Below are 72,089 nucleotides of genomic sequence, written 5' to 3' on the forward strand. Positions count from 1 at the left end.
CTCATGTGAGGTCTCTAGGTCATTTGCCATTAGTTGGGTTTCATTCCATGAATTTTATTTTTAGCAATTAGTGATTTTTTCTTTTTAATTTTTCATAATGATTCTTTGTTAATGTTTACATATGCATATAAGTACCACCCAGGTCAAGATACAGAATGTTTTTAATCTCGTTAAAGGTCTCTCAAATTCCTTTCCAGTTAATATACACCTTTTCCACCACAAGATAACTACCATTTTGACTTCATTGACAGTCTTAATGGTTTAAGCTGCCAAAAATTTTGGTACATATCTTTTGATTTACATATATACTCATTTCTCCTGAGTTTGTATACAAACTTGCTGGGCTAAAGACAAACATATATTTTAAATTTAGATAATGCCAATTCATACTATTATGAGAAATTTATATTGAATGGTTAACAATTATTTAAAGTTTCTGTTTTTTGTGAGGTGTTGCCTTAAAAACCAAATGTACAAGGAAAACAACAACAAAAAAATGACATTTTAGAGATGCCAAAATGCAGTTCTTAGTCAAATAAGTTTTTCTATGTTGGTAACGTTTTCTTTTTTCTTTCTCTTTAGGACCATCTTTCCTTGTGGGTGGGCAGGCAGTCATAGGACTGCAGAATGGGTCTCCGGATTCACTTTGTTGTTGACCCGCATGGTTGGTGCTGCATGGGTTTGATTGTATTTGTCTGGCTGTACAATATTGTTTTGATTCCCAAAATTGTCCTCTTTCCTCATTATGAAGAAGGACATATTCCAGGCATACTAATAATAAGTAAGTTTCTGTATCTTTATTTATTTTTTGTGTAATTAAATACTTTTCTCATTTTGAATGTTTTTTATGATAGTACCATTATAATAACCTTTCTTTTAATATATTATTTTAGTAGTGCTTTAAATATTTATTTATTAAATTGAGAAAGTTTTAAAAAGTAGCCTTTTATAAATTTGCAGAGTTGAAGTGGCTATCTCCATCTTTATCTAATTATTTGAAATATATAAAGATCATTTTATTAAAAAACTGACGTAGTGGTAATTTGTGTATCTGTATTTTTAGTTTTTTAATATTTAATTGAAAATATAGAAGTTTTAAGAATGGTATGTTACCAAGAGATGAGAAATTTTTTATACTAAAATCATGGATTATAAAGTTAAGATATAACATTGAACTTCAGGATAATTTTTTGCTGTTATGCATTGATGATGGCTTGCTTATGATGAAAAAATTCAGATAAAAATGGTGTATTTGATGTATGCTTGGCAGGCATTTACAGTGTTCATGTACTTTATTTTGCTCTAAAGAGAGCTTAGGAAATGATAAAACTGACCAATGCTGTGCAATAAATTCTGGAGTGAGCACTCACTCAAACTGTTTCTTTTTACATGTGCAGTATGTTGTTTTTTATTCCACTCTCCAAAATGCTTATGTCTTACTAATTTAAAATTAAATTATGTGACTGAATCTATTCTTTTATTATTTTTTGAAAATTCAGAGGTTTCTAATTCTTTATTTCAAATTCAGTATCTTAAAATCCATCAAATTGGGCAGGTAAACATCAGTAATTCAGAGTAATTTTGAAGAAATAGTTAATGAAAAAATTTAAAGTGTGGAATATTTTTTAAATAGTCCTTTTGGTCCTTTCAAATATAGTCTATATAATTAAAAGGGCTCCCGTTTGCTTATACCATTTTTTTTTTTTTTTTTGGTGGTACTGGGGATGGAACCCAGGGGCATTCTACCTCCAAGCTACACCCTCAGCCCTACTTTTTCTTCTTTATTTTGAAACAGGGTCTCACTAAGTCGCAGAAGACCTCACTAAGTAGCTGAGGCTGTATGCAAATCCTCTTGTCTCACCCTCCCAATGCTGGGATTACGAGCATGTGCCACCATGCCCGGCTGCTTATACCATTTTTGATGAGGGATCACTATGAATAAAGAATCTGATTTAGAATAAGTTTTGTCAGTTATATTACACAAAATAACATTCACAATTGACAGTATAATCTTGGCTGTATTTGGTGAGTGAAATCAGTCATTTAAGTTTTTCATCTCATCTTTTGAAAGTGATTTGTCCTGATGGTTTTAATTTAATTTAATATACTTTTTAAACTTTAAGTATGTTTATTGATGAAATGTTTTAAAGGGTAGATGACTAATATATTTAATTTATTTATTTTCAAGTATTTTATGGCATTGCCATATTTTGTCTGGTTGCCTTAGTGAGGGCCTCAATAACGGATCCAGGAAGACTCCCTGAGAACCCTAAAATCCCACATGGAGGTATGGTACTTGTTGGACTTACCAGCTTTGTCAATGCCAGAAATTTCACCTTTATTAATGTATTATCTTTAATATATACTGAATATTTGTGTCATTTTATACTACTTTGAAGTGTTTGCTCATGTTCCTTTCCTGACTTCCCTATTTACAATCGCAAACCATCCTCTGGTGTCCCCCTCGTTCCCTCATTCATTTTTACTTAATATATATTTGTCTCCCTCCACCTACTCTGTATCTGTATAAGCTTTTTAAGGTGTAGATTTTTTGTTTTGTTTTCTTTCGTTATTCAGTGCGATGTCTCTAGTGTCCAGAAGAATCTCTGTCACTTAGATGTGCAGTACATATTTGCCAAAGGAAATACATTAACCTGAGAAATTCTATTTTTATTTAAGAAAGGAATTTTCTTATTGGTGCCATTTACCTTGTAAATATTGCTTGGAGTAAATATTTACAGTATTATGGATATAGTTGCCTATATTTCTCCAAGTTTTTATATTGTCAATGAAAAATTTGAAAACTTCTTACTGTAGTGTGATTTGAAGGTAATTTTGATCATCCTGTTGCATGATAACCATCAAACAATACAAATGAATAAAAATGTATTGCTTGTTTTATTACATACACATATTTTACTCATTTTTTCTCTTTTTTGAGTCTCACTTATTGATGTCTTGATATATAAGCTTTGAGAATGATGCATTTTGTTCTAATAAGAAAGGTATATATGTCTTTGTAGAACATTACAGAACCAGAATACTTTTTGTCGTAATTTAGTGGCTTCCATTTACCTGGGTACCTTTAAAAAACCTCAGTGTATGTATTATACCTCATATTAATTAAATCAGAACATCTGGGTAGAGGTGCAGATATCAATATTTTTTAAAGACCCCAGATGATTCCAGTGTGCAGCACGGTTTGGGATCCCATACAATAACTTCTCATGAAATGAGATCAAGTGACAAGATTACTTATAGAGCCTTCCATAAGTTCTGATAGGTTGTTTTATGAGACCTGTCATTTAGGGGCTTATTGGCCTTGCAAATTTAATAATTAAATAATATTACACTAATGTTTATCTAGCTGTAGATATTTCTTTTCTTTCTTTTCTTTGCAGTGCTGGGGATTGGTCCCAGGGACCTGGGGGTGCTCTTCCACCTAGCTACATCCCCATCCCTTTTAATTTTTGATCTTGAACAGTCTTGCCAAGTTGCCCAGACCGGCCTTCAAGTCACAATCCTCCTGCTTCAGCCTCCCAAGTAGCTGGGATTAAGGCATGTGCCACTGTGTCTGGTTATAGCTACAGAAATTTCTGAATACTGTATTGAATATTTAGTTTTATTAACTTTTACAGAAATAGTGTCCCTTAGTAGTCCACATGTGTATTTCCTTTTTTTGTGTGGTACTGGGGATGGAACTAAGGGGCTTTCTACCTCTGAACTATACTCCCAAACCTATTTTATAATTTATTTGGAAACAAAGTCTTACTAAGTTGCTGAGAGCCTAAGTAGCTGAGGTTGGCTTCAAACTTGTGTGATCCCCCTGCCCCAGCCTTCCAGGTACTGGGATTACAAGCTTGTACTTCCACGCCTGGCTCCACATGTGTATGTTTTGTGGTGGGGGCAGAAAGGGTGGCAAACTCAGTGGTTTGTATAGAATCCTCTTCTCAACTGAAATATCCCAAAGCTGTCTAACTTATTCCATACATATGTCATCTACTTCAACACTAAAATTTAATAGCCCCAGGACAAAGAAAGGGGCTTTTTTTTTCTTTTTGCACCCATTTCTGATGAATTCCTGCTTGCAATGGTCGAACACTTAAATGCATATAGGCTGCAGACACTGCCAGTCAATGAAGGGGTTTATGTATTGAATCTAAAGGGAGCAGCCAAAACTCAGCTACCTGAAATTGTCATGCAGTTAGATTGGTAGGTGTTAAAATTTAAAAAGAGAAAGCCAGGCGTGGTGGCGCACGCTTGTAATCCCAGCATTCGGGAGACTGAGACGGGAGGATTGGGGTTTGTGGACAGCCTCAGCTACTTAGTAAGGCCCTCTGCAACTCAGTGAGACCCGGCTTCAAAATAAAGAATAAAAAAGAGGGCTAGGGGTGTTGCTTGGAGGTAGAATGCCCCTGGGTTTCATCCCCAGTACCGCACGAGAGAGAGAGAGAGAGAGAGAGAGAGAGAGAGAGAGAGAGAGAGAGAGAGGGGTAGGTAGGTAGGTAGGTGTATATTTTAGGTTTTTGTCACTATAATGACATACCTGTACCAGATTAACTTTATAGAGAAAAAGTTTATTTAGCTCACAATTTTGGATGCTGAAAGTCCAGATCACTTGTTTCAGACTCTGGTGAGGCTCTAGTCCATTTTCTAATAGAGTCCTCATTTCTATCTAATACTAATTCCTTGTTCTCCTGAGTTATCACTACAATTTCCTATAAGGTTCTTCTTACAGCATTCTAGTCTTTTTCTAGCCTGATCCTCTAGACCCTTCCAACCTGTAACAGAAACCCAGTCCCAAAGCTGGCTCCACATTTTCAGGTATAGTTACAGTAACAACTCTCCCCTTGAAATCCAGTTTTCTGTATTAGCTTTGTTACCACAGTGAAATACCTGGAACAGGATACTATGAAGAAAAGGGGCTCATTTAGCTTATAGTTCTGGAGATTCAAGGGAGCAGTGCCTGTACCAACCCGACCCTGAGGGCCCTTTTGGCTACACCGGGTCATGGCAGATGGTAGTGGTAGAAGTGAGTGATCACATTGCCAAACAGGAAGCCAGAGGAGACCAAGTGGGCCCAGCTCAGGCTTTCCTAAGAACTGGCTCACATGTGCACTCATTCTAGGAGATTAGTACCCCCTCCCAAGGGCAGCTCCCCCCTGACCTAAGGACCTCCAAGGCCTCACCTCTTAAAGGGTCCATCATCTGCCACACCACTTACTAAGGGCTGAGCTCCCAACACATTGACCCTTGAAGGACAAACCATATCCAGGCTTTGGCAACAGGGAATTGTTGCCAATTGTTATGAGAAACTTTATGAAGAAAATCAGGGTTTAACCCCTAGAACTGCAAACCAACCCCCAACAATAATAACAAAAGAAAAAAATGAAAAACGAATTCAGAACTATGAAAACATTGTGAATATCAAACTGAGCCCACATGAAACCATTGTCATCTTGCGATGTTAAACTCTAGTAATGGAGGACACCATAGCTTCTTGCTGACTTTGGATATCTGCATGTTCTCTAGTCTCAGTTGATAGTTGGCACGTTTTTCTTCCATGAGTCCTAGGAACTTCCCTAATATCCAATTTAAAAAATTCATCTATTATATTTAATTGTTTCCGAAGTCTTTAGATGTCTTGTATATCATATGGTCCTCATTATAACTGAGGTAGGCAGGCTGTGGTTGTCATGAATGTGGATTTTCTTCATTATACAGCTGGTATAGAGCTGGTCTATAACCCAGAGCCTTGTCTCTATAGTCCTTTTACCATGGATCTATATACAGATTAGTAATTTTAGATTTTTATTCACCTTTGTTTTTCTGGGGAAAATTGAAGTCATTGTGTACTTATTGGAACTAGTTACCTGATTCTTTTGTAAATATGGTTTTCACTTAGAGAAAAAATTACAATTTATTATTATTATTATTATTATTATTATTATTATTAATATTTGGTGGTACTGGGGTTCCTGGAAACCCTTCTACCTCCGGGCTACACTCCCAGACCTATTTTATACTTTTTAAAAAAAATTTGGAAACAGAGTCACTTAAGCCAGCGTGGCTGGCTTTGAATCTGTGCAATCCTCTTGTTTCTACCTCCCAAGTGCAGGGATTACAAGCGTGTGCCACCACGCCTGGCAAAATTACAAAATTTTAACAGTGGAAAATAATATAGTATGACCAAAGAATTGAAGCTACAGAATAGTGACATTTACTCAGGAATGTTTGAAGGTTGAATTTCTATATAATTGAGTTCTTCACAAAAGGAAACTTAAAGCCCTAATACTTTTATGATTTAAAACATTTTTATTGAATTACTTTGAAATATTTGATATACTTTTTTTATGGTACTGGGGTACATCACAGGGGCATCCTCCAACGTACACAGCCAGCCCTATTTTTTTGTGTGTGGTACCAGATATGAAACCCAGGGGCATTGTTTCTCTGAGTTACACTCCCAAACTAAAGTCTTTAGTCTTTTATTTTTTGAAACAGAGTCTCATTGAGTTGCAAAGGGCCTCACTAAGTAGCTGAAACTGTCCAGGAACCCCAATCCTCCTGTCCCCTCCTCCTGAATGCTGAGATTACAAGTGTGCACCACAATGCCTGGCTCCTATTTTTATTTTTTATTATTACAGGGTCTCACTAAGTTGTAAAGGTTCTCACTAAATGGCTGAGGCTGTCCTTGAACCACGATCCTCCTATCTCAGATTCCCAAATGCTGGAATTACAAGTGTGCACCACCACTCTTGGCTGACATACTTTTTTTTTTTTTTAAGAATAACTTTAGTATACATGTGACCTACTAAATATGAGGCAAGTTGAATATAAGGGAATGTTTCATGTTCCCATGAGAAAATTCCCAGAATTTGATTTAAAAAACTTTTAGACATGTGGATTGAAAAAGTCAAATGAAATTGTTACATGTTCATTTTATATTTTTGAAACTATTCACATTCATGTGAAATAAAAATATTAAAGTAACTGCATTTGCTATTAATGATCAGGGTCATATATTCACTCATAAGTTTACTGTTTTTCTGTCTCTTATATTGTCTTTTAAAGATGATCTATAAGAGACTTATTGACATTTATTTCCTACATTTACAACCATTACTTTGGGAAATGTATATTAGGATTCAAACCTTGTATTGCTTTTGGTAGTTTCAAGTATTATATTTTTTTTCTCAGACATTACTTTGTATTTAAATATAGTAATGGAGAGCTGGGCCTGTTGGTGCACACTTGTAATCCCAGTACTTGGGAGTATGAGACAGGAAGATTGCAGGTTCGCAGCTAGCCTCAGCTACTTAGTGAGGTCCTATTTCAAAATAAATAATTAAAAAATATATATCTATGTATGTACATATGTATGTATATGTGTGTGTGTGTGTGTGTGTGTGTGTGTGTGTATGTGCATGTGTACCCTTGGACTCAGTCCCTAGTTTTGAAAAAAAAATTTTTTTTCCTTTCCTAAGAACTTCTTCACTAATATGTAGGTAAGGTCAAGATAGATTTTTTTTTTTTTTGCTTGCAACCAGGTCAAAAACATAGATGATACTTTAATTATAATTTTATATTTTTATAATAGTGATTTCTTCTTTGTTCTTTGAACACATATGATATGTGTACATGCCTGCATGTGTGTGAAACTTTGAGCCTTTATAGATATTTCTCATTTTAGATATTCTCTAGTATATTTTATTTAGCTAGAGGAATTGTGCACACTCTTTCTTTAAACATACCATGGTCCAGTCCACAGATTGGCAGCCTCTTTTTTTTTTTTGGTGGTACTGGGGTTCCTGGAAGCCCTTCTACCTCTGGGATACACTCCCCGACCTACTTTTTATATTTTTATTTGGAAACAGGATCTCTTAAGCCAGCACAGCTGGCTTCAAACCTGCGCGATCCTCCTGTCTCCGCCTCCCAAGCGCAGGGATTATAAGCGTGCGCCACCACGCCCGGCTGGGCAGCCTTTAAAAAAAACAAAAACAAAAAACTTTTGTTGGTGTATTGTAGTCATTAATCTTAATGGGGTACACGATGGTAGAAGCATATACATATATGCACACATCACTCATTTATCCCTTCTCTATTTCCCATCTCATTTCTTCCCCTCTCCCACCTCATGTTTGGCTTAGTGAATGACTTCTATATGTTCGTAAATGTATGCCATGTACATTAGGAAATTTCCTTCTTCCTCCCTCCTATACCCCTCAGTTAGGTCACCTTATTTGCTCATCTATGGTTTCTCCTTCCTCGTCTATAGTTTCTCCTTTGACCCTTGTTCTCTCTAGCTTCCGAATATTAGAGAGCATCTGATTTTTTTTAACTTTTTGTGATTGACTAATCTCACATAGCATAATGTTCTCCAGTTCCATCCATTTCCCCACAAATGATGTAATTTTGTGTTTTTTTAAGGCCAAGTAAAGTTCCATTGTGTACATATCCCATAGTTTTATAATTTATTAATCTGTGATGGACATCTTGGCTGTTTCTCCAGTTTGGCAATTGTGAATTGTACAGCAGTGAACATAGATATGCATGCATTAGTTTGGTAGTTTGCTTTCCATTCTTTGGGGTAGATACCCAAAAGTGGTATTACTAGATCAAATGGTAATATGGTAGGTTCATTCCCATTCTTCTGAGGACCCTCCATTTGTTTTTTGTATGTAGCTGAAGCTGGCTTCGAACCTGTGCAATCTTCCTGTCTCAGCCTCCCAAGCACTGGGATTACAAGTGTGTGCCATCATGCCCAATTTGAGGAATGATCTTGATAATTTAATGTGTATTGTGTTGAATCTGTAGATCACTTTGGAAAGAATCGCAATTTTGCTATTTATTCTGTGTATCCAAGAACATGGAAGATCTTTCCATCTCCTAAGGTCTTTTTGATTTCTTTATTCAATGTTTTGTAATTTTATTTTGTAGAGGTCTTTTACCTCCTTTGTTAGGTTTATTCCCAAATATTTTATTTTTTTGTGGGATATCCGCAGTAAAAGTGTTTTCTTGATTTCCTTTTCAATGGATTTATGGTTGGCGTACAGGAAAGCTTCTGATTTTTAAAGATTGATTTTGTATCTGGAAACTGCTGAATTTGTTGATCAGTTCTGTAAGCTTTTTGATTGAGTTTGTTGGGTCTTGTAAGTATATTATGTCATCTACAAATAGTGAAAGTTTTAGTTCTTCTTTTCCTATTTGTACTCCTTTGATTTATTTTTCTTTCCTTATTGCTCTGGCTGGAGTCTCAAGTATTATATTGAAAAGAAGTGGTGATAATGAACATCCTTGTCTTGTTCCTGTTTTTAGGGAGAATTCTTGAAGTATTTTCACATTTAATATGATGTTGGCTGTGGTCCTATGGTAGATTGCCTTGATGATGTTGAGGTATATTCCTTCTATTCCAATTCTCTGTAGTGCTTTTAGCATAAATGGGTGTTGGATTTTGTCAGATGCATTTTCAGTGTTTATTGAAATGATCATGTGATTTTTGTCATTGGTTCTGTTTATGTGATGAATTACATGGATTGTGTTTTTATGTTGAACCAGCCTTGCATCCCTGGGATGAACCCTACTTGGTCAAGAAAATATGATTTTCTTGATGTGGTTTTGGATCTGTGTTGCTAGTATTTTGTTTAGCAGTTTTGTGTCTGAGTTTATTAGTGATATAGGCCTATGGTTTTCTTAAGCTGTCTATTTGGTTTTGGTATTAATGTGATTTTGGCTTCACAGGATATATTTGGGAGACTCCAGTTTCTTTCTATTTCATGGAATAGATTGAGGAATATTGGGATTAGCTCTTCTATGAATGTTTTGTAAAATTCACTTGGGAAGTCATCTGTTCCTGGACTTTTGTTTGATGGTAGACTCTATTGCTGCCTCAATCTCTGGTTGCTATTGGTCTGTTTAAATTTTCTGTATGTTCTTGGTTGAATTTAGAAAGGTTGTATGTGTCTAGAAAATTGTCAGTTGATTCTAAGTTTTCCGTTTTGTTTAATTGGGAGTATAGTTTTTCAAAGTAGCTTCTGATAATTCTTTGGATTTTCACACTGTTGGTAATATCTCCTTTTTCTTCTCTTATTTTAGTAATTTGGGTTATTTCTCTCTCTGTCTCTCTCTCTTTCTCCCTCTGGTTAGGTTGTCTACTGGTTTATCCATCTTGTTAATTTTTTTGGGAAACCAGCTTTAGTTTTCTTGATTTTCTAAATTGTTCTTTTATTCTCTATTTCACTGATTTCTGCTCTAATTTTAATAATTTCCTGTCTTCTGCTGGCTTTGGGGTTAGACTGTTCCTGTGTCAAGAGTTTTGAGGTGTGTCATTAGGTTATTTATTAGGTTATTTATTTGGTGATTTTTCTGTTCCTATGTGAGCATGCAGTGCTATGAATTTTTCTCTTATTACTGTCTTCAAGGTTTGATGTTTTGATATGTCAGGTCTCTAGTTTCCTTTTTTTTTTTTTTTTAGGAATTTCTTAATTTCTTCCCCCCCCTTTTTTTGTGGTACTAGGGATGCAGCCCAGGGGCATTCTACCTTTGAGCTATACCCCATCCCTATTTTTTATTTTTATTTTGAAACAGGGTCTCACTGAGTTGCAGAGGGCCTCACTAAGTAACTGAGGCCTAGCTGCAAACTGCGATCCTCCTGTCTCAGCCTCCCAAGTACTAGGATTAAAAGCGTGTGCCACCATGCCCGGCTTCACCCCTTACTTCTTCATTGACCTATTCCTCATTTACAGTGTGGTGTTCAGTCTCCATGTGTATATGTGCTTACTCTGGGTCTTCTTATTGTTGATTTCTAGTTTCATTTCATTGTGGTCTGAAAAGATGAAGGGGAGTATGTCAAATTATTTGAATTTTCTAGTGCTCACTTTGTGGCCCAGGATGTCGTCTATTTTGGAGAAGGTTCCATGAGCAGGTGAGAAAAATGTGAACTCTGCTGGAGTGAAGTATTTTGCTGGGTGGAATATGTTTTTAATAGGTCCATTTTGTTTATGGTATTTTTTATGTCTGAGGAATCTTTACTGATCTTTTATCTAGAAGATTGGTCTAGCGGAGTGAGCGCAGTGTTGAAGTCTCACAGCATTATTGTATTGGGATCTGTGTGTGACTTAATGTCACACAAAGAGTTTGTTTTATAAGAGTGGCTGCACCTGTGTATGGTGCATAAATGTTGACTATTGCTATTTCCTCTTGCTGGGTTGTTCTTTTTGCCAGTAAAAACTGCCCTGCTTTGTCTCTTCTGGTAAGCTTGGGCTTGAAGTCTAATTTGTCTGATATCATAGTTGCTACTCCTGCTTGTCTTGGAATTCCGTTGGCCTGGATTACCTTGCTCCAGCCCTTCACCTTTAGTTTGTGATTATCTTTACTTGTTAGGTGTTTTTATTGCAGGCAGCATATAGATAGATTCTGTTTTTTTTTTTTTTTTGTCTTTTTATTAGGGAGTTGAGGCCATTTAAGTTCAGCCTGATTATTGAGAAATTATATATATATATATATATATATATATATATATAAATATATATGTATGTATATTTGGTGGTACTGGGGGTGGAACCCAGAGGCTTCCTACCTACGGGCTATACTCCCAGTCCTATTTTATAATTTATTTGGAAACAGGGTCTCACTGAGTTGCTGAGAGCCTCACTAAGTAGCTGAGGCTGGCTTTGAACCTGTGCGATCCTTCTTTCTCAGCCTCCCAAGCGCGGGGATTACAAGTGTGTGCCACCACACCCAGCTGAGAAATGACTAATTCCTTACATTTTTGAGTTTTAACTTCTGTTTGAGGTAGTGTTTGTTCTTCTTTACTTAATTGTTTGCTTCACGGAAATTACTATTTCTCTCGTTCTGGCATGTATTACTTGTATCTTCTTTGCAGTTAATTTCTTTGAGTATTTTCTCCAGTGCTTGTTTGGAAGACATAAATTCTTTCAACTTCTGTTTGTTGTGGAAGATTTTTATTTTCTTGTCGAATTTGAGAGAGAGTTTTTCTGGGTAGGATATTTTTGGCTGCAAGTTGTTTTCTTTCAGAGTTTGGAATATGTTGCTCCAGGCCCTCCTGGCTTTCATGGCTTGGTTTGGGAAGTCTGGAGTGATTTGATTGGTTGCCCCTGAATGTCACTTGGTGTTTTGCTTTTGTTGCCATTAAGATTCTCTGCTTGGCTTCTGTGTTAGTCAGTTTGACTTACATGGCATGGTAAACCTTCTCTCTGATCTTGTTCTGGTGTGTATTTCTTGTATCTTCTTTGCAGTTGGCTAAAAGGAGTTCTATGAGTTTCCTGTACCTGCGTATCTTTACTGTAAAGTCTTGATAGAGCCAAGTGTGGTAGCGCATGCCTATAATCCCAGTACTTGGGAGGCTGAGACAGAAAGAATGCAGGTTCAAGGACAGCCTCATCAAGTAATGAGACTCTCACTAACCTATGGAGACCTTGTTTCAAAATAAAGATTAAAAAATAGGGCTCAATGTGTAGCTCGAAGATATAATGCCCCTGAGTTTAGTCCTCAGTACCACACACACATAAAAAAAAGGACCGATAGTGAATATTTTTAGCTTTATGACCCATATAGTCTCTGTCACAACTCAGCTTTGTCCCTGTAGCACAAAAAACAGCCACAAACAATACATAAATGAATGGCCATTTAACAAAACTTTGACACTGACATTTGAATTTCATCTGATTTTTTAAAATGTCATAGTTATTATCTATTTTTCAATCATTGAAAGTTATAAAAATCATTCTTAGCTCCTTAATCATACAGAAAAAGGTGGTAGATTGTATTTGCCTGTGGACTGTAGTTTGACAATATGTGGTCTAGAGTACAGAGTTGTAGGACTTTTCTGACTGTGGCCAAATGCTCTCTTTTCTTATTTTTGGCATGAAATAACAAATTTACTCCCTAGAATATTATCTGCTGATTTCTCGGAAAATACCAGAATGAAAACACCGTATTTTAAAGAATTGATTTACAAACATAAAGTTCATATGTTGCCTTTTCATGAAAATTGGATCATGTGTAGTCTCCTTCTTGTCTATATTCCTTGCAGTGTATGGATTCCAAGTTTTAACACTGAGATGTTTGGGACCATTGAGCTAAGTGGGGGGGAAATTATATGCTTATGAGATCAGAGTATAATACATATTAAATAGAATGGCAACATTATGGCAAACACTGGTGACTTAGAAAAAGAAAAATCCCTTAGAGATATATATTGACAGCTTCCTGTAAAATCTTCTAAACAGTTGTTTCCAATTTCATCACTACTCACTTGCCTTTGTTAAAATCGATTTTAATTTCCTTCTTTAGAAAGGGAGTTCTGGGAATTATGCAACAAGTGTAATTTGATGAGACCAAAGCGTTCCCATCACTGCAGCCGCTGTGGCCACTGTGTGAGAAGAATGGATCATCACTGTCCATGGTAAGAACAGAATAATTCACTTTTAGGGGGAGAAAACCAGTTAAGAAAGAAAATAACAAAACAAACCTTAGGATTGTCAGGCTTAAACAAAAGTTATTTAAGTTATTCAGTTCTTTTTTTCAGTACCGGGTTATTCAGTTTTAAAAAATGTTTTAGTCGGCATGGCGGCTCACACTTGTTATGCCAGTATTTGGGGGTGGGGTGTGAGACAGGAGTCCCGCAGGTTTTGGCCATCCCCGCCATCTTAGTGAGGCCCTTCACAACTTAGTGAGACCCTGCTTTAAAATAAAAAATTAAATAGGCATGGGTGTGTAACTCAAAGGCAGAATGCTCCTCAGTGCAATCTTCCAGTACAGACCCCCCTACAAATCTCTTAGTGGGAATGTCTTTATTTGATTGTACGTTTCTATGAACTCCCATTTTTTTTCTCCCCACAGAAATCCCATCTTTGTTAACAAGGACTGATTTAAACAGAAAACTAATAATTAACATGTACCCAAATGTACAAAAAGACTGTGGTGCTTGTGTTAGATTAGGCAATATGTATAAAGCAATCGGTACAGTATCTGACATGTAGGGAATACTTAAAATAGCAATTTTTAAAAAAAATTTAAAATAAACCATATACATCCCATTATTTGTATTCCCCTCTCCTTGTTCATTTAAAGAGCAATACATTTCACATAACTTGACAATCCCCTTCTACCCTTTAAAGTTTTATAAGTGTTATATATTAGGTATAGATATTAACATCTTGTGCATGTTTGATGCATGTAAATGGTAACTAGCCATTTCTGCTGAACTGCCAACATTTTTTGGTCAGTAGGGGGCTCTCTTGTAGTACTTAAAATACTCAGTTGAGAAATAGAATTTTTGAAAACAAATGCTGTTAGAATTCTGTATTGTATCTCAATTCAAAGCTGTCACAAAAATCTGTGAACAAGATATTGTATTTAATTCTGTGTTCCTAGCATTGGATTTTGTATAAATATTTAAATTGGTATAGTGTAGCACTTTATAAATATATCTATACATATGTACTTATGTTTGTACACACGCACATGCATATATACAAAGTTAACTGCATAATAGGATTCTTTAATTTATAACTGCATGTATCTAAAGTTGAATGAAGAGTACAACTTAGCTTTGCTTAGTAACATTGCTAGTAAATACAGAAGTCCCTTGTTTTGATCATTGTTTTGTTTCCACGTTAGTGGAAATTTGACTTTTACTATAAACCAGTTACTTAAATAGAAGATAATTTCCTGAGACTAGGAAACGATAAGAGCATTTTATTTAATAATCATTTAGTTACTATATAAAAATGTTAAAAATTATATCAATAGGATAGTATAGTATATCACATATAGTTTGTCTTTAAAAATTGTGCCTTAAGTTTAAACAGACTAATTCCCAAGTAATTTTCTAAACTTCAGTGATGTTTGCAATCACAGTAAAAATAGATTAAAACAAGCTATGTGAAACATGGATTCAGATAAGTGGAAATCACACTGAAAAACTCAAACACTTTATAGTAGTGTTTCTGATTGAAAATATAATGAATGCTTATAATTCATTGGATATTGATGCTTCCTTGCAAAAGAATGCCTAAAGATCTAAAAGGCCATTAGTTAGAAAATGTATTTGTAGATACTAGTGGTACTTGTTTGTTTCTAAGAGGTAAAGATCAGCTTGTTTGTGGACAAATAAAGCTCTGTTTAACTTGAATTCTGTCATTGGGGTGGTTTCTCTGGTAGTGTTATTGTTTCCACAGTTTTAGTCAACTTCTCAGAGTATTGTTAGGAGTAGGGAGGTAAAAAAGATCCGAGGATTTTGGAAAGAAGTGGAGACAGGGACTTAAATAGACTTAGGGATTTTTGTGATTGAATTCCCTAATAGAGTAGGGCCAAGATGTTGGAAGTAAGGGAAATATACAGTATAAATTGGAAGTAAAGAGATTTTTAAATATATTTTCAGAAACTGCATTATTTTAACTGCCCAGCAATGTTAGATTTGGAAATTAATTCTCAGATCACCTCAGGATTTTCAGTATTTCTGGCTGTGACCATTCTTTCTAACTGGGTTAAATGTTACTAAAGGAACTCATACGCAGATTGAGTACCTTAGTGCTTCTTGAGTGTGGGAAGAAAGAAAGAAGGCTGCCACCTTTCAAGCAACAGGTGTTAAAGAGCATTTTCGAGTACATGCATAAGCTCACTCTTGTAACCCTGCTTGCAAATAACACAGTGTATTTTCTGATTTATAAAGCTTGTGTTCTGAACTCTTAAGAAATACCTCCACAAGGTTTTCCTGCTCAGTTCTATGCTTGATTTTTAAAAATAGTTGATGATATACCTTAAAAACAGCAATTTATGTTAGGAATGGACCTGTTAGGTTCTTTTTTTTTTTTTCCTGTGATGAATAGTGCTATTTTGAAATAAAAGCATTCGTACAAGGTCATTTTGAGTTAGAGTTTTCTGCTGGAATTTTGGATACAAGTAACTTTAGAACAATACCATACTCAGCTTACTTTAGCACTGACATATTTGGAATTATAACATTAATTTTTTTCCTAGTTAGGTGCCACTTTTATATTGATTGAAGTATAGCTCTCAGTCTTTTTAAGTAGGCTTTGGATACATTTTTTATTTTCAGCATCCGGGAATAGATTTTTTTAAAGGGTAATAAAAATTATGAACACTTGAAAGCTATGTCAGAGTGACAAGTTTAAACTATTTGACTTACAAGTATTCAAATTGCTCCACCAAGCCAGAAACTCTGGTGGAAGGCCAGCAGTGCCAGGAGAAGAGGGTTCTTCCTTCTCCCCTTTGCTATCTAACTGTACCTCCTCTGGCTAGCGTCTTAACTCCTTTGTTTCTGTTTCTATGTCAGTGACACAGGGAGACTACCTACTATCTGTTCTTCCTGCTTCAGCTTCCTTTTTGAGTTGAAGGAGGATTTTATATATATATGTGGACTTTCTTTCTAAAGCATAAAGTATTTAAGAATGTAAGATGATGGATTTATATATTTTCTTCATACATTTTGCTTTTAGGTTTGAGTGGTTTTAGCATATCTCCATGAAATTAAGCATATATGAAGTCATGTGATTTATTTCTTATTCTTACAGATCCTGAAATTAAAATCTTATTAAAGTTAAAACATTGTTTTTTTTTCCCATTTGTTTCTTCAGGATTAACAATTGTGTTGGTGAAGATAATCATTGGCTTTTTCTGCAGTTGTGTTTCTACACTGAACTTCTTACTTGCTACGCACTGATGTTTTCTTTCTGCCACTATTATTATTTTCTTCCACTAAAAAAGCGTAATTTGGTAAGATATATTTATATCCACTAATGTTAGAGCAGTTATAGCATACAATTATTAACATTGTGATTCCATTAAGTACAGATGAATAAAAGCAAGAAACAACAAAGATAAATCCCAAATTGGCAACTTTTAAAATATATTAGAATTGAAGGCTAAGATGCCTCAACACTATTAGTGTTGAGTGGCTTTCTTGAGAAAGCTACCTATTAGAGTGGGGAGGGAGCTGGGGAAAGTTCACCAAGTGCTGTACGCATGTATGTCAGTATCACTATGACCTAAAATTGTGATGTGAGACTCTAATGCACCAATAAAAGTGTAAGAAAAAGAAAAGAAAGCAACGTATTAGATACCTAAAATAATGGGAAACGTAAGAAAAATTGTTACTTTTTTTCAGAAATAAAAAGAGAATTAGTTTAATTTTATAAAGATTTTTAAAGGAACAATTTAGTTCTTGAGAAAAAAAGACTCTTTCTCCCCTGACTTTTAACGATAATAATAAAGTGAATTTGCAGATATTTTAAAAATAATTATCCTCATATTTATACCATTTGAGACAACGATTTCCCTCCTCTATAGAGGAAGTACAGTAAATGTTAAGACTGCCCAAAATAGCGATAGAGGAGGAGGTAGTGATGACAGCAACTGGTATTTTTGATCCTCTGACTATAATGTCCATGCTGTATTGTATACATCTCATTTTCAATCTCACTTTAATGTTCACAACACCTATAGGAGAAAGCAGAAACTACTAGGGATTAAATAGGGCAATTAAAAAGGGAAGAAAAAAATAAAACTTCTGATGGAGAAGGGATATTTTCTTTCCTACTTATACAAATTTATACTGTTTAAATCTTTTATGTAAAACATTCTGTGATGATTTATACAGTTGAATTTTTGGATAGTGGAGAGACTGAGTCTTCAGTTCTGTGTGTTTAGATCATTGTAATATACATGATGATTTTGAATTATTGAAAGAATTTTTGCTGTTGTTTGGTTTTTAGTGGAGCATTGTGATTATGCTTTTTGTGTGTGTGTGTGGGTCTGGGGATGGAACCCAGGGGCATTCGACCCCCAAGCTGCACCCACTGCCCTATTCTTTATTCTTTATTTTGAAACAGGGTCTCACTAAGTTGCAGAGGGCCTCACTAAGTAGCTGAGGCTGTCTGCGAACCGCGAAACTCCTATCTCAGCCTTCCAAATGCTGGGATTACAAGCATGCATCACCACGCCTGGCTGTGATTATACTTCTTAAATATAGCTTGAGCAATTAAAATTAGATACAATAACTGAAAAGAAGTTGAAAAGAGAAAAATCTTAAATATGTTTGACCAAATTTTATTCTTCTTTATTGCTGAGTAGAACTCCATTGTGTGTATAGCCAATAATTTTGTAATCTATTCATCTATTGCTTGGTACCTGGATTAGTTCCATAATTTGGCTATTATGAATTATACTGCTATAAACATAGATATACATATATTTCTATAATGTTCTGATTTCAGTCCCTTTGGAAAGCATACTCAGGAGTGGTGTAGCTGGATCATATGGTAGATCCATTTCCAGTTTTTTTAGGAAAATCTCTATACTAATCCTCAGAGAGGCTGTACTAATGTGCAATTCCACCAACATTGTAGAAGAGGTCCTATTTCCCCACATCCTCACCAGAATGTATTATTGTTTGACTTCCTGATGATTGCCGTTCTAATTGGAGTTAGATGGAATTTCAGTGTAGTTTTGATTTGCATCTCCTTGGTTGCTAATGACATGTTGAATATTTTTTCATGTATTGTCCATTTGTATCTCTTCTTTTGTAAAGTATCTATTTAGTTCAATTTCCCATTTCTTGACTGGGTTATTAGTATTTTAAGTAATTTGTATGTTCTGGATATTAGTCCTCTATCAGAGGAATAGCCCACAAAGGTCTCCCATTCTGTAGGTTCTCTTTAGACTTTTGATGGTTTTCTTTGATGGGAAGAAAATTTTTATTTTAATGCCATCCCATTTATTAATTCTTAATTTCTTGAGCATTGGGGGGTCTTAATGAGGAAGTTTCCACTGTGCTTGTATGCTAGAATATTAGATCTAGGCCCTCATCTAGTAATTTCAGAATCTTTGGTTTAATTTCCAGGTCTTTGAATCATCTTGAGTTGACTCTTGTGCAGGGCAAAAAGGAGGGATTTAATTTCAATATTTCTCCAAATGGATAACCAGTTTTCCTAGCCCTACTTGTTAAAAAGGCTACTAGTCACAGAAGTAAGAGGTTATATGTTTTCTCCTATATGCAGAAGCTAGGGAGTAGTTGGGATATAAGGGAAAGTTTAGATAATGGAAGAGAAACTCCAATGGAGTCAGGGCGGTGGTCTTGGGGCGGGTGGGTCTAGAGGGGGAGAGAGTTAACAAAGGGAACAGTCCCACTGACATTATATACACTTGTGTGAGTACTGATGGCAATTTTAATATCCTATATGGGGAAGGGGGGAGTGGGGATGGAGCCCAGGGAAAACTACCAAGTACCCTGTGCATATATGTCACTATCATGACTACATTATGGTGTGAGATTGTAATGCACCAATAAAAGTATAAAATTGTTATTTTCACACTGAGAATATAGTACATGCTTGTACTAGCATTTTAGAAATATGTCGTTCTATTTACAGATTAAATCTTGGCATGATTGGTATTTATGTTAGAAATTTTAAAAGTCCTACAAGTAAACCTATAATTGAGCCTAAAATAAAAAGCGTTAAAATGAGATTACTTAGTAAGATTAAGGTTGTGTAATTTTTTAAAAGTGAAAGAAAATGTAGTTATGCAACACTAGATTGTTTTTTTGTGTGTGTGGTACTGGGGTTCCTGGAAACCCTTCTACCTCTGGGCTACACTCCCAGGCACCTATTTCTTATATTTTTATTTGGAAATGGCATCTCTTAAACCAGCGAGGCTGGCTTCGAACCTGCACGATCCTCCTGTCTCCGCCTCCCAAGCACAGGGATTACAAGCGTGTGTCACCATGCCTGGCAAAACTATAGATCTTTAAGAGCAAATGCATTTTAGTGTAATGTATGAATTGCCAAACTAAAGGCTGTGGGTTAAATGGAACCCTCCACTTAAATCTTTTCTGTTTTAAGTGTTTTACACTTAAAACATAAGTTCTAAGGTGTTGTGACACATGCTTGTAATTCTAGTACTTGAAAGGCTGAGACAGGAGGATTGCTAATTTGAGGCCAACCTTAGCAACTTAGTGAGATTCTGTTTCAAAATAAAAAATAAAAAGGGGTTGAGTGTAGCTCAGAGGTAAAATGTCCCTGGGTTCAATCCCCAGTACCTCCACCCCCAAAGTTTTAAGTATTTTAAAGGCTTAATGGAAAACAGCCATTCTCATCTGTTTACATAGCATCTATGCCTGCTTTTGTGCTGCAGCAGAGTTGAGTAGTTCTGACAGGGACTGTATAGCCAGAAAAATGTAACATGGCCAGCAAACCTAAAATATTAACTCTCTGGTTCTTTATGTTAGGTTTGCCCACCCTTGACAATGGAAAGATCTTAGCTTTATAAACAGACACACCTAGGATTAAAGCCTGGATTTTCTTACATGTAACTTTCAACAAGCTGTTTAGCTTCTTTGATTTGTAACTTATTCTTCTGAAACCTGTGAATAATAATGAGGTTAACTATATTAATGTAAAAATATCTGACATATAGTAGAAATTTATTTTATATTACATTTCATTTTAGTGAAAGCTCTCAGAAAAAGAGAACATTTTTTCTTTGGCTTGTTAATTTTAATGAAAAATTTACAGACCATTTAACACTGTTACTGGGAGATTTGTGGCATACTAAGATTTCCAATAATCAAATAAGGGTATGATAATACACTAATAACTGAGGATTAAGGCATTTGAAGTTATAAACTGAGTTTTATAAATGAAAGGTATAAATGAATTAATGTCAATTAAAAGGAAGATACACTTTTTATTGGAGAAACTGATTATAGGTGATATTTGAATATACCTATCTACCTATATATATATCCATATATATTTTTAACATGCATATTGGCATATTGAGTGTTGAAAAAAGCCACATAGTAAAAGTTTACTAAGAGATTAAAAATACCAGAAATAAAATATATAAAGAGTTAGTATAAGTTGGGTTTCAAAAGCTCAAATCAGATTTTCCCTTAGAGCAATTCATTTTGAAGAAATGTGGACTACATTTTACAGTCATAATGTGAAAATCAAATAATTAGATCATATTGGTTGAATAAAGCTACTTTCATAATAAGCAGTAAATTATAAGTAATTCTAGAGATCTCACATTTATGGCGAATGCTGAGCAGATACTATTCTCATAGACTAAAACCTACACTATTCTTGTTACATTAAGTTGCACATTTTTTGTTAGGGGTAATGAAATGGCAATCAAAGAGTTTTTTATGTTATGGCATTTCCACGATAAGTTTGCATCCTACTAAGGAATCATTTTGTTTTTCAATCTTGTGTGTGATGTATTCTGTTAATGAATGAAGTGATTCATATACTTTATCAAGTTAGGCTCATTGAGAAGAAAGATTTACCACAGTATTGCCCATCATAAGAAAATAAAATTTTATCAAGCAAATTTAAATACATAAAGCTAGAATGTTTATTCTCAGCGTTTCTAACTAAATTTTCTAAAGTAAAACTGGAGTCTAGGACATGAATTATAACCAAAATTGGAGAAAGTTGTTTATGATTTATATAACCTAAATTATTCTCAGGATCTGAAGCAAAATGAATATTAAATAGCCATATACATTGAAATGGATTCTAGTCTTTTTTTGCTATAGTTGTTGAGATTTGAAGCAATGACACTAGAAACTTAGCATTGTATATAGAATTGTATGTAGAATTATATATAGAAACTTAGAATTGTTATGTATTCATGACTGACTGATTCTTGTATCATTATAAAATAGCCTCTCCTCTGTAGTAATGATTCTTACCTTACCCCTTATGAGTTTAGTTACATCAGCTTTCTTTTGGTTAGTGGTTTTTCTTTTTCTTTTTCTTGTGGCAATGGGGATGGAACCCAGGGGCATTCTACCTCCGAGCTACAACCCCAGCCCTATTTTTTTATTCTTTATTTTGAAACAGGGTCTCACTGAGTTGCAAAGGGCCTTACTAAGTAGCTGAGGCTGTCTGAGAACTCCAATCCTCCCATCCCAGCATCCCAAAGGCTGGGATTATAAGCGTGTGCCACCATGCCTGGATGGGTTAGTGTTTTTATAGTATGTCTTTTTTCTTTTTTCTTTTTTTTTCTTTTCTCTTCTTTCTTCTTTCTTTCTTTTTTTTTTTTTTTTGCGGTACTGGGGATGGAACCCAGGGGCATTCTACCTCCGAGCTATACCCCAGCCCTATTTTTTATTTTGAAACTGGGTCTCACTGAGTTGCAAAGGGCCTCATTAAGTAGCTGAGGCTGGCTGTGAACCGTGATCCTCTTGTCTCAGCCTCCCAGATGCTGGGATTAGCAGCGGGAGTCACCACGCCTGGCTTAGTATATCTTTTTTCTAACTCTTTACTTTAAAGAATTTTTTATTCTTAAATATTATGTTTCTTGTAGATAGGTGATATTTCATTTTTTAAAAAATTAGTGTAATCATTGTCTTTTTATTGAAATATTTAGCCCATTTTTATATAATGTAATTCCATCATCTTCCTATTTATTTTCTATTTGACCTATCCTTTTTTTATTTATCTCCTTTTCTCCTTAACTATTCTGAAGTTTTCAATAAAAAAAAATCTATTCATCTCTTTTAATTTTTTTTTACTCTTTTTCAAAAATGGTTTTCCCAAGTGGAAAAATATTGTCTTGATTTTTTTAAGAGGTCTAATATAAGTTGAAAGCTGACTGTTGCACACATATGAATACAGTGGCCATAGAATACCCTCTACCAGCCAGGCGTGGTGGCGCACGCTTGTAATCCCCGTGCTTGGGAGGCGGAGACAGGAGGATCGCGCAGGTTCGAAGCCAGCCGCGCTGGCGTAAGAGACCCTGTTTAAAAAATATAAAAAAATAGGTCTGGGAGTGTAGCCCGGAGGTAGAAGGGCATCCAGGAACCCCAGTACCACCCAAAAAAAAAAAAATACCCTCTACCATTGTCTTTTTTGGTGTCGGATATAAAATAAACGAATTAAATCACATTGCAAAAAAAATTGTTGTGGTTGCTTATACATTATATGTTACAATGCATTTATTACATATGGTTGTTATTAATTTTGAGTTATTCACATATTGGTGCTTTTCCTAGCCTTTCATGTCTTCATAAATTTCAAAGCCTCCTCTGGGATTTTTTCTGCCTTTTATTTCAAGTCTGCTGGAACAGATTCTCCAGGTTTTCATATATTTAAAAGTGTATATTTCCTCTCCATTCTTGAAGGATTTATTGGTTGGCACAGAATTATAGGTTGACAGTTGATTTCAGTTTTTTAAAATGCTATTCTATTGTCTTGTGGTTTCTATTGTAAGGTCAGTTGTTAGTCTTGTTACTCCATTGAAATAATGTCCATCTTTTCTCCAGTGGCTTTTATGATTTTTACAGAATCTTTGTATGTTAGCAGTTATTCCGTAATTCTGTGATGTGCTTCGGGATTATTTTCTTTGCATTTTTCCTGTTGGATATTTTATATAACTTCTTGAATTTGTAGCCCAAATGAAATTCTTAAGTTATAGAAATTTCTTGGCCTAAATCACTTTAAACATTAATTTTATCCAACTTTTTCTTGTGCTCTTTGGGGATTTTAATTATTTGTATGAGGGGTTTCATTGTACTGCCTAACTTTTAGTTATTTTCTGCATTTTCTTTTTTACCCCCTGTGGTTTAGTCTGGATATTTTCTACTGGCCTATCTTCTGATTTACTAATCAGCTTTTTGGCTCTATAATAAGTTTTTTTTAAATTCAGGTATCTTACATTTTATTTTCCACTTGATACTCTTGTTCATATATCACTTCTCGGTGATGTGAACTATGTAATTTTCCATTTTGTCATCTAATTTCTTGAACATTTTGATGTCTATATCTAATAACTTTAATTTTGAGATCTCTTTGTGTTTCTGTAGACTTTTCCCCCCCTCTTTGTTTCCAGATATTTGGTATTTGGTCTTATGTTTAGGTACACTTGATAACTTTTTATTGGGTACTAGGCATTTTGTATGACAACTTTATTTATTTATTTATTTATTTATTTATTTATTTATTGCAGTACTAGGGATGGAAACCAGGGACATTCTATCTCCAAGCTACATCTTCAGCCCTATTTTTTATTCTTTATTTTAAAACAGGGTCTCACTGAGTTGCAAAGAGATATTTGCAAAAGTTTTCCAAGAACACTGTATTCTTCAGGAGTCTCAGCTAAGAAACGGAGATGTTTATTGTGGATTGTGCTCTCTTCTTGTTTCTTGGATTGTCTTGGTCACCATTCTTACTGGTGTAGTCCAAAGCAACTGGCCACACAGTTTAGAGAAAGGAAGATTTATTTGCTCATAGTTTTGGAGATTTGGGGTTCAGTCCATGTCAGGCTGCGTCTGCTGAGCTCAGGACATGGCAGTGGGAAGTAGAGAGAGGGAAAGCATGGACTCTGCTCTCACATCACAGAGGCAGGAAGAGAGAGAGAGAGAGCAGGGAGGAGGAAGAATATGCAATTCCTAAGCCTCACCCCAGGCTCCCCTTATTAGCAACAACACTCTGCTTCCAACATTGCTACCTTGTTTACATTAGGACTAGGGGGACATTCCAAATCCAGACAGTTGTGCTAGCCCAAGGTAAAAAGCAGTGCAGAATGTAGGGCCAACTTAATGTATTTCTGTTCTCTCTGGGATCTTAGTCTTGTAAGTTCTGGCTAGTTTGGCTGCATTCCAGTATCTTGCAACAGCTGTTTATTAAACAATTAAATTACATCTGACATTTCATAGTGTTCTTGAAACATTGATGTCTTACACACTATTCCTTCATAGGTGTCAATGGCAATAGCATTTTGTTTTAAATTTTTTTCTCAGGTGCCTCTAATCGTTGCTGCTTAATGGTACAGCTCCCACCGGCATCATAATCAATGTCACCGTGTCCTGTGGAGTTGTACAGGGTGAAACTTCCGTGGCTCGAAGTTTGAAAACTATTATATGTAAGGAATTAGACTCATGACAGAATTCATAAGCAAGGTAGAAAGTAACCAAAGGGAAAGGTGAAGGAAATCATTTCCTGGCAAGAAAACAACGAACACTTGAGGCAGCAATCCAAGTAATTGGTTTTAAGGCTAACTCCATTCTACAATACCAACGGTCTAGCAAAATTTCCTAAGGCTAAATAAAAGAACAGTTTTCTTTCTGTTGTAGTTCTCTTGAAGATGACCTTGTTTTTCTTTTAATAAAGAGAGGGAAATTACCATTAATTTCAATATAAAAGTCACCATCATTACCATTGATATTAAAAAAAGTTTTGCAGTAGATTATTCTTCAATAACTTTAATCCCCTCAGTTGTCTTTGTGTCTCTTTTTATTTTCCCCTAAAACAAAATACTATATCCAGCTCTTTCTTTATTATGTGTATAAAGCTGGCCAGATAGTGTCAAAAACCTCATTCATTCACCTTGTTACCATTTTTGTTATTTGGGATAAAGTGTAAAGGTCCCCAAGTATCCCAAATATCTTTGGAGCATGTGTTAGAACGATGACCATACATCTTTCTTAAGGGAATAATGATGCAGTTAAAATATGCCTTGGACTTTGGTCTTCCGTTCTGTGAGCCACACTAAAGTGAAGGCTTCAGCATGTTTTCTTTATACCCTTTTCAGGTAGGTAGAGGGCAGCAGAGTGTTTTTCCTAGACCATCTTTAAATTCTAAAGCTGAATGCTCTCTTCTGGGTTGGAAAAGAAAGTGTTAACAACTCTTGGATGTTTGTTTGTTTAAGGTGAAAGTGTTTATTCATTAAACAAACAAAACCAAAATTAAACGTGTTTCACTATTGTAATGACACTTAACCTGTATTCAGAAGAAATTGGTACAGTATGCTGCTACTCATGGGAAAAAGTTGAAATGAGCAGTTTGAAAGTCTTGATTTTTCTTTTTTTTTCACTTTCTGTTTTTTAGGAGAGCTCTTTCTGAGATGGGTTACATTAATTTATTTGTAATCTTTCATCTTTTATAGAACCTTAGTGGTTTTAGGTCCCCCCCCCCCCGTGATACTAAGGATTGAACCCAGAGCCTCGCACCTGCTTGGCGAGCACGTACCGCTAAGCTACTCTCCCAGCCCTTTATATTTCTTCTTAATCTTTACTTTTAAAATATCCATCTAATATGGGTGTTCAAAGATTCACATATTTTTACTTTGAAAGTTTTGAGGAAATACCTCATTATATCCTTTGTTGAGGAAGGAGTAAGAGGTGTAGGAAGTAATGAGTTTGTGGTTCATCATAAATCAGTGTCCAAATTTAGGGCACCAAGTTACACCTCCAGCTATTTAATTTTTAACTTTTAATTTTTTTGGTGGTACTGGGGTTCCTCGAAACACTTCTACCTCTGGGCTACACTCCCAGACCTATTTTTTATATTTTTATTTGGAAACAGGGTCTCTTAAGCCAGCAAGGCTGGCTTCGAACCTGCACAGTCCTCTTCTCCCCCCGCCCCCCCAAGTGCGGGGATTACAAGTATGTGTCACCAACCCGGCTTATTTATTATTTTGAAATAGGCTCTCCCTAACTTGTTGAGGCTGGCCTTGAACCTGTGATCCTCCTTGTCTCAACCTCCCCAGTACTAGGATTAGAGGTGTTCCCCGCCATGCCTGGCTAGAGTTTATTTTTAAGATGTAAATATTGATTTATATTCTAAGTTTTATACTAAGGAAAGCCTGTAAACCTACAATGAATAGTATATACTATCTTCGTTGAAAAAAATAATTAAAAATTTCAAAATTCTTAATGTCAGAAGTAAATAAATAAATATAAAAATTTTAGAAGCTTGAATAATTTTTATAAATGGGGATAAATGAAACATTTTTGGTAAGATCAGAGTATCAGTAAATATTAGTTTGGAGAAGTTTTTTAAAATGTAGACATTAAATTTATTTGACTTTCATTTGTGTTTTTTATGCCAATATAATGTTATAGTTTACTTAAAAATGCTCTTGAAATTAATGTCTTTAAATAGTTATTGGGATGAAAATTATTCAAAAGATTTTAAAACCTATAGAGTTGGCATTTTATTTATTTATTTATTTATTTATTTATTTATTTATTTATTTATTTTCTTGCAGTACTAGGGATGAAACCCGGGGGTATTCTACCTCTGAGCTACACCCCAGCCCTATTTTTTATTCTTTATTTTGATACAGGGTCTCACTGAGTTTTAAAGGACCTCACTAAGCTGAGGCTGTCCATAAACCACAGTCCTCCTGTCTCAACTCCCAAGTGCTGGTATTACAAATGTGTGCCACCATGCCCGGCTTAGAGTTGGCATTTTAATTGAATAAAATAGATGGATATTGGACAAAATGTACTTTCATTTTTGAACAAGGTTTATATTTGTCTATTTCACTAATTCATGAGGAAAATTTTAATCATTTAATATATTATTGAATTATAATTAGTCATTGTTTAGCAAAATCAATAAAAGAAATTCAGCTTTTTAATTAAATAGAAAGGCAAGTATCATTATAGTAAAGAAAGTACTCTCTTTGGTATTGGGAATCGAATCTAGAGGCATTTACCTCTGAGTGAGACACTCTGCCCTTTTTATTTTTTATTTTGGAACAGTCTTGCTAAATTACTGAGGCTGGCCTTGAACCTGCAGTCCTCTTATCTCAGTCTTCCAAGTACTGAGATTATAGTGTGCACCACTACACCCAGTTTTACTTTCTTAAGTTTATTACATGTTGGCCTCTGAAGTTTATTAGTCATATATTTCTTGATTTTTACTAATTATTATATTATTTGGATTTGTATCTTTAGATTAGTGAAAAATGTTTACTCTTTTCAAATATCACTGAAAGAATAAATAGTATGGTTTCCATCTTATATTTATAGGTTAGGTGATTGAGATTCAGAGGGATTAAATGAAACTTGTCTAGTCACAGAATAACCATTTGCCAGAGGTGTGATTTGGGCTGATTTTTGTTAATCATTAAATCATGTTCTTGATATGGTACTGAACTGCAAATACTTAATATTTTTTCTCTAAAGAACAATTTAAAGCAATAATATTATTGCATTTAAAAACAAAAATAATACAGATTAATAAAACTAAAATTTCACAAAATCTGCTCTTCAAAGATTGATCAGTGACCCTTCTGATTGATATTTTGTCTCATATAAAGACTGTCCAATATGTTTACTAATGGCGGATGGTAGAAGTACTTTAAATATATATACCTATTGGCAATCAGATGTTGTAGACAAAGATTACTACCTCTGTACATAAGTAAACACAAGCTTTTTTTTTTTAAAATCAGAGGCTGTTAATGTTCACGGTTTTGCAGTTAATCATTGTGGCATACCACTTTAGTTCTAAAGTTGTATCTTTTAAATAATTCTTTGATGAAATAGATCCAGACAATTTCTAATTGATTCCTTTTTGCTTATTTTATGTGAAGGTCAAAAATAATATTAACTGTGTTTGAGGCTATGAGAACCGGGGTGATGGAGGGGAATAGAGGAAAGAGGATTTCAATAAAGGACGTGCTGCCAACATTCAGAGGGGAAATGAATAGTGCTCAGTAGACCAGCCAACTCTTCTGCTAGAAAGATACCTATTATTATTCTAATTGGCTCACATGTAATAGCAGTGCTAGGATTTGATGTCAGAACTGTGCCACAGACTTACTTGCCCAAGCTTTTGGCTAACATAAAATAGAAATAGCCAGAAGAGTTGCTTGCAGGTAGCTTTGAACATTGGCAAATCTCTTTAAAATTTATTTAAATGTTTTCCTATGCACACTTAAATTTTAAAAGTCAAAATTGAGGGGGAACTAGAAAGGTAACTTAGAAGGATAAGCCAGTGAAGCAGAATGGTGGGAGAGTGTGTGAAGAGAGTTGATTGCATATTGAAAGAAAAAATTTTAACGGTGGACTATGGGATTTTAATAAGTAGGCATTGAATGAATGTTGGGGGGAGCCAGTAACGAACAATGAAATAATGATTGGATCAACAAATTGGAGGTCCCACTGAGGCTGAGAATTTGTTGGCATTGATGGCTTACAGGGGGTTAGTGTGAAAGGAGGAGGTATTCAGAGGGTGGCATACTTGAAACTACAATTGTATTGAAGATACAGGTATTAGAAATGATAAAATTCAGGATATAATTTTAGAATTTGGATTGATACTAGTATAGAAGACAAAATTTGGCCGGGCGTGGTGGCGCATGCTTGTAATCCCCACGCTTGGGAGGCGGAGACAGGAGGATTGCGCAGGTTTGAAGCCAGCCCCGCTGGCTTAAGAGACTCTGTTTCCAAATAAAAATATAAGATAGATCTGGGAGTGTAGCCCAGAGAAGGGTTCCATCCCCAGTACCACCAAAAAAAAAAAAAAAAAAAAGATATGAAGAAATAATATAAGTAATTCACAAAAGAAGTATTGAAAGAATATTTGCTAGACCTTAAGTAGCCAGACTTGTCTCTTGGTTCATTTTCATTTAGCTGTGTTGCCACTGTCTAGTTTTGTAACCTCTTTTGAAATTTCAAGTATCATTCCAAAAGAGTACAGATAGAGGGCTAGGTATGTTATGTAAGTGCCCTCTTCTCTGCTGTTCGTCTGTGTTCATGTTGCCTACTGTTAGTTTTTCTGTGTTTTTCTCTGCTGTCACACTTGTGAAATAGTTTCTGTAGGTAATTATTGATGTCTCTTTGTATGTTGGGGGAGGAGACTGCATTTTTGTTCAGTATTCTTCATTCATTCATTCATTAATTCACTAATTTATCTACTGAGTACCTGCTATGAGCTAGATCCCATTTTGAGATCCAGGTTCTCATCATGGAACAAGATATGCAACAACCCCCATAATCCCCATCTTCAAAACGTACATTGCTACTAAGAGAGATAATAATTAAAATAATAAGCATATGTTAGATGGAGATAATACAATGGGAAAAGTGAAATAGGGCAAGGAGATTTTCTACAATTTGATCTAGAATAAATTTTTGATAAGGTATATTTAAGGAAAGACAGGAAGGAAATGAGGGACTAAGCATGTGGATATCTGGAAAGTTTTCTGGGAAGAATAAACACATTCTAAGTTAATTCTTTAAGTAAAAAAAAAGTTTGCTAGATATATTTGGAACATAGCAAAGAGGTGATACTGGCCGTGTTGAAATTGCATTCAGTGGAGCAAAACCTCCTACATTCTTTCTTCTTTTTATATGAGAGTGTTAGGCTCTTCTTTTTTCCTATGAAATTTATAAACAGCTTAGTGGTTTAATTTATTCTTTTATTAGTGCAAGTTTAGTAATTTCTGCAAACTGAAACACAAAGCTCCTGCCAGTCAAGTATTCTGCTATGTGGGTATTTATTTTTTTTTTTAGGATTCTATAGATCAATTTGGATAGTTAACATCTTTATGTAATTGAATTTCCTAGCATAGCTATAAGAAAAAGCTTTAAGAAGAAAATGGAAACATAGGTAGTGCTATAATCATAAGTGAGTAGTTAAAAGTTTCCTGCCGTGAATACTCAGGTTGATCAGTGACTAACAAATAGGAAACACTGGCCTTAGTTACACAAACTCCTCCAAGAAATAGAAAAGAGACAATCCCTCCATTTGTCTTATATGTATAAGCAATTTATGGATATATATAACCTACCAAGATAGAAAATTATGGACTAATCTGATTATGAACATGGATGAACAACTCTTATACAAAATATTAATGGAAAGAATCAGGCTATATATAACCACCCCAACCAAGTTGAAGTACTGGGTGTTAGAACTTCAACATATGTGCTTTAGGTGGACACAATTCATTCTTTAACACTATTGTAGTAAAGATCTTGAGGAGCAAGTGAGTTCTTGTAGCTACACCCCCAGCCCTATTTTGTATTCTTTATTTGGAAACAGGGCCTCACTGAGTTGCAAAGGGCCTCACTAAGTAGCTGAGGCTATCCACGAACCGCAATCCTCCTCTCTCAGCCTCCCAAATGCTGGAATTACAAGTGTGTGCCAACATGCCGCTCGGCTAGTTCTTTTGATTTTGATAACATTTGCGAAGCCCGTTTTTTGAGTCAGAGGGTATGATGTCTAAAAGAAAAGAAAAAAAAAAAAAAAACTTAAGATGTAAAGCCTTGCCCTAGAGAACAGTGTTAAAAGACTCAAAATATATATATATATCTTAGTGTTGATATGCAGTTACACATGTGTGAACATGGAATAATTCTTTTCAAAGTATAAAGGTGATTAAAAAGCAATTTCTAGATTAAATAATTTTACTATTTCTTATGAATACTTTAAATGTATAATCAAGTGAATAAATATATTACAAGTAGGTCTTTTAGCCTTATCACCATCCTGACATTTATAAATTGTACTTGGCCCCCAAAATGTTTTTAAATCTTTTTCATTGGGAGAAGAGAGATGGATTTTATTTGGTCAAAAATGATAATTTTAGTATAGTAAGTTCTGTTGTGATGCAGTATGTGTACTTACACAGTTAACTCTATTATGTAAAACTATGCAAAGAGACCACAGGGCTACAGGAAAATGGAGGTCCAACACTCAAAAGCCTTGTCAGTGGCATTGTAAAGGATAAAACCTGATTAAAACAGTGGTACAACTTTTACATGTTAAATGGTTAAGAAATACATAGACACAGCTGGGCGTGCGGGTGCACGATTATAATCCTAGTACTTGGGAGGCTGAGACAGGAGGATCCAGATTCGAAGCCAGCCCCAGCTTCTTAGTGAGGCCCTCCGCAATTTAGTGAGACCCTGTTTCAAAATAAAGAATACAAAATAGTGCTGAGGCTATATAGCTCGGAGGCAGAATGCCCTGGGTTCAAGCCCCCGTACTGCAAATGTGATGCACAGAAGAGAGCAATTCTTTCGTTTTAAGCAAGCTCATTATCTGCAGTGACTTCCCTACCTTTGGTATTGCTTCTAGGATAGCTTTACTCATTAACCTGAGTCAGTGTAAAAGAACCACTATGTGGGTGGTTATGTTTTGGGGTCCTTCCAACCCCCTTGTTGTCTTTATCTACAATGACTATTTTAGTTCAAAGCTTAGCAATGACAGGCTTCCAGAAGAAACTTCATTCTTTTGACTCTCTCCTTCAGTCTGTTTGGTTGGTAACCATGAGAGTGAGTGTTTTTCCTCTTTTCCTGCCACTTATCTGGCTCACTTCTAAGACTTTCACTTTTATGTCCTGAGCCAGAAAATCAGCTTTCCCTTGTAGCATTTCCATCTTTTCCTCCTAGGCATCCCTTTTCATTCCTCTACCACCCTGTGCACATATTCCCTTTATAGCATATGTTACATTTTGGACTTCTGAAAAATTTTTTTCCCCTCTCATTCTAAGTAAACTGTGTACTCTTGAGGGCATCGAGCCTATCTTGATCATTTTTGCATTTTTACTATATATCACAGCTTGACAGTGGTGGCTAGGTGATTGGATGGAAGAATGCATGAATTAGGCTTTAAGAGAGTTATCTTTATTATATCTGTTTTCACCTCATTTTGACCAAGGTAATTTGTAGATATTTGGGTCACATGGGTTTAATAATATCAGTCATGCCATAGGCATTCAAGTTTTTTGTTTGCAGTATAATAATAAAATTTCCTTTTAGGCCTTAGATTATTTCATTTGCGATTTATTTGTTTTTGCCACAAATAGGTTAAATAGGGATTGAGGGTTTTGGCACAACAGAGTAATGAAATATTATATTTTTTTCTGTCATAGTAAAGTCCTATATTTTTTTCTACTTGCTATTTTAAATTAAAAAGTTATTTTTGTAATTGTCAAACATGTTAAATGGAACTAACTTGAAAGAGGAAAGGAGATAGTTCTTTTAAGATAATGGATTTTTTATGGCTCAAATCTTGATTATTATTGCAAAATAAATAACTCTTTGAATTGTTTTTGAGACTTCCTCTACCTATTTCTTAACAGGACCTCTTTGTCGTTAGACATGAATTGGCCATAATGAGGCTAGCTGCATTTATGGGCATTACTATGTTAGTTGGAATAACTGGACTCTTCTATACACAACTAATTGGCATCATCACAGTAAGTATATTTTTCATGTAAAGTGCCTTAGGTATGAACATGTTACATAATTATGGACTTTATTTTAAAAAGGTTCAGAAGTTTAGAAATCACAGGCGAACATACCCATAATTTTTAACATATTTCCATTTTATTATGCCTGTGAAATTTTAAAATAGTTGTAATCAGGTACAAAGTATACATATAGTTTTGTATCCTACTTTTGAATAGAGGGTATTTTTATATGACTACAGACTTTGTATATGTGCCTTTTAAAATTAGTTACATATACTCTAATGAACATACCAATTTTATTCAGCTGTTTTTCTGTTGATTGGCATCTAGTACGCAGTCATGTTTCTTTATATTACAAATAACACTGTTTTTACTATCTGCTTTTTTCTCCTTAAACTGTATATTTAAGGTAAGTTTTCCTAAATAAAGTTACTGGTGCAAACATTTTATTAGTAATTAAGTCTTGTGCTTTTGCCTATATTTATTAATGTATTGATGTGCAACTAACTTAATAAGTGACTGCTGTTGCTTATCTAGGATGTCTAAAAGCCTGGCTGACAGCTCCCCACTTTATGTTTGATATGGAAAAATCTTGAAATAATGTCAAATCTCATTTTTATATTTTTACATGAAAAATGTACATGATTTCTTCCTAGTGTCTTTGCTCCATGGTTGGTTAAATCTATGCATTTGAAACCCATAGATATGGAAGCCCAGTTACGTATGTACTTTGTATACATGTTTGATCAGTTGATTTTCATCAAAGGTGCCAAGACTCTTTATTCAGTGTGGAAGAGAATCGACTTTTCAGTAAATGGTGCTGGACAACTAGATGTCTACATGCAAAACAATGAAGTTAGAACTCTATTTCATAGTATACTAAGACACTTAACTCAGGGTAGGTCATAATCCTAAATGTAGCTAGAACAATAACTCTTAGAAGAAAACATAGGAATAAACTTTGGGTCAGGCAGTGGTAGTATCTTAGGTATGACATCAGAAGCATAATCCAACAAACAAAAAAATAGATAAATTAGACTTAGTCAAAATTATAAATTGTTATGCTTCAAAGGTTACTGTCAAGAAAGTGAAAAGACAGCTTAGAGAATGTGAGGAAATATTTGCAAGTCATATATCTGACCAGGAACTTGCATTTGAAATATATAAAGAGATTTTATAACTCAATAATAAAAAATCAGTTAAAATAGGGTCAAAAGGATTTACCCAAAGAAAATCTGCAAATGGACAATAAGACATGAAAGGGTCTCAATCTCATTAGTTATCAGAGAAATGCAAATAAAAACAATTATAAAATCACTGTTTCAAAACCACAAGAGTGGGTTTAATAAAAGAGGCAGATACAGCAATTGCTGGTGAGGACATAAAGGAACCAGAACACTCAGACGCTGTGAGTAGGAATGTAAAATGGTGCAGTCTGTTTAGGAAACCATCTGGTAGGTAGCTCTTTGAAAAGGTAAGCACAGAGCTGTCATTAGACCCAGCAATTCCACTCTGCATGTATTATTCATAGCAATGTTATTCATAATAGCCTTAAACTGAAATCATCTAAATTTTTATCAATTAATAGATACACAAGATGTGATATACCCATACAATATACAATATAATGTTATTTGTCTGTGAAAATATGAAAAGAAATGAAGTACGACCCATGGTAGTATAGCATATGTAAACCTTGAATACCTTATGCCAACTGAAGGAAGACCATGTGTTTATATGATCCCATTAATAGGAAGTATACAGAATAGGTAAATATAGAGACAAAAAATAGATTAGTGGTTGACTAAGGCTGGGGGACTGAGGAAAATAGCTTACAGGATTTCTTTTTTGGGATAATGAACATATTATAGATGTGAAAATATGAGGTCATATAAGTTGGTTTATTTTTTTAAGAAACTGTTGGATCTTTTACCCAAACGAACCTGCCATTTTGCATTACTATCAACTATATGTAAGAAGTCTGGTTTTATTGCTTCATTATCATTTGTTGTCAGTCTTTTTAATTGTAGCTATTCTGGTGGCTTTTAATAATATCTTGTTTTAATTTGCATTTCCTGATGACTAATGATGTTGAACACTTCTTCATGTACCTATTGGCTGTTCATGGCTCTTTGATTAAAAAAAAGTCTATATATTTGATACTATATTCAGTTTGAAATATTTTCTAGTATCCCTTGTGATTTCTCTAATAAGGATGATAAGTAACCTGGTATTAGTACCAGTGCTGAGGATCAGAGTAGTTTTTTTCCTAAAATCTTTTCCTCTGCTTTTTTTTGCTCACTCATCATTACTTTAAAATAATGAACTTCTACTTAATAAGTCATGGCCAAATAGCCAGGTTATGTTTGCAGCTCTTCAGTTTCAGTTTTTTAATTTACCCAAATCATTATATGTATTCCTATATTAGGGGTTTTCAAATTTCCTCAGATTCTTAGCTGTTTATAACTGGGAAATGGACCTTTGGGAACATTGAAGCTAAAAGTCCTAGTTACTAATGAGGCCTGTCAGGGGTTTACAGTTCAGGATAACAACGTGCCTTTCCACTTAGCAGCCCCATTAGCTTCAGAGTGTTAGGGTTTGAAAATTTCTTAGTTAGATATAATAAGGAAGTTGTTGTCGTTGTTTTTACTGGGGATTGAACCCGGAGGCATTCTACCTACAAGCCATACCCTCGCCCTATTTTTATTTATTTTTTGAAACAGGGTCTCTCTAAGTTACCGAGCATCTCACTAAGTTGCTGAGGCTAGCCTTGACCCTATGATACTCTTGTCTGAGCCTCCCAAGTATTGAGGTTACAGGAATGCACCCACTATGCCTGGCTAAGTTGTGTTGGTTTTTAAAGGATGTATATTAAGTTCCCTTCTGACTCTATTTCATTTCTGTAAACATACAAATATTAATTCTCAACTTGTACATTCTTTGTTGTAATATTGAAAAAACTATTATTGTATTGTATTGTATTTAGTTCTGATGTGATCTAACACTGAATAGAAATTTAACATTGTTAAATAATTCTCTCTCCAATAGCTTTACATCTTTCTGCATATATAAAGTACAGTCTTGGAGCCTTCTGTATTGGTTAGGGCTATTGTCTATAGAAATTGCACATGTGTGAAGTATTCAAGGAAGAATATAAGTGTTGCAAGAAAGAGAAATTATATTTGATGTGTTAGTATGATCTTTACTATAGTTTCTCTTGAATAAAAATACTTACAATGGAAATTATAGTAAAATTTAATTGCACTTACTTAGACTTTCATAGTGAACCTTAAGCACTCTTCTTTTGGGATGAAAAAAATAACAGTAGTAGGTTTTCAAAATGTACTCCCCCCACATTGATTCAAAGTTAAAGTCATAATTATTTACAACATACTCAGTGTTTAATTTTTAAATCTAATGAAGTATTAGCATCTAAATAAAATAGCATTTAATAATTTTAATTAAGGTTAAAATACACATTATGTTTATATATTTTTTCAATTATAGTTTATGATAAAACTAAGATTACCCACAGTAAATTTCATATTTGGCCATGCTTTTGTCATAGTCTGAATCTATAATCTAGATTTCTCTTCATAGTGTAAGAAGTGATGAATTTGTTAGGTAGCCTAAGTAAGAAAAAAAATGGGAAAAGAAATTACTATATTCAGTAATTTCGCTGAAGTCTTCCTCCTTCCTGTACCTAAATACCTCAGCGATCCAAGAGGCATTTTGGGAAAACACTGATAGAATATCATTCATTACTTAAACTGTGTTCTTGTATCGCTTGAAGAGAATCCTATTAGACATGAAACAGGCAAAACAAATGCTATCTTTTTTAGGTTTAACTTGAAGATTCAGGGAAATAGTCTGTCAATTTTTAGTAATTTCTCTCACTATTCATTTTAACTTGGAACAAATAAATAATTTCTTTTAAGTATAAAAAGAAAAAAATTTCATCTTCCCATTGATAGTAAAAGGTAATAGGATAATCATAGCAAGGGTAAGCTGATCGTTTTAAACCTAGTAAGAGCAGATTATCTGTGACCCAGATAAAATAATTAAAAATTACTTTAAAATGATAGATTCCTAATCTTATTTTCAAGGTTAAAAGATCTCAACACAAACAGATGTTTCTGCTAAATAGATTAATCTGGAGCCCACTTTTAAAGGATTACTTTGATTATTTTTAGATTTAATTTTAAACAGGATTTAAATATACATATTTGTGCATTTTTACTCAAGTAGGTATTAGAATTAAAATGTCTTCAGGAATAATCTGCTTTGAGACATTCTTTTTTTAATCCAAGGAAGCATTCTAGCTATTCCTTACTTAGACTTTTTGGTAGTTTTTTCTTTTGCGGCTTTAAATTAGTGATACAGTTATTCATGTGGTCGATGTTGTCAGAACTATTAAGCAGTAGTTCATGCACAGCCAAGAGTTACTTAACTAAGTCCTTCTGGTGATGAGTGCTCACAGTGCTGGTGACTGTGTTAGTCCTATGTTCTCCGTGCCTGGGCTTGGAGAGAGTTCATCAAGAAGTGATGTAACAGCTGGTTCAGTGCATTCTGGTGAGGTTCTGACAGTGAGCTATTGTCTACCATGACACTCCTCTGACAGTTTATCTAAATTCTGTATACAAGCACTATTGTTTCCTGGGCACAGAGGTTGTGTAACAGCATAAGCTTCTGATGGGGTCTTTGGAGCTTAGTGCTTTTCTGAGTTGTGGCAAGATTGGATGTAGGGTGAGAAAGATGTATTTAGTTGCAGTAATTTTGTAAAGAAAAATTAGTGATTTTTGCACTTAGTCTTACTGCTACTGTAGTTATATTCTATTTGAATTATTAAAGACAAAGCTCTAAATGTTGAAAAGGGAAAATATTTTCTCCCACAAAAGCTGGCTCATGGTTAGCTTACAGAATTAATGTTTGCCTAAATAACTACAAGAAGAATCACTAATGCAGGGGTGACTTAATTTTAACTTGCTTATCTTATGAAGTGAAAAGTTCATGTTTAAAATGGTAAATTAGTTTAAAAGAGACTATCTGTTAAATAGCATTTCACTAATTAGTGGATTTACTTGCCTTTTAATATGTACCCAGAAATATAGTCTTGAGATTATTAATCCTTATAATTAAAATTTGCTACACATTCCAATGAATCAATGTGGTGAAATAGCATTTAATATAATCACTCTACAAATGATGTTTAATCTACTCAACTCCAAGTCAGCATTGCAGGTACGCAAATCATTTATTATGCTTCACCCAGCTCACTTCCACATCAATAAAGGGAGCTCTCACTTAGTTATCAACAAAGGAAGTTCTTTATTCAAACATGTTATTGTAGCATTTTTGCTTTACTTTCTGAATTATCTTTTAACAAAATCAAAATAAATGTACTTATAGTATTTTTGGTTGTAATAGTACATGAGTTATCTTCTCAGAACCCTTTAAAAGCATAGAAAAATAATTAAAATTTAACATGTTCTTACTTTTCTTAGATGGCTTTAAAGTCATGTGCTAATATTAAGTATAATATTTCCTTAAATTTAGGGTAAAAACTTATAGAAACAAGGTTTTCCCCTTGCTGAGGCATTAGTTTAAATATCAAGTTGTATTTAATAATAAAAACATTCTTTTTAAAAAATCGTCATTGAAATTATTGCTGTCATAAAAATTATTTGCAGAATTGAGTTCCTCTTTAGCATAAACATGTTCCTATATAGGTTTTTATTTGCATTATTTCTCTGCTCAGTGCAATAAACTGCTTGTAACTATTTCTGATAAAACTAAAAGTAATTAAAAATTTTAAATGTCTATAATTTTTGGTAGGATAGTAGCATTTAATTTTTTTAAAGCATTACTAATATGCTGAGTGATTAGATTAGATAGATGCTTTCTTTTGGGGAGATAAGTAAACTAAACATTTATGAGTTTGCTTTTATTTGTATTTTTCTTCAGATACTCATTTTATCATTTTGTGGTTTGAATCCCTATGAATATTTAACTGGAATATAAAACACCATGAGATTGTAGAAAGCAGTGAATCTTAGAGTTTTTGATCTTCTGCCACAACGATTTATATGCGTTTCACAGTCACGTTCCACTGATCATTGGTTATTCTCCAAATTCCAGAGGAGCATACTACAGGCCCATCTTTTGATAACCAAAAACCTTATCAGAGTATAATTTTGGTGTTAAAAAATGTAAGAGTTCTGCCGAACATGGGGGTGCACACTTTGTAATCCCAGCATTTTGGAGACTGAGACAGGAGGATCGCAGTTCGCGGCCAGCCTCAGCTACTTAGGCCCTTTGCAACTCTGTGAGACCCTGTTTCAAAATAAAGAATAAAAAATAGAGCTGGGCCGGGTGTGGTGGCGCACGCTTGTAATCCCCGCGCTTGGGAGGTGGAGACAGGAGGATCGCGCAGGTTCGAAGCCAGCCGCGCGCCCTGGCTTAGGAGACCCTGTTTCCAAATTTAAAAAAAAAAGTATAAAAAATAGGTCTGGGAGTGTAGCCCGGAGGTAGAAGGGCTTCCAGGAACCCCAGTACCACCAAAAAAAAAAAAAAAATAGAGCCGGGGGTGTAGCTTTAAGGTAGAATCCCCTGGGTTCCATCACCAGCACCCCACCAAAAAAAATCATGTAAGAGATCTGAGCCAAGCATGGTGGCACATGCTTGTAATCCCAGTGCTTGGGAGGCTGAAACAGGATCGCAGGTCTGTGACCAGCCTCAACTATTTAGTGAGGCCCTCTGCAATTTAGTGAGATCCTGTTTCAAAATAAAGAATAAAAACAGGGCTGGGGATGTAATTTGAAGGTAGAATGCCCCTTAGTTCCATCTCTAGTAACACACACGTGTGTGTCTCTAGTAACACACACACACACACACACACACACATGCACACAGAGTTCTTGAATATGAGTGTTGATTATAAACAAATTTTCAGTTCTAGTTAGGCCAAGCATTGTGGCACATGCTTGTAATCCCAGTATTTGGGAGGCTGAGACAGGAGGGTCATGGTTCGTGGACAGCCTCAGCTACTTAATGAGGCTCTGTGCAACTCAATGAAACCCTGTTTCAAAATACAGAATAAAAAAATAGGGCTGGAGATATAGCTCGGAGGTAGAATGTCCTTGGGTTCCATCACCAGTACTGAAAAAAAAAACAAAAAAAAAAACAAATAGTGTAAGGTTTATTTGTATAACACATTATTGTGTATAATTAGCATCCTCTCTAGTGTCTTGTATATAGACCTGTATAGTTCTTTTTCTTATATACATGACTGCTTTTGGCAGACTATAAATTTCTTTATATTAAGCACAGTATCATAATAGGTACTTAGTAAATGTTTGGTAGGTGGTCAGATAGGTAAATAATAAATCATGGTTTATGTAGGACTTGTTTTTTCAATTGGATTATGAGTCCATTGTCTGAATGGGATTTTATATATGAAGTTTCCCAATGTCTCTCATTATATCTTTCTTTTTATAAAGACTTTTTTGTTTTCTTAATAATAATTATTAAAGTTATGTTTTGATGTAAGATGCTGTTCGAGCCTTGTCAGAAAGTAGTAGAAGCTGGGCGTGGTGGTGCACGCTTGTAATCCCAGCATTTGGGAGGTTGAGACCAGAGGATCGTGGTTTGCAGATCCTCTGTAGCCTCAGCTACTCAGTGAGGCTCTTTGCAACTCAGTGAGACCTGTTTCAAAATAAAGAGAATAAAAAATAGGGCAGGGGGTGTAGCTCGGAGTCAAATGCCGCTGGGTTCTAGCCCCATACCCGAAAAAAAAAAAAAAAAAAGAAAGTAGTAGGCACCATCAGTAAAAGGTAGGGCTTCTATTTATTGATGAGTTGTGATAGGGCTTAACATGCATCAGTCCATTTATTCCCTGAAAAAACCTACAAAGCATCATTAGTGAGAAGATAAAGTACACGGTTTTTAAGTAATTTTCTTAGTTATACAACCAGAAAGTGGCTTGATGAAGAGAAGTATGGCAAATATTTTGGGAAGAGATTTTATTAGCTACAAATGTACTAAGATCTCCTGCCCCTTTCCTTTGGTTTCATGACTGTTTAAATGCTTATGTGAACTTCATATCTCACGCAAAAAAAAGACAGAGCTGGTCTTCTGCTGGAGATGGATGCTTCAAGACCATTCATTTCAAATGAGGAAATTAGTGAGTTCTGGATTCAAAGGAGGACAGAGAGTCAAGATTAATAGGACATTTTCTGTATTTAGATTGTATTTTTATTAAAAATAAGGAATCATGTTATTTTGACCATATCAATTATATATTAAGTACCTATTTTGTACAATATACTAGATGCTTTGGAAAAATTTTAATTCCAAGTTAAATGAATCAGGCATGGTTGTACATGCCTGTAATCCCAGTAATTGGGAGGCTGAGACCAGGGGATTATAGGTTCATGACTGGTCTTAGCAACCTGGTGAGACTCTCAACCTAGCCAGACCCTGTTTCAAAACAAATTTAAAAATGGCCTAGGGGTATAGCATGGAGGTAGAATGCCTCTGGGTCTAATCCCCAGTACCACAACCACCCTTCAAACAAACATTTTATAAATATTTTTAAAAATTGGTGTATTGTATTCATACATCATAGTGGGGTAAAAAAATGTGTAGACATATATGCACACATCACCCAGTTAGCCCCTACCCAGCCCTCACTCCATTCCCTCCCCATCCCTCCCTCCCAAGCTTGGCTTAGTGGTTGACCTCAATATGTTTAAGTACACCATGTGCTGTAGAGAGTTTTAAACAAACATTAAATGAGCTAACATTTGTATACTGATCAGAGGTGCTAAGAAGTTAAGTGAAACTCTTATAATTAGGAGAAGTTTGTAATAGTTAAAACAGGTATATTATCTACTTGTGAAAAACCTTCCTGACTAGTATTTTAACTTCTACATTAAATCAACATAGTCATTGAATTTGGTAACTATATGCAACAGAATTAGAAGCATCCTCACGACTTACCGTAAGAATAGAGCACAGGTGATTGTTGAAGAGAGACTGAACTGTCTTCAAAGACTCTGAGAGAACATACTTACTTGCACAGGTTTTCAGTTTGGCAGGCCTAGAAATCCCATCTTGAAACTATTTCCAGAGTCAGTCAGACCGAGAGGCAATGACTCTTTAAAAGTCATATAAACCAGATCAGCTGTTTATTCTTTTATGTACCATTTTTAGGTGTGCCAAAGGATTCTTTAGCACATACTCTTTCCTGTAAGACAAGATATGTGGCAATGTTGCTTGGTGAGAATGAATTCAAAGTTGGATGAGTTAGTTGGATGGACTGTGTGAAGCTATGGATACCAGTATCAGGCCTGTTAACCAGGAAACCTCTGATGAGAATTTCTTGGTCTTCATGTTCCTCTTCCCTACTCTGCACTTTTTAAATTTTTGGTCAATAGATATATTTCTCCCTTTCCACTAGGAACTTTCTCCATCTTCCAGGTGTAACCTTATTAGTATACAGTTTCTTTTATAATCAAATTTACTTTTTCTATACTGTCTCGGAAAGATAATTTCTCAGGCTAAAATCAGTCCTCAAGATAAAGTCTTGATTGATATAATAGGCAAAACCTATACTTCTGTTAAGTCTTGTTGGTTTTAGTTTATTCTTAAAAAACAAACAAAAAAAACACCTTCCAGTTTTAAACTAGCAAATACATAAATATTTTATTTATGAAGACTGATGGAAATTTTAGATATTTGATCCTTAGATGACAAGAGAGCATAATTATAGCATCACACAATAAATACTTAGGATTCATAGGAGAATGAATTTTTTCTGGATACCTGAATTTATAAATTGTCTTTACACACCTTGAAGCTAGCTGATGTCTTATTAGTCCTTTCGTGATGGACACTGTTGAATCTTTCATAGTGAATGAAATTATCTGCATCACAATATTTTAATTATTTTCAGTGTTTTTTTTTTTTAAATTCCCCATTCTTCTGCCTTGTAAAGCAAAGCAAAAAAAAAAAAAAAGTTAAAACTGATTTAGCACTTGAAGTAACTTGTGGTTTTTTCACTTCCTGGCTGGCAGAAATTAACCTCTCTCTCCTTGCTTTCCATCCTGCTTGTGAATCCATAGAATAACTTGTGTAAGCACCAGTTATGTAAGCACCAAGACAGAAACCTGATGGCATGTTTGGATGCTCAAATACAAATTTTGCTTTGTTTTTATAACAGTATTCTAGATAGCTGAGTTTCAGAGAAATGAAGATTAGCCATTTCTAGAGGAAAAAATAATAGCCAATTTTGGCCAGACTTACAAATCCTATTCATAAAGTGATAGTGAATGGAACATACTTTGAAAGAATAACCGTCTCCTAATGCTGATTTAAAAGGTAGTATTCTGGTTCTTTCCTAAAACACTTGAAAAGACTTTTTCTGTATGAAATAGAAGTAGGAAAATCTTTACAGCTGATTCTTTTAGTACCACAAATACATCCCTCAAGGTTATAGTCAGGTTGTAAATTTCTACATAGTAAAAATTCTCCTTAAGTTAGCTAGTGGTAGTCTGATCCTTCGATTGGTTTTCCTAACCTCGAATTAATTTACAGGTTTTAAATATTAGCCATGACTATTATTTTAGATCATTCACACACTTTTCCTGATGGAACTTCTTGATTTCTATCCTGTCCTTTCCTTTGTACTTTTGCACAAGCTGTCTTAATTGCTTTGGGACAACCTGTCACCACTAGACTCTGAGAAACCATTAGGATGACTTCATTCACTTCCTTTACAGATGTGCAGCCTGAAGTCCAAGTCCCCAGTTAATGTTCTCATATATTGTGGATTATGTTTTCATTGAAAAAAAAACAAACAGAAAACATTGTTTTGAAGAAATTATACAACAAAGCTGAGAAAGGTTTGTTATAGAGTTGTCATTAAATACCTTGAATTCCAAACATCATAGGAAAACTAATGTAGCTACTTTACAGTTTCTTTACAAATACTTGGGAACTCTCTAAATGAAACTTTGTAATTGGTTACTAATCATCTAAAAAAACCATTTATTTTTCCTTGTGTGGGCTAACTGGTTATTCAAGTGTTTATACATGGGAATTTAATATTGTGAGCTATTAGTGTAACATCTCCAAAGAGGTTTTTTTTTTTTTTTTTTTAAGTAAAGATACTATTTTTAGCATCAATGGAAACAAGTTCTATTGCCAAGTAAGTTTTAGGATTTGAGTTGCAGCCACAGGTATTTGCATGAAAATTACTGCTTAGTAATAGTACAGTCCACTTCCTATCATATGTGAGCATGTTGTTAAGGGAAAGGGAAAGGAGAAAATGTAACTAATGTTTGTATATAGTTGAAAGAATATATTCTATACTGTTTTTAAGTGCTTAAAATATAAAGTTAACTAAAAATATTGTATAGTTCGTGTGTTGAATATTTGGATTTTATAACAGTTTGTCAATCTAATGATAGGTCTTCTACCAACACAGTTTAAACCAGCATTTCCAGAAGCTGTCTTTTTTTCTGTTCATTATATTTCCCACATATTGTGTTAGAGCTCTATAGAAAATACATAGAAATTATATGATTATGAAGTTTTCTTTGTGTGTGTGTGTGTGTGTATGGCACTAGAGGTGGAATCCAGGGGCTTTTCTACCTCTGGCTATACTCCCAGACCTATTTTATACTTTATTTGGAAAAAAGGTCTCGCTTGGCAGGCGTGGTGGCGCACGCTTATAATCCCAGCATTTGGGAGGCTGAGACTGGAGGATCGCGGTTCACAGATAGCCTCAGCTACTTAGTGAGGCCTTTCGCAACTCAGTGAGACCCTGTTTCAAAATAAAAAATAAAAAGTGGGCAGGGGGTGTAGCTCAGAGGTCAAATGCTCCTGGGTTCCATCCCCAGACCTGCAAAAAAAAAAAAAAGGTCTCGCTAAGTTGCTGAGAGCCTCATTGAGTAGCTGAGGCTGGCTTTGAACCTGTGCTATCCTCCTGTCTCAACCTCCCAAGTGCTGGGATTACAAGTGTGCGCCACCACACCCAGCTGAAGAGTAAGGTTTTTTTAATTGAACAAAAGAAATCATTTTTATCAAAGAATATTAATCAGCTAGCTTTAGTTTTCTGAGCAGTAGATGTTGTGGTATGACAGATTCAGATTACCTTGTGGAATTTTATTATTTGCAGAATCCCAGAACCAGAGTCCTCTAACACGCAGTAGTTTTCTGCTTGTGAGTGTCTTCCATGTGCCATTTTGGTGTTTATTTCTTAATTCACAATCACTGACAGTTGAGTTGAAAAGAAATAGTAAATTTTAAAGAAATGTTCAAGAAAGCAAGTGTTATATTTTAATGAAATGATGCTACCACAGTTTTTGTGTGATTAGTTTGTTTTTGGCATAATTAATGTTGATTCTGTTTTTTTAAGGGACCTGCAACAATGTGTATAGAAAATTGAAAATTCTCAGTACCCATATATAAACATTTTAAATCTTCAGAATATTCTCTGCATAGGATTTAGAATATCATAAAACAAATACAAGATAACGGCTTGATAAATTTGCTACATCTGAGTGTGTATATTTTTTACTTTTAATAGGATACAACATCTATTGAAAAGATGTCAAACTGTTGTGAAGAAATGTAAGTATAAAAGTGAAGTATGTATTAAAATTATACAATGATTTTTTTTCTTAATGTCTTATCTCAGGCCTGAGCAAGAGAAGTCTTACAGTAGGGGTCTTACAGTAGGGGTCTTTCAGACAGGATAGTTTTTAAGCAGAATAAGTACTGATCATTTTTGTTCCTTGTCTAACTAAAATAAGTTAAATTACTTGTCCTGCAAGTACATCAAAAGAGATTTGCTACTGTGTTGTTGACACACATTCTGTTAATCCTGAGATTCTCCTCTGCTTCAAAAGTTGCTCTAGGTTGATTGACGATGCAGATACAATATCTGCTATCCAGAATTAAAACTCAGCTGCATGCCACAATGAAAGAAAAGCTGTATTTGTGATGCTGGGACACAATTCATCAGAGTCCAGTAATGGATCCCCAGCCAACCTGTATTGTTTTAGCTGACTGAAGTGCACCATGGGAGTGCTGTCTTTCACTAATAATGCTGTCTTCTGTAGATCGAGGCCCCGAAAGCCATGGCAGCAGACCTTCTCAGAAGTTTTTGGCACTCGTTGGAAGATCCTGTGGTTCATTCCTTTCAGGCAGAGGCAACCACTGCGAGTTCCCTACCACTTTGCCAATCACGTCTAAACAGATGGATGGTGGGCACAGATGGGTCCTCCATGCTGGAAATGCGTTACAGGTTTTCTGATAATAGAACTATGACAGTCTTCAAGTCAATTAAAATCCACCCACCAATCTTAGGCATCATAATGTGCCCCAGGCTTCATTTTAATAGTGATCTTGATCCTGTTGTGGGACTTATACAAGATCTATATTTAAGTTTTAAAGCATGTTTACTTTCAAATTAGCTTTCCACAGGGATTTCTTTAAATGCTTTTGTTATTAAACTCAAAAGGCAGCGATTAGGATGAAATAATTGTACATAAGTTTCTTTTAGTACTGACAGTGTTACCGATTTTAATTTATGGGAAATTTCAGATGTTTATTTAAAATTTTCACTTGTAAGCAGTACTAACTAAATCTGAATTTAATTTTTCAGGTTTTACAAAACTTGTTATATAAATACAAGTTAAAGTACTCGATACTTTCTTTTATATGTGCTGGAAGGTTTTTTTAAATTGCAGCATAGGAGAGAACAATAACAAAGGGTAATTGTTTGATGAAGGGAGCAGCTTTCTAATGTTTTCTCCTTTTTTCCACACCAGAACCAAAATAAAAACACCTCTGAAGTAAAACACCAACTACCTACTTTATTATGAAAAAAAATTAATGTTTTTCCATATTTTCCCTTTTGCCCTTTACTGTTATAAGTATTAATTATTTGGATATTTGCTCCCAGGAGAAATTTCTGACCAGTGGGCATGTATTCCTGTTTACCCTAAAATTTTAATGAATAAAAAGGGTAGAAAATTTGCAATAATTCTAATTACTTTTTCTAGTGCAGTTATATTAGAATGCATACGTTTTTAAAAATGCTAGTATAACTAGATAATATATAATGTACAGTATAAAGAGGAATATTGTGCTTTTAAAACATATATATATATATATATATATGCTTTTTACTTTTATTTATCTACTAGTGGATCTAAAATTACACATTCAATGTTTATATATGATACATGTGGATCAGCTCATTGAAATTGTCTGTATAGGAAGTTACTAGTGGTAGTTACTTTTATGTATTGCTAATCACCCAAATTGAAATTAAATTTCCATTGCCCAGCTATAATTTTTGCTCTAGAGATCTTTCATCACTAATTAATGTTAAGATATGACCTTAAAATAAAAAATATAAGGATCTATATTTATTGTTAGCCTTATACAAATTGAAATAGCTACAGTGATGGTCTCTTAGAAAGCACAGAATATTTGTGTGAAAAGATATTTAGTACACTTTGAAAAAAAGTCCAGCTTTCACTTTTTTTCCATTAGAATACTGCAAAATCCATATTTTTAATGTATGTGCTCATAGTCTCATTCTCTTAAAGAGAAGATTAAAAGAGCCTACTCTTCTTGGATAATATTGATATCTTCCTTTTAGTTAGTTTTGAAAGCAAGGAATTCTAGGGGGAAAATGAAGAAAAGGTCACCATTGCCAGCCAATTAGTTTTACCATGGCTAGTTCTTTAAAACATTGTACATATCTTATAAAAATATTCTGAAATAAGAGAATTAGCTTTTCTCATAAATATCAATACCATGGTTTTCATGTTCTAATTATTTTATTAATTAAAACTTAGAAATGACAGATGAAAGTATTTATTGGTGCTTATAGAATGCATTAGAAAATTTAATATAAGAAATATATTTATAAAACTTAAGCATAAAATTAGTATGTGTTAGGCAAATGGGTTGGGTTTTTGTGTAAGCTAACTGACCAAATCTGTACTAGTGGCAGAACTTTTCAAAGGAAGTGATGTGTATATAGTGTAGGTAGAGGTCAGTTGAATCCTTGTGTTGTCTACATTCCTTTCACATGAGGGCCTTGAGAAAACAGCAGAGCGCAGTGAAGACCCTGTGAAGAGCTTTATGATGTCTTGATACTTTGTGTAGTAGGCATACTGAAAGGTAATAAGGGAGGTCTCGTTCCCAATTTAAGGCTTTATTTTTTTTATTTTCTTAGACTTACAACTTTTATATGGTACATTCTCTTCCCATCCTTCTCTTTGCCCTCCTTGGTCCTGATCCCTCTGCAGCCACTTTTTAAAAATTATTACACTATAAATCAATGCAGTAGATAAGCATATTATTTTGTTTGAATGGCAGTAATATTACATATCAACTTATTTGTATAGAATCTCTGTTAAAGTATATCTGTATATACTTATGTTGCAATTTACAGTACTCTCAAGTTAGGGCATCTATCCCCACTGTGGGATTGGGAATTATTGTTAGACTGTTAGGGGAGCCAGTTGGCGTTTTTCTAGGGATTAAATTCTGGTGTTCTTTCTGCGCCCTCTTTTGGTTAATTGATGTAATTATACTGCCTCTAAAGGTTTACTGCCCTATAAGTAAATATAGAGCCAAATTCTGAACCTGTCAAAGGTAAACATACAGGAGGAATGAATATATATATATATATATACATATATATATATATATATATACACACACACACAGCAGTGTGAGATTTTGTGAAAATGAATTTTTTCTAGTTCAGAAGAATGTGGTGGCTACTTTGCTTCATTTATGTTCTTAGTATATATTTCACTCTCAATCACAAATTTGATCAGATCAAATTAAACCATTTCATGTATTTTATTTTAAACCTTATTTTGAAAAATCCTTCAAAGTTAGAAGAACTGTTACTTTAAAATTACCAGTTTATTCCAAAACACAAAAATTTTATTATAGCTACAGTGGCATCCAAATATCTAGAGTGTTTTACTGAATACCTAAAAATGCATTTAGCTAGATACGGTGGTAACGCCTGCAATCAGGTACTTACGAGACTAAGTAGGATCATGGGTATGAAGCCAGCCTTAGCAACTTAGTGAAACCTTATTTTAAAATGAAAAATGAAATTAGCTGCTCAGGAGTTGAACATTCCTAGGTTCAATCCCCAGTACCACACACACACACACACACACACACACACACACACACACACACACAAATGCATTTAGTTTTTTCAATTTCAATTGTGGAATGATGGTTGGTTTTTACTAGCTTTCTGTCAAACAACTAAAAAGAGATCAGTAATTTTTTCTATACTTTTTTTGTTTCTTTTTTAACTTTACAGGTCAGAGTTATGCTTGTAGCTTTGCAAATTTATTATATATTCTGAATAACCATGAAAATAACTAAAGATGTTGAGCATTAGAAACTAATTATGAGTAGTGAGATTATTGATGTAATCTGTATGTTAGACTAAAGTATTTCTTTGTAACCCTTCCATTAATTTTTAATTAATGGAAATTTAATTAATTTAATTTAATTTTAGTAAAATATATAATAAAGGACTTTTTACATTAGCAAAGTCATTTATTTGGCTTCTGGACATGAATGGTTTTTACCAGGATACAGTTACATCTCCTGAATAATGTTGTTTTGTACAAACAGAAATTTGTATGGACTCAGTATAGCCTCAGAATTATAGGCAAAGATGAATTGTGTTCAGAATTAAGCATTAAGCTAAAGGGTTTTTGGTACTTTGTAACCCAGATTTAAAGTTTAAAAATATTAAGTTAATTGTGTTGCATTTTAATAAAAATACTATTTTGCTTAAGAGTTGTATTAAATATTTGTGAGTAACTACGTAAGAGATAACGATTTAAAATTGTAGTTAACAAATTAACCTCTTTTTCATAAGAAAATATAGTTTATTTTTAATAGTAATGAAGGAGGGGTCTAGGGTATAACTCAGAGGTTGCATGCATGCTAGGCCTTGCGTTTAATTTCAGCACCCAAAATAAGAAAATATAATAAAGGGTAGAAATAGAGAACATAAGCATATGTAAAATTCAGTATAATAACTAAGTTATAAATTCTATCAAAATTCATGGGAGTGTACTTTTACTAATACCTAATGGTATTTTTCTTAAATAATGGTAGCTGACTCTAACCACTGTTGATCAGACTTTCAGCTCGCATCCACACAAGTAACTAGTTGGAGATATGTTTTATTCAAAAGGGTATATTAATTTTAGATGCTAATCATGGAGACTTATGTTTGGACAACACTTCCAACTGGGAAGTGTGACCTAATTTAGATTGTGACCACACAATTTTCTGTGTGTTATTTCACGAAACAATTTGAGTGTTTTCACATGTATTGTCATAACATGGCTTAATATGAGATTCATATTCTTTTACCTAGCTGCTTGTTTCTCTTTGGACTTTCTCAAGTCTCTATTTGTCTTATGCTTCATGTATCAATAGATTACCTAGCTCAAGTTTACTAAACTAGTTACTTCACTAAGTGAGTTTTGACATGACCTCGAATACACACAGATATATCTAGAACTTATTTAGTGAAGTTTACATTTACAAACATTAAGTAGTTTACTAGTAGATAAAAGTATTGCATTTTCATCCAACTCTGCTACTATTGCTTTTGAAAATATAAGCATTAACAACAAATGTAATTAATAAGTCAAGTACGTTTAGTATGTTCTACTCGCTAGTGTTATTAACCATGTAATTAACCTCAGAATATATTGTTTAATGCTTGTATTTATTGCTTTCTATTCAGGAATCATCCTCTGAATTTGTCTATAAATCAAAAATTTTATTATGCTTTGTATTTAGCCATTCTCATTTTAATTTTAGAATATTCTACAGTAGAATTTTAGAAAGCATTACAACCTACTTGCTTGAATATTTTGAACCAATATTGCTATTCACTAAATATTTAGCATTTCTGCTACCTTTGGATGATGATGGTTTCACTTCAGGAAAATGACTTCTCTGATTTCTTTTAATTATTTTGCAATTTTTTACCAACAAATTTCTCTGTTTTTGTCTGTTCTTCAGAAGTCGCAATACTGCCTTCTAGTGCTGGTTTGAAACAAATAACAATATTGAAAATTCTTAAGTCACTGGCATTGCTGACATTTTTCATGATCACATTTTTTTCTATTATTATGTCCTATTTCTTCTTTTACATGCTTGAGGACAGGTACCAATGAGTAGTGATAGCCAAAACACTGACTAAAGAGAGTGGGGAAACTTAGTAAGATGGAGAGAAGGCCAGACAGAGCATGCATAATAAGTATCTTAGCAACGGAGTTAGCTGGAGACAGTTTCTGTGACATCAGAGAATCTCCTTACTATTGTCATTTTAGCTTTATCTCTTGTTTGATACCATTTTGCTGTAAACATTACTATATAAAAAGTTTATATTACTCTTTGTCTTCAGATGGTCAAATGTCTTAGAGAAATCATTTTTAATTTTTAAATAAGCCACTGGGTAGTATATGTTAACATACAGTATTAAAAATAATGTGGAAAAATGCAGCTGTTTAGTGCAGAAGAGAATTAATAGATGGACCATAGTCTGAAAAAAATAAAAACTTTTCTATGAGTGTCTTATGGCAAAAATAGGATAGCAAGTGTTACAGAAAATTTTGTCACCACAGGAAAAAAATCAGCGATTCAAATACAAAGGGTTGTTTTCACTTTAACATCTGAGGTCTTTTAGATTTCTTGATACTTTGAAGGTCTGCATTTCTATTGAATTTCTTTTAACATGTAATACAGCGTTTGCCACAGTTATTTAACACTCTGATCTTTTAGGATAATTGCAAAGATTAAGATGTGGACAAAACAGCATCAACAAAAGGTGTGTCTTTTGTGGCTTGCTTGCTTGATTTAATGCAGGGTTTAATTGTTCATAGGCTGTTCTAAAGGAAAAGCTTGTCTTTATATTGCAAGCTCTGTATTCTTGCCAGTATGCACGGGTGATGTTTTAACCTACTGGTGCCTGAAGTTAGTGTTTTACAACCTCAACAACTAAAACATCCTGGTGCTATTCACTTTAGCATTGAATGACATTTTTAATTCCTGTACCAAAGAGATGATGATGATGATGATGATGATTATCATTATTATTATTATTATTTTAGTTGACTGGGAGTTTTCTTCTCCCCTCTTTGTGTTTGTAAAGTAGAAGTGAATGGTACTAAAAACAGTTTTATTATCAGGTTTTACTTTTTGCAACTGCTGCTTTGATTCAGTCAGTTTTAAATGTCTCTCCTTTGGATTCCTCTCCCCCCAGTTAGGCAGGTTAGTTTGGATTTTAATTTTGTATTTTAATATATCTTGGGCTACTTATATAGGTAGTTTAATAGCTGAAGTTATGAATGATAACTGAAGAATTTTTTCACAAGATTTTTTTCCTACAACAATAAATAAAAACAGTAAGAATTTTACTTTTATTTCTGTAAATGAGCTACATAGCTTATCAGACCCTTTTAGTGAACACTGAAAAAAGTGCTAAAATGAAGGATTAAAAATAGGTCCATTTTATTTACAAATTAAGAATTCAGTGTGTATGTGCATGTATGTGTGTGTAATCCTTGGTGGCTTTAAAAGATGATGTTGCTATTTGTCTATTTTGCAAATAAAGATAAAATTGAACACTTTTAAAATATATAAAGTGTATTTTCCCAGTAGAACATGCACATATACCTTTGTTTCAGAAAAATTAATAATAGAAAATTAAACTTTACATAAAAGGAAGAACAAGAAGTCTGAATATTGTTGTTTCTTTACATAAAAATTCTGAGCAAAATTCTTTTCAAAATTAGCTTTGCGTAGTGATTCATTTTACAAAAGTGAAGAACACCCTTCAAATGTACTTATAATTGTTCAGTTGTTATACTGCTAGATATACAAATTTGGTTCCTGATTTCTTCCCCTTAAACTCTAAAAACACTCATTTAGTGTTTTTAAAACTGCAGTGAAAGTGGTCAGGCATTCTGGCAAGAAGATAACAGTATAAATGTGTTGAAAAAGTAGACAGTCACACCCAAAGATTTTTGCATAGTTTTTGATCAGCTAAAATCAGTCTCTCCTTGAATGTAGATACAATATATGGTTTTGCAGTAACTTCTGAATGGAAAAAAAGAATCAAGTCTTAAGCTTATGTGAAATGTGGCTTCAAATCATTTGAATGATAGGTAGGAATCCAGCTGAGCATATTACAGGTGAAAGCAAAATATGTTTGAAAGCAAAACGGCATAGAGCAACATTATGAATCTCTCTAACCTGACAATAATTATTTCCCAAGGTTGTGTTGCCACTCTGCTGGTCTTGAGTAAATTAGCATGTTTATGCATGATTTAAATTAAGGTGGCTAAATGCAGTTATTTTTCAAGCCATGGATGGTGGAGAATTCACCACTATCCACTGTCTCCCAGAGAGAATATTAAAAAATAAAAAGAATTTTTTTTCCTTTCATAGTATAGGCAGGGAAAAGCAACTAAGATACTAATAGGAACAGTTTTACTACATTCAGAAATACATGGACAAATGAGATGCAAATCTGACGTGGGGCTCTTGGTAGGACAGTTCATGCATGGATCATACTGTATGAATATGTTTTATGTTCCTGGAATTGGTCTTGTTTATTTAACCTGACAGGCAAGTTTAATGAATAGACAAAATATGTGTAATTTTGAGGCTCCTAAAATTTTGTGTCAACCCCAAATTCTATCTGGCATCATATCCTTAAAATAGCTTCCATGTATTTTGATATGTTCCAACTGCGATACGAGGTTCTTGCTTTTGAATTTGCCGGGCATTTTTTTCATTTCTTGTGTAATATGCGTAAATCTGAGTGCTGTTTTTCTGTGTTATCCACTCTTTTACCTTTTCTGGTCCCATAAAAAACTTAAAGACACTTTTCATTAACATTTTTAGTGCTAATGCTAATAAGGAAAATAGTAGTTGAGAGAATTAAGAATAAATGGAGAAGAGGCAGAAAGATGGGTGAAAATGACAGGTGAGAACCGTGTATCTGAGATCTACTTGTGTAAATGAAAAGTCCACACTGGTTCTAAAATGAAAAAACCATGTATCTACCTTAAGAACAATATTCTTGTTTTTAGCTTATCTTAGTGATTTGGTTTTATTTATGTAATATTCTGTTTTCTTTGCAGATTGTTTTTAATTTAAATTGTGGAATTTTTACTTCTCTTGAAATGTATTATGTACTGTATTTTTAGAAATCTTATTTTTAAATAAATATTTTTTAAAAACATAGGACTGTTTTTCTCCTCACTTATTAAAATCAACTCATTCTAGATTTCAGCATTTCTAATGTGATAAGCCAGTGGTTTTTTTGTTTTGCTTTGTTTTAGTTTCATATAATTTGGATGAGAGCTGGGCGTGGTGGTGTACGCTTGTAATCCCAGCATTTGGGAGGCTGAGACAGGAGGATCACGGTTCACCGCCAACCTCAGCTACATAGGCCCATTGCAACTCAGTGAGATTCTGTTTCAAAATAAATAATAAAAAATAGGGCTGGGGGGTGCAGCTCAGAGGTAGAATGCCCCTGGGTTCCATCCCTAGACCTGCAAAAAAAAATAATAATAATTTGGATGAGAATTCATAATTAGTGGCCTTAGGACACTTTTCTACCATAATCACAAGTTTGATTAAGTATTCAAGAAAAAAAATATATATATGTATGTATGTATGTATGTATGTATGTTAGGGTTAAAATTGACAAAAACAGTATTTCTATTAGATACTTTTACCTTAGAGGTAAATTTAATAATGCCAGACACTATTTTATGGGAATATTTTTCTTGAAGAAATTGTTTTCATACAATAAAATATAGAGTTTTTATTTGGGCACTGATCTAGGGATACTGAATTATTTGAAACCCATAAATTATATTCTAAGACTACTTAGTACTTTCTGTTCATGAATTTCCTGACCGTCAACTAACTTTTTACTTGTATATGCAGGAGATTACAAAGAAATGTGTGTTGGTGAGCATTAATTGGTCAAAAACATCAATTCTAAATAGATAAGTAAAGAAGTCTTCAACAGAAAGAAAGGTATAGAAACTACCCTGATATGGAAACATAGAGTCTTAGCTTTCATTTTAAACTTCTTTCTTAAATATTCTGGATTCATACATACATGATTAGCAGAGAGAAGTATAACTCTTGCTGCATTTGGTAAATCAAAGCAACTCATTGCCTTTTGACAAACTTTTGAGGATCTTGAAACTTTTATTGATGTTACTATTGATCTTGTTACAAAGTACATATTGTACTAAAAAGCTGTTATGCTCATCACGACTGGTTATATTCTTTAGAATTCAGATTTTCAGTAGAAAACTTGAGTGTTAGTTAACCCACATGCTGGCATTGGTTTTCGTTGAAGTAACAGGTTACTTTCACTCAACCTTGGAAAAATGTTTGCCAAATGCCCAAATCCAAACAGCCATAATCGGCCAGTCATCCTTTCAAGTATAAAATGGTATTTGATGCAAAAAGGTGGCTGATTCAGCTTCCAGTGCCAACAGAAGTGCTCTTCCTCAAGAATCAACGGTGAGATTCCAGTGTTTGCCTGAAGTGCTTTATATACATTTCTCATTTTGCCAAACAATAGTCAAGGTGTGCTCAAGAGCAAGATTTAATAAAATTAATAGTTTTTATTACATTATCAAGGGAATTATTAAATGAAACTGGCCTTTTAAGCCAAGGTTTGCTTGAATTTAGTTATTTTGTGTTTGGGGAGGAAAAGAATGGAAGGGACAAAACAATATGCATTTGAGACTCAATATTATTTGTTCTGTATTTCATCAGGGAGAAGAAACACTGTTTTAAGAAGGGAATTTCTATCTGCATATTCCAGCTTTTGAGCAACTAAAGCATCCTTACGAAGTCACATTCGTTAGCCTTGCTATAAGGAGACAAAACTAAAAGTGCATGATAGTATTATAAGACTGCAGAATCATTTGAGAAGCTGCCAGATATTGTAGATGAACAAGTGCATACAAATGCTGCTCCAGGCTGACCAATTACCCATGTGAGCAGCAATTATATTAGCGTGCAAGGGCAATTGGAGGGAAAATTGGGCCCTGTGGACATCCAGCTGAGCAAACAGCACTGAAGAAGGACAGAGGATATATGTTAGTTTGAAAAAAAAACAAAACAGAATCTAAGCTTACTTAAAACAGTACTTGTATCCATCACAGCACATTCCTCTGCATGTCTAGTATTTTTCAAATTATCTCTCTTCTCCAAATGGAAAAGTACCTCTGTTTAAAAATCAAACACCAAATAGCAGTGTGAGTTGTATGTAAAAGGGGCAGGATACTCAGTGCTTAGGGCAGTTGGAATATACAAATCCAAATATTTAGATGCTGCTGTAGATAGGTACACGAAGGTGTCTTTACTAGTTAAGCATGGCCTGGTCTGGATGGTATTTATTCTCTTAATACTGAAATGTATAATGTTTTAAAGTTAGACATGTTCCCTAGATCTATTTTTGATGATTCTTGGCAAATGCTGTATGGTTGAAGACTGAATATGATGTGGAGGACTTATAGTTCCACATCTGAGCTGTGGATGGTAATCCTTGATGAACAGAGCAATGAACCATCAACTCAATGAAACTTACTCTGTAAGTTGTATAAGCTGCAGCCAAATACTTTCATTCTGTTTTTCATGTTTGGATTTCAGTGTCATCTAGAAGTAATCAATGTTAAGGGTTTGGGGTGATGTGCTTGTTATAAACTTGATGTCTGACTTAGTTCTTGAATATTTAAAAGCATTTCAAATATTTTCAACGTGGAAAAATAGCCACAGTGCGGCAAATACTACTGTGAAATGCTCTAATCTGGCTACTTATTTTCCATGTATATTGTTCATATGTAAAAGTCTCTAGCAATCTGTATGATACTCTAAAAGGGTCCTTAGTAATCCCTATCTCCTGCATTCAAACCCTTTTAGAATCTCCTCTTTTTCTCCCCTCAGATAAATATTGTTCTAAATTTTCAATGTGTCGTTTCTATGTATGTGTTTATGCCTTTATATTTGTAAGTATTTTAAAAACATGAAAAATGTTTTATTTGATCAAATTTTTTTTTGTGGTACTGGAGATGGAACCCTTCTACCTCTGGGCTACACTCCCAGACCTATTTTTTTATATATATATTTTATGTGGAAACAGGGTCTCTTAAACCAGCGCGGCTGGCTTTGAACCTGCACGATCCTCCTGTCTCCGCCTCCCAAGCGTGGGGATTACAAGCGTGCGCCACCACGCCTGACTATTTGATCAATTTTTAAAGTTTGTATAAACCTCCCAGAGAAGTTCCTGTCTCTCTTTTTTATCATTCACTCCCCACCCATAGCACCATGTAGAGCAAAATATGGAGGGGAAAAGAATTACTGCAGTCCTCACTGCCACTCCTCCCCAGAGGTAGTTGGCAATAATTGGGCATGCAACATTCCATTCCCTTGTCTTCATTCTCATATTCATTCATTCATTCATTCATTCATTCATTCATTCATTTATTCTCTCTCTCCTCCTCCCTCTTCCTCTCCCTCTCTCTCTTTCCTTCACCCCCACGCACATAATGTGCATGGTTATTTGGTTTTCATAAAGGGGCCATACTACGATAATTTGCATTTTTAACTTAATGTTTTAGTGATTACATCAGCCTATAATAATCTCAGTTTTGCCTTCTGTGGATTTCTCATAATATATTTATCTGTCATCACTATAATGATATCACACAAATTTTGTTCTCTTGCTGTCTTAATCTCTTGCTACAATGAGCATTCATTTTTAGAAATTTTGTGACCCATTTTCTAATATTTCTATAAGTAAATTCCTAAAACTGAAATTGATGTCAAAGGATGTACACATTTAAATCTTGGAAACAAATGTCTAATCATCTTCCAAATTTTTTACATATGTCCTCACATGATAGTATTCATTTTTAAAATCTGTATCAATGTAATTAATAGTGATGAACATTATTTTTTCTCTTCCTGCCTTTCTCTCCACTCCTATATTCTTTTTTATTTTGTTGTTGTTGTTGTTGTTGACCTGGTTATTTGCTTCTTATAATGTTAGAGACCCATTATATTTTGTGTTTCTTATCAATATGTTTCTAAATTTTAGCCCCTCTCCTAGCAATGACTTTTGCAGTTACCATCACTGTGCAACAACAGCCCAACAACTGGGGGTTGAACCCAGGGACATTCTACCTATGAGCTACTTTATTTTGAAACAGGGTCTAGCTAAATTGTCAAGGATCTGACTCATTTGCTAAGGCTGGCTTCAAATCTGTGATCCTCCTGTTTCAGCCTCCCAAGTACTGGGATTACAAGTGTGCACCACCACACCCAGCTCAGCTAAGAAATTGTGAAAGGATGCAGCAGCTTTTCTGTGCCATGGAGTCTCAGATTTTAGCTAGAAGGACTGAACGGCCTTGGAGGACCCCAGGGCTGGGAGCCGCAGTCCTCGGAAGCCTTTTACTCGGGTCTGAAGGGTTGGCACTGTGCCCTCAGTGAGGAGTGCCATCCAAAACACCCCCACACACCTCGCATGTGTCTTTTGGGCTTCTCTGAAGCATGGTGTTTGGGTTCCGGAAATGAATGGACCAAAAGAAGCAGGAAGAAGCTGTGTCACTTTTTTTGACCAGGCCTCAGAAGTCACAAGCCTGCCGGAGTCACAAGAGGCCCGGAATTGGAGAACATAGAATCCACCTCTCAGAATCACAGTTCACAAAAAAAAAATTGGGATAGAGACACTAGAATAGATAGTGTCTCTATCCCAAATTGCAGAATAAAATTTGCCATGGTAATTATACTGTGTAGAAGCATTAAATTACCTTGAAAGTAAATGGTTTATGAGTTCTGGTTTTTACTACTTTCTTTAAAAGGGCATATACTTAAAAAAAGATAATGTATTTTACTTTTATTTTACAAAAAAACTTTGCTAATTTTGCTCTTATGCTTCTGAATCCATTTGGAGTTGATTTTTATAAGCTTAAAACTTTGTTATAGCCTATTTTCGTAAACTTTTAATTTACAGTAAAGGTATAGTGGCAGGCTAGATTTTTTTTCAGATGAACAAACTATCACCAGTACATAAGTCCTGAAACTATAAAACTCCTACAAGAAATCATAGAGGAAAATCTTAATAACATTGGTCCTGGCAATGATTTCTTGGACATGGCAACAAAAACATAAACAACAAAGCAAGTGTAGACAAATATTATTTCATCGAAGTAAGAAGGTAAGAAGTTTCTTTTTTTTTCTTTCTTTCTTTCTTTTTTTTTTTTTTTTTTTTTTTTTTGGTGGTACTGGGGTTCCTGGAAGCCCTTCTACCTCCGGGCTACACTCCCAGACCTATTTTTACATTTTTCATTTTGGAAACAGGGTCTCCTAAGCCAGGGCGCGCGGCTGGCTTCGAACCTGCACGATCCTCCTGTCTCTGCCTCCCAAGCGCGGGGATTACAAGCGTGCGCCACCACGCCTGGCCGAAGTAAGAAGTTTCTACTCAGTCAAGAAAACAGTCAACAGACTAAAGAGGCAGCCCCAAATAGGAGGGAATATATATATACTAAAGAGTTAGTAATACAAATATGTAAGAAGCTTCTATAATTCAATAGCAAAATAACCCAATTAAAATCTGGGTAAAAGTGCTTATACTCCATTGCACTTAAATTTTAACACATTACTATGCACTTAAAAATTCGTTAATATGATAGATCTCATGTTATTTGCTTTTTCTGTAATAAATGTGAATTATAAAAAGATCTAAAGAGTTTATATTTACATAACTTACAAATAACCAAGATAATGCACATATTAATATTTGATGTTATTTCTTAAATTTTCTCTTCATTTTTCTTAAGTGGAATGTTTTAGGTATATTTATATCCTTAATTTTCTATTTTCCTACCCAGAGATAACCACTATCCTAAAGCTGGTATGATTTTGATGGACATTCTTATACTTTCATTATATATGTAGCATCCATAAATAATGCTACTTAAAATTTTTATAGAAATATATATCATTCAAATGTTTTTTTAACTCAGCATTTTTTAAAAAATTGCTCATGTAGGTCTGAATCATTCATAATTTTTCAGAGTAATTGAGTATATTATGTTTTATATATTCACTAAGTAGATTGTCTCCTTTATTAAAGACTGGATCAAAAAATCTCCCTGTATGCAAGTGTGTGAGTTTCTCTAGAAAAGTAGAATAGTAGGATAGCTGGATGTATATCTATACCTTAAACTTTATCAGATATCTTTAAACACTCTTAAAAGTGGCCAAATCAACTTAGGCTTCAACCCAAATGTATGTGGTTTCATCTTCCCCACATCCTCACTGACCCTTGATAACATTATATATTATGAGTTTTTTCAGTTTATTATTGACACAAATTTTCAAATTTTTCAGAACCATTTGCTAATTCAGCCATTTGCCAGGAATCTGATGTTGGATAATTTTCTAGAAAAGTCTTTGTAAAACATCAGGAGAAATGAAAATGAAGTTCTAAGAAGACAGTAAATCATGGAGATTTTTTAAATAAAAAAATGAAATATGTATCAACATGCAAAAGTAAAAGTACAAATAAATTATTCTTATGATGTAGTCCAATATAAGTCAGCACTAAAGAAACTTTAAAAGTTTGACTCCTGATATTTAGGGTCAGCTACCTGGCATTTATTCCTTAATAAAGAGCTAAAATTCTCACTGCTTATCTTTTCAGAGTTAGGACTGAGATTTATAAAGCCCTCATAGAAATGAGTAAGTACTGCCTGTTGAGATCTTATTTTCATATTCTGTTTATCTGGCAAATCAAGGTTAGCTCAATAATTTATACATCACTTGAGGGCAAATCAATGAGCTCTGGTTGCTTTTATATAAAGGGAGTCAAATCCAAATCTGTCATGTTCAAATGTGCTCGCTACTGTGTGTGCACAGAAATAAAACATACAATGGGGGAGGAGAGCATCTAAAATGATTTTTGTGTGGTACATTTTTTATATCTGATTTGCAGTATCACCTGTGTCCTAGAAGTTAAGCAGCATGCATTTAATTCTCCTAGTGATTATTGTTAAAATGTTCAGAAGCAATCAACTATATTTTCCTAGTTGTTTGTAACACTCGTGTAAAAAATGGTATCTTTTAGTACCTTCCCATTTGAAATGAGAGGTTTTTTTTGTTTGTTTTTTGTTTTTTGGTGGTGGTACTGGGGTTCCTGGAAGCCCTTCTACTGCTGGGCTACACTCCCAGACCTCCTAATATATATATATACACATACACACACACATATATATATATATATATATGTGTGTGTATATATATATGTGTGTATATATGTGTGTATATATATGTGCGTATATATATGTATATATATATACATACACACATATATACACACACACACACACATATATATATATATATATATATATATTTTTTTTTTTTTTTTAATGTGGAAACAGGGTCTCTTAAGCCAGAGAGGCTGGCTCGGAACCAGCGTGATCCTCCTGTCTCCGCCTCCCAAGCGCTGGGATTACAAGCGTGTGCCACCACGCCCGGCTCCAAATTACATTTCTAAAAAAAATATGGGAATGTAGCATAACATAAAAAACTCTCGCTGGGTGTGGTGGCGCAGGCTTGTAATCCCCGCGCTTGGGAGGCAGAGACAGAAGGATCGTGCTGGTTCCGAGCCAGCCTCGCTGGCTTAAGAGACCCTGTTTCCACATAAAAAGGTAAAAAAATTGGTCTGGGAGTGTAGCCCGTGGGAGTGTATCTCAGAGGTAGAAGGGCTTCCAGGAACCCCAGTACCACACACACACACACAAAAGTCATTCGGAGCTTTATAGTTAGATTATTGTTTTATACATTCCATTTGCATTTTTAGAAGTATACCCATCCATGTAATTACCAACACAACCAGGATATAGAATAGCCACTCAAGAAGTTCCTTCAGTCCTGTTTGAAGCTCACACCCCCAACCACTGGGGAAGGCTGATCTGCTTTTTGCTGCTAGTGGCCAAATTTGCCTTTTTCAGAATTTCATATAAATGAAACTACATGACATATCTGTCTGTCTTGCTTCTGTTCAGCATAAAGTTTTTGAGATTTGTTCCATTTTGTGTCAGTTCCTTTTGTTGCTGAATTATGTTCCATTACATTAACAGAGTCCTCAATTTGTTATCTACTTATTGTAAACATCTACATTCTTTTAGATTTTTTTTCTATTATGAATAAAACTGCCATGAAAATACAAGTCTTTAAATACATGTTTTCTTTTTTTGGTGTACTAGGGATGGAACTCAGGGACATTTTACCTCTGAGATATACCCCTGGGACTTTATTTGGAAACAGATTCTCACTAAGTTCCACATGGCCTAAGATGCTGAGGTTGGCTTCAAACCTGCAGTCCTCCTCCTGTCTCAGCCTCCCTGAGATTACAAGTGGACACCACCATGCCCGGCATAGATATGTGTTTTCATTTCCCCTGGATAAATGCCTTAGAATAGAAAAACTACATTGAATGGTATGTGTATGTTTAGCCTTATAAGAAGCTGGCAAAATTTCCAAAGTATTTGTACCATTGTACATTCCTACCAATAACGCACAAGGGTTCCAGTTGCTCCACATCTTTTCTAACAATATCATCAATCTAAATTTTAGCTATTCTGATGTATCTGATGATGATTTTAACTTGTATTTACCTGATGACAAATTGAATATATTTTATGCACCTATTGACTAATCTTACATTTTGTTTTTTTTTTTCAGGCTCATATAGTTTTTATTAACATTCATCTAGTAAACAGAGTTGACCTAATAGACAACTGAAAGTAAAGATTACTTTTCTTGAAGTGCAAGGGCTAAAACAATTGTGGTTACCTATTTTTAAAAGCAAACGTTTTGAATAGTATAACTAGGGTTATTACACTAGTTTAAACATAGGCCAAGTACTGACACTGCATTCCCCTCATGCACTGTTCATTTAAAATAGTGAATATTAAAATATGTGGGCTCTATATCTAACTCGGAAAAAGCCCCTCACAAATCTTACTGTTCTGTGTATCAAATATTTATCTTGTATGTACTATGAAAGTTTAATTTATGCCTCATTATTAAGTCAAAAGTAATATAAGTAATCAAATTATAATAGGCTGATGACCTGCATATTTTCATAGGATGAATGTCAATATATCTCAATAAGAAATAAATGACAATCCTATCTACCTATATTAAAAAATAGATATCTTTCCAGATTTTGCATACTCATCATCACTATAAGAGGTATGCAGATTTTAAGGTTTCACAATCAGTTGTCAGAAAAACAGCAGTTATTCTTGCAGTATCTCATTAACATCTGACTCAATGATTTTTTAGATATCTAAAAAGTTTTAATTATTCCGAGATGGTTCCAATGTAAACCCTAGAATCATTATCAGACAGAATAATAATGATGTAGAAGAACAGCTAATCAATGTGACAAAAACATGCTCACTTTCAGAAAAATAATCTGGTCATCTGGAAACAACCTGGGGACACTCCTCTATGTGGTACTTATCTGGCCAAGGCACACTATTTCTAAGCAGAACTATCAGATCGGGGAGAATTTTTTTTTTACCCTACTGAGGATGGAAGGGCATTCTACCTCTGAACTACACCCTCAGCCCCATTTTAATTTATTTTTGAAATAAAGATTCACTAAGTTGTAGAGAGCCTAAGTAGCTGAGGCTATCTCTAAACCTGCAATCCTCCTGTCTCAGCCTCCCAAGAGACCTTTATTCTTTTTTAAGAACTTTTTATTAGTGTATTGTAGTTATATATCTTAATGGGGTAAGAAACTTGTGGAGATAAACATGCACACATCACCCAATTAGCCCTTACCCAATCCCTATCTTCTTCCCTACCCCTCCCTCCTTCCCATGCTTGGTTTCAGGATTGACTTTGATATGTTTGTTTAAGTACATCATGTACTTTAATGAGTTTCCCTCTTCCCCCTCCCATTCCCTCAGATAGGTCACCTTAATTGCTCAATAGGATCCCTTCTTCATATAGAGTTCCTCCTGTTACCCATTTCTCCCTAGTTTTTGCATATTAGGGAAAACATCCGATTTCTTATTTTTTGTGACATTTCCTTATAAATGCCATAATTTTGTTCTCCTTTATTTTCCACACTGATTCCCAGTTACTGAAATCCTGAAAGCCAGAAGGTGAGTAACTTTGATGAGATGATCCACTCACAATCAATTTTTTTTTTAAATAGAGATCACTTGGATCTGGGAATCTGCTGAGAGATGAGGTGAAGCAGCAGCAGCTTCAAGTGCTTCCTGACCGCAGTTGTAGGGCACTAGAGACTGAACCCAGGGGCATTTAACCTCCAAGCCACACTCCAGCCCTATATTTATTTATTCATTTTTAATTTGGAAACAGTCTCACTAAGTTGCAGAGGGCCTTATTAAGTAGCTGAAGTTGGCCATGAACTTTAGATCCTCCTCTAAATTGTAATGGGATTACAAGCATGCACCACCACACCCAGCTTTCTAACAGACTTTATACATGGCTCTATTAGCACTACCTTAGCTGCATCACATAAATTTTCATGTTACATTTGTTTTCAATTAAAAATACTTCAGGGATGCCCTCCCTAATATGTGAAAGCTAGGAAGAAATGGGCAACAGGAGGAATTCTAGATGAAGAAGGAGATTCTATAGAGAAGCAAATAAGGCGACCTAACTGAGGGGATGGGAGGGGGGAAGAGGCAAAGGCTGTAAGGCACACGGTGTCCTTAAACATATCAGAGTCAGTGACTAAGCCAAGCATGGGAAGGAGGGATGGGGAGGGAATGGGGTGGGGCTTGGGAGAGGGCTAATTGGGTGATGTTTCCATGTATGTCTCCACATCTTTTATCTCATTAAGATGTATGACTACAATGCACCAATAAAAATAAAATAAAAATAAATACTTTAGTTTCTCTTGACCATGGATTATTTAGAACTCTGTTGGCTAACTTCCAAATGTGGAGATTTCCTCTCTCTCTCTCTCTCTCTCTCCCTCCCTCCCTCCCTCCCTCTCCTCTCCTCTCCTCTCCTCCCCTCCCCTCCCCTCCCCTCCCCTCCCCTCTCCTCTCCTCTCCTCTCCTCTCCTCTCTCTCTCTCTCTCCTCTCTCTCCTCTCTCTTTTCCTTCCTTTGTGTGGTATTAGGGATTGAGCCTATGGGCATTCTATCTATGAATTACACCCCCATCCCTTTTAATTTTTGAAACAGGGTCTCCCTAGGTTGCTGAGAGTCTTAAACCTGTGATCCTCCTGTCTCGACCTCCCAATTACTGGGGTTACAGGTGTGTGCCACTATACCTGGTTTGAAATTTGTTTCTGCTGTTGATTTCTAATTTAATTTCATTGTGGATGGAAATCACATAGTTTGTGTGATTTCAACACTTCTAATTTTTTAAATACTTTGCTGAGATTTTATAGACTAGCATAAAATTGATTTCAAGCATGTTCCACGTACACTTGAAAAATATATGTACCCTGATGGTGTGGGGTAGTGTTCAATAAATGGTGATTAAAGCAAGTTGCTCAATATATTTCTTGAAGTCTTCTATATCCTTAGTTACTTTATGTTTAGTCCTTTCAACTGTAAATAGGGTATTGAAATCTCCAAATACTGTTGAATTGTCCTTTTCTTCTTTTAATTCTGTGGGTTTTGCTTTATGCATTTTAGGGCTCTATTGTTAGATACACATGAATTTATAAATTGCTATAAGGTCCTGATCAGATACTGTACTGTTGGGTTTATAACACAGGAAATATATATGAAAGTTGATTTCACTTTAGAAAATCCTTCAGAAAGCAGTAAAAACTATTTCATGAAATGGAATATATAAATGTGTGTGTGCAGATGTGTATATATTACTTACAGAAGAAATGGACTGACTTTCTGTATTTTACTGGATTAAGTATGAATCCATAATAAAGCACGATAAGTTACAATGGACATTTTTTTTTGGTTTGGTTACTTTTTTATTGCTGCATTGCATTCATACACATTAATGGGATACAAGATGGTAGAGAAATACATGCATACATCCTCCTATTAGCCCTTACCCAATTCTTGCCTCATTCCCTCCCTTCCCTCCTCCTCCTGTTTGGCTTAGTGATTGAGTTTGATATGTTTGTTAAAGTACATCATATATAATAGAGAATTTCTTTCTTCTCCCTACCTAGCCCTCAATTAAGTCACCTTATTTGCACATCTAGAGAATCTTTTATACCTAGAGTTCATCTGAAGACCCAGTTTCTCCCTAGCTTTCGCATATTAGGGAGAGCATTTGATCTTCTCTATTTCTTTTTTTTTAATATGATAGCAATTTACCCAAAATTAATAAGGATATTCTCACATGACAGATTCATTTGCCTGATATCAAACTTTTGATCACTTAGTGATAACATTTCAATATTTCTTTCTTGTTTTCTTTCTTACCAGAGGATACTTCTTTCTTTTTTCCTAAGGTGAAACTATCATACATTTATTTTTTTTTTCAGAAAAAATATATCCTAACATGAAATATGAACTCAAAACACCCAAAATAATCTAAAAAAAACACAGCTAGAAGATGTACATTTTCTGATTTCAAACCTTATAAAGCTACACTAAACAAAACAGTGTAGTACTGCTATAGAGGCAGATATATAAACCAGTGGAGTAAAATAAAAAACCTAGGACTTCCGGGAAGATGGCGACCAAGTAAAGCAGTGTTTATGAGTCCTGCTAAAACTCCATCTCTGTTGCCACAAAATCAGCACTTTTCATAGCCAGAAAACACCATCAGCAGTGAAATAAAAAAATGTAAACACAAGGAACAGAGGAACAAAAGTCTAGAAGAACAACCAGAGACCAGAAATCAAGCCCACAATGCAGCAGCGGAGCCGCACCAGCGCCATCTTCCCTCACAGCACCAGGCTCCAGAGAGGAAAGGTAAACAAGGAGCTTAAGTGAGCAGCTGCAGATCATTTGCGTGCAGTTCAGCAGTTCTTTCAGCGCAATGAAAGTCTAAAACTCCTAGTGGCCAAGCTCATCACACCTTCCAGGGACTCAGAACAGACCTCTAATCCAGAAAATAAATATGCCAGCCTCACAGCCGAGGGCGTGTCAGCAGCGTCATATTTCCAGCAGTGACAGAGATTTCACCACGCCCAGCCACAGCTCCAGATCTGCGAGCACAATAACCATGAGTGTAACTGCAGCCCCTAAAGGAGAAATCTCTGTACTCCACTCCCAGGGACTTGTGTAGCTTTGATAATCTCCTTGGGTCGGATATTTTGCAGTCCAACCTAGTGAAGGAGTAGCAGTGGCACAGATATCACACCCTAGTCGCAGCTCCCCATGGGAAAACACCCCCACGGTCTCACACAGCCTCGATTAACTTCCTGTGTATGAGACTTTGCAATACAACCCAGTAAAGGAGTAGTGGCAGCTGAGATTACAACAGACTTGAGATACAGAGCACCCTAAGTGAAGTCGTAGTGACCCAGGGAAGGCACAAACTTCTGAAATCATGGGAAAGAGGAACAACAATAGAGCAATGAATGCCCACAACCCCATATTATCAGAACGTGATAACACAGAAATTCAGAGATCTCCAGAAGATCAAATCAGGAATATAACTGTAGAAATAATACAGGACTTTCTAAAAGAATTTAGAGTCTAAAAGAAATAAAGGAAGCAATCATTGAGGTAAAGGCCTCAATTCAATGTATAAACAATCAATTAGACTACATGGAGAATAGATTCTCACTCCTAGAAGATGATCACTCCAAAAAACAAATGCATAATTTCTAACTTAGAAAAAAAATCAGACAGCAGGAATCTGACACTGAAGAAATATGGGCCCATTTTAAGAGAGCTAACCTAAGAATAATCAGAATAGAGGAGGGAAAAGAAGGTGAAACCAAAGGGATCAATAATCACTTCAAAGAAATAATAGCAGAAAAATGTCCAAACATAGAGCAAGAGGCCGATACAAAGGTCCAGGAAACTTATAAAACTCTTGACAGGATCAGAGAAGAGGATCCCCATGCCACATAATTGTCAAAATGACCAATGTGGAAGCCAAGCAGAGAATCTTAAAGGCAACAAAAACAAAAAGCCAAGTGACATTCAGAGTCAAACGAATTAGAATCACTACAGACTTCCCAAACCAAGTCATGAAAGCCAGAGGGCTTGGAGTAACATATTCCAAACTCTGAAAGAAAACAACTTCCAGTCAAAAATTTCCTACCCAGCAAAATTATCTATCAAATTAGATGGGGAAATAAGAAGCTTCCATGACAAACAGAAACTGAAGGCATTTATATCTTCAAAACCAGCGCTAGAGAAAATACTCAAGGAGATTAACTACAATGAAGAAATAGGTAATACACACCAGAAATAGAGAAACAATATTTTCCATCCAGCAGACAACTAAGCAAAGAAGAATATATTCATGTGTTTATAGGTTAAAGTCTTTGGAGATTCATTATTTATTTCAGTCTTTTACCTATTTCTAAATTGTATTGTTTGCTTTTATTGTTGCTAATTTTTAGGATTTCTATTTGGAATATTAATATACCTTCAGATATAGCATTTGGAAATATTTTATCACATTCTATCAGTAACTTTTAACTCTGTTTACATTGTCTTTGGATGTACAATATTTTTTTATTTTTTAGGAAGTTTTTTTACTCTTTTGTTGCCTGTGCCTTTGAAATCATATCCAAAAAATCACTGCCAATTTCATTGTTGTGAAGTGTATGACTCAGGTTTTCTTCTAAAAGTTTATAGTCTTAAGATTTACATTTAGGTCTTTTATGTATTTTGAGTTAATATTTGTATATGGTATTAGGTAAGGGTCCTATTTTATTCTTTTTCATGTAATTATTATTTTTCAACAATATTTAGTGAAAAGATTATTATTTCCTTCACCAAATGTTCTTGGAAACTTTGTCAAAAATAACTTGACCATATATGGAAGAATTTATTTCTAGACTTTATTTTACTCCAGTGGTTTATATATCTGCCTTTATAGCAGTACTACACTGTTTTGATTACTGTAGCTCTATAAGGTTTGAAATCAGAAAATGTACATCTTCTAGCTTCGTTCTTTTTTGAGATTGTTGTTTTTGGTATTTAGAGTTCATATTTCATGTTAGGATAGATTTTTTTCTGAAAAAAAATGTACGATAGTTTTACCTTAAAAAAAAAGAAAAAATATCCTCTGATAATAAAGAAAGCAAAAAGAAATGCTGAAATGTTATCTCTAAGTGATTGAAAGTTTGATATCAGACAAATGAATCTGTTATGTGAGATTATCATTGTTAATTGTGGATAAATTGCTATAATATTAGATGTCAACCACTAAACCAAGCATGGGAAGGAGGGATGGGGAGTGATTGGGGTAGGGATTGGGTAGGGCCTAATGGGCGATGTGTGCATGTAAGTCTACACAAGTTTTTATCCCATTATGATGTATGAATACAGTGCACCAATAAAAAAATTAAAAAAAATTAAAAGCCTAGAAATAAATTCTTCCATATATGGTCAAGTTATTTTTGACAAGTTTTCTAAGAACATTTGGTGAAGGAAATAATAATGTTTTCACTAAATGTTGTTGAAAAATAATAATTACATGAAAAAGAATAAAATTGGATCCTTACCTAATACTATATACAAATATTAACTCAAAATAGATAAAAGACCTAAATGTAAATCTTAAGACTATAAACTTTTAGAAGCAAACCTGGGGCCAGATGGGGGCCCGGGTCGCGGGACTCTGGGCCCCAGGCCGAACTGCGAGTAGCACGCCAGACCCCTGGAGAAACCAGGCCCAGTAAGACGCTGGGTTCTGGGCGGGGGTCGCGGGCTGGGCACGCCAGATGGGGCCCGGGTCGCGGGACTCTGGGCCCCAGGCAGAACTGCGAGTAGCACGCCAGACCCCTGGAGAAACCAGACCCAGTAAGACGCTGGGTTCTGGGCAGGGGTCGCGCGCGGGGCACGCCAGATGGGGCCCGGGTCGCGGGACTCTGGGCCCCGGGCCGAACTGCGAGTAGCATGCCAGACCCCTGGAGAAACCGGGCCCAGAACAGAAAAAGATAAAGAAAAATATCGGAGAGGTGGTAAGAAAGCCGTTATGGATGCCAGGACACTGGAGATGCAGACAAAACTTATCTAAATGCACTGGAACTTAGGGAAAAATTTGCCGTGAAAGAGGACTGCTATTTCTCTATATTGTTAAGAATCTCAGACATCACATATAAGGAGAGAGTTTAGCGGAGACCAAGGAGAAATGTGGTGTTGAAAGAGTTCTCCGCGATGGTGGTGGAGACTTGTATTCAGGAGAAGCAGAAACCGGATCTTACCAACTTTATTTTTTTGGAGAAATTACACCAAATGTTGAATGCTACCATCACGCATGCTTAGGAACACTGGACAACATTCAGAGTGGAAAAAGAGCCTGGGAAGGATTTGAAACGGTGGAGGCAGTGGCAATGCCAGTGGCCAATATTCGGGGAGGCAGAGATCTGATACATTACAACTGGAACCTTTGAAATAATAACCACAGAGACAGTGATCGGAACCTGCTGAGGGGTTAGGCGGGCGCCGGGGCCAGTGGCCGACATCGGAGCTTGCTGTGAGGCAAGGCCACTACTGAGGCCTCCGTGGCCGGGATTGGAACCTACAGAGGGGTTAGACCGATGCTGGGGCCAGCGAGGCCAGCATTGGAGCCTGCCATGATGCAAGGCTTGTGCTAGGGCCTCCGAGGTCGGGTCCGGAACTTGCTGAGGGGTTAGGCCGGTGCTGGGGTCAGCGAGGCTGGCATCGGAGCCTGCCGTGAGGCAAGGCCAGTGTTGGGGCCCCCGAGGACGGGACCGGAGCCTGCTGAGGAGTTAGGCCGGTGCTGGGGCCAGTGAGGCCGGCATCAGAGCCTGCCATGAGGCAAGGCCGGTACTGGGGCCTCGAGGCCAGGATAAGAGCCTGCCGAGGGGTTAGGCTGGTGCTGGGGCCAGTGAGGCCGGCATCGGAGCCTGCCGTGAGGCGAGGCCAGCATCGGAGCCTGCTGTGTGACATGGCCAGTGCTGGGGCCTCCTAACCCGGGAACGGAACCTGCCGAGGGATTAGGCCGGTGCTGGGGCCAGCGAGGCCGGCACTGGAGCCTGCCATGAGGCAAGGCTGGTACTGGGGCCTCTGAGCCCGGAATTGGAGCCTGCCGAGGGGTGAGGCCGATGCTGGGTCCAGCAAGGCCGGCATTGGAGCCTGCCGTGAGGCAAGGCCACTCCTGCAGCCTCCAAGGCCGGGACCGAAGCCAGCTTAGGGGTTAGACCGGTGCAGGGGCCAGCGAGACTAGACCTGGGGCCTCCCATGAGGCAAGGCCGCTGCTTGAGCCAGCGAGGTCTGGATCAGTCCACTGATTAGCCAGGCCACTACTGGGACCATCAAGAGTGGGATCGGTACTTGCAACGCAGCATGCACAGAGAAATATCGCAGAAAATATAAATCAGACGCTTCTCTTAATCAGCAATAACTAGTAGGAAAAGGGCAACAGGAAGAGGTTGAGCTATAGAAAGGGCCCTATAGTGAAGCAACTAATGTGACCAATCAGAGGGTATGTAATACTGGAGGACAGAGCCTCTTTAAAACGCAGGAGGTACATAAACAAATGTATCAAAGTAAATCACCAAAGAAGTGTGGGATGGAGGGAGGGGGAGGGAATGGGATGGGGGCTGGAGGAGGGCTAATTGGATGATGTGTGCTTGTATATCCTCTCAAGTCTTGTACTCCAATGTGATTGATATATGACTACAATGCACAAATTTAAAAAATAAATTAATTTAAAAAAAAAAAAGAAGCAAACCTGGGTCATAAAACTTCATAACATTGAAATTGGCAGTGATTTCTTGGATATGATTCCAAAGGCACAGGAAACAAAAGAATAAACAAATAAACTTTATAAAAAATA

The 72,089-nt window shown here is 35.2% G+C and overlaps 1 protein-coding gene across 1 annotated transcript; it reads left to right on the top strand.

The window, feature by feature from the left end:
- Positions 1–627: 627 nt before the first annotated feature.
- On the top strand, positions 628–46,248 carry ZDHHC21 (zDHHC palmitoyltransferase 21; the record flags this gene model as incomplete). The annotated part of the gene is made up of 7 exons (XM_080709439.1): positions 628–781; positions 2,189–2,287; positions 13,315–13,426; positions 16,623–16,761; positions 32,878–32,994; positions 45,581–45,624; positions 46,116–46,248. 7 exons carry the CDS (start codon positions 628–630, stop codon positions 46,246–46,248), a joined length of 798 nt encoding a protein of 265 aa, XP_080565565.1.
- Between the last annotated feature and the right edge of the window lie 25,841 nt (positions 46,249–72,089).

The sequence above is a fragment of the Muscardinus avellanarius genome, assembly GCF_963383645.1.
Source record: "Muscardinus avellanarius genome assembly, chromosome: 13".
In the NCBI taxonomy this organism is placed as follows: domain Eukaryota; kingdom Metazoa; phylum Chordata; class Mammalia; order Rodentia; family Gliridae; genus Muscardinus; species Muscardinus avellanarius.